General features: G+C 46.9%; 3 protein-coding genes and 1 long non-coding RNA gene across 5 annotated transcripts; 3 read left to right on the forward strand and 1 right to left on the reverse strand.

Moving 5' to 3' along the window:
• Window positions 1-8,426: 8,426 nt before the first annotated feature.
• Window positions 8,427-9,495, reverse strand: LOC123165800 (protein FAR-RED ELONGATED HYPOCOTYL 3-like). Its single transcript, XM_044583530.1, has 2 exons — window positions 8,591-9,495; window positions 8,427-8,513 (listed from the first exon to the last, which is right to left on the reverse strand). Exons 1-2 carry the CDS (start codon window positions 9,490-9,492, stop codon window positions 8,489-8,491), a joined length of 927 nt encoding a protein of 308 aa, XP_044439465.1. The 5' UTR covers window positions 9,493-9,495; the 3' UTR covers window positions 8,427-8,488.
• Window positions 9,496-29,867: 20,372 nt separating this feature from the next.
• LOC123180466 (uncharacterized) lies at window positions 29,868-35,072 on the forward strand. The gene is made up of 2 exons (XR_006491045.1): window positions 29,868-31,364; window positions 31,447-35,072. It is a non-coding gene; the product is annotated as an uncharacterized lncRNA (long non-coding RNA).
• Window positions 35,073-42,594: 7,522 nt separating this feature from the next.
• LOC123180465 (transcription factor BHLH42-like) lies at window positions 42,595-46,134 on the forward strand. The gene is made up of 9 exons (XM_044592518.1): window positions 42,595-42,845; window positions 43,252-43,435; window positions 43,483-43,526; window positions 43,735-43,834; window positions 44,189-44,203; window positions 44,499-44,964; window positions 45,048-45,436; window positions 45,590-45,973; window positions 46,057-46,134. Exons 1-9 carry the CDS (start codon window positions 42,595-42,597, stop codon window positions 46,132-46,134), a joined length of 1,911 nt encoding a protein of 636 aa, XP_044448453.1.
• Window positions 46,135-55,251: 9,117 nt separating this feature from the next.
• Window positions 55,252-60,289, forward strand: LOC123180467 (translation initiation factor IF-2). Of its 2 annotated transcripts, none has more exons than XM_044592519.1 (4): window positions 55,252-56,084; window positions 56,191-56,264; window positions 56,534-57,023; window positions 57,736-60,289. In XM_044592519.1, exon 4 carries the CDS (start codon window positions 59,158-59,160, stop codon window positions 59,953-59,955), a length of 798 nt encoding a protein of 265 aa, XP_044448454.1. In that variant the 5' UTR covers window positions 55,252-56,084; window positions 56,191-56,264; window positions 56,534-57,023; window positions 57,736-59,157; the 3' UTR covers window positions 59,956-60,289. The 2 variants fall into 2 exon arrangements, with proteins under 2 accessions (XP_044448454.1, XP_044448455.1); XM_044592520.1 differs by having other exon boundaries at window positions 55,252-56,009.
• Window positions 60,290-71,812: the final 11,523 nt, after the last annotated feature.

A 71,812-nucleotide genomic window follows, 5' to 3' on the forward strand; every position in this document is an offset into this window, starting at 1 on the left:
CCTAGTAAATGCATCGAGTGTCGGAAATCGATGATAATTGGCATGCATGATGTCCATGGTCATCCCATTGTGTGAAAAAAATTTGGGGCCATTTGGTTGAGTCCAGAAAAACAACGTCCTTCGGGCTCCCCCTACGGCAGACCCGAATGATGGTGATTGCACATGTGCTATGTGCTGGCCTGCATGAAATGACACCAAACTTTGGCACCATGTGAGGATGCCCAATGTAGGCCCCCATGCAACATCTGAGCCATTCCTGACACCGAACGAACATTGCATCACGTCCGGGCAGCGTTTCGGGTTCTTTTCGCCGGCAAAATCCTAGTAAATGCATCGAGTGTCGGAAATCGATGATAATTGGCATGCATGATGTCCATGGTCATCCCATTGTGTGAAAAAAATTTGGGGCCATTTGGTTGAGTCCAGAAAAACAACGTCCTTCGGGCTCCCCCTACGGCAGACCCGAATGATGGTGATTGCACATGTGCTATGTGCTGGCCTGCATGAAATGACACCAAACTTTGGCACCATGTGAGGATGCCCAATGTAGGCCCCCATGCAACATCTGAGCCATTCCTGACACCGAACGAACATTGCGTCACGTCCGGGCAGCGTTTCGGGTTCTTTTCGCCGGCAAAATCCTAGTAAATGCATCGAGTGTCGGAAATCGATGAGAATTGGCATGCATGATGTCCATGGTCATCGCATTGCGTGAAAATTTTTGGGGCCATTTGTTGAGTCCAGAAAAACAACGTCCTTCGGGCTCCCCCTACGGCAGACCCGAATGATGGTGATTGCACATGTGCTATGTGCTGGCCTGCATGAAATGACACCAAACTTTGGCACCATGTGAGGATGCCCAATGTAGGCCCCCATGCAACATGTGAGCCATTCCTGACACCGAACGAACCTTGCGTCACGTCCGGGCAACGTTTCGGGTTCTTTTCGCCGGCAAAATCCTAGTAAATGCATCGAGTGTCGGAAATCCATGAGAATTGGCATGCATGATGTCCATGGTCATCCCATTGTGTGAAAAAAATTTGGGGCCATTTGGTTGAGTTGAAATAATTATTTGATATCAAAATTTTCTAATATGAAAAAGAAAAGAAAAAAATACATGAAACGAGCCCCTCATCGCTCAAAGAGAGGAGCAGCTGCGATTTGTTACACAATTCCCGGATCGGAATCTACAAAATAAAACTCGAGCGTGGGAAGCCTATCCCTTTAATTTAGGAGCACGTACTGCCTCTCCTCAACTAAGGAAGGCAAAGATCACGGGCGTTCTATCCCTGGTGGTTACGACGACCTAGGAGATCCTCCTCCTCCTATTTAGTCTCGGCATCGTCTTTCATGTCGTCTACGACGGCTCCTACCGCCGAGTCGACGACAGCTGCGTCCCTAGCATCGGCCCAACCCCAGCAAGATCGTCGAGAACATCCAGGTCGTCAGGGCGTGCTGGCTGTCGTGGACGAACTGCGTCCACGTTACAACGCCGACAACTTGCATCTTCATCGAGCGATCCAGTATGTTGGCAACCGTACCGCATCCATGATGCTTTTCTTTGTGCGTCTGTTAGATTCGATAGGACTAAGATTAATTAGCGCATAATCTTCGCATTACATCTGTTGGAGTAGATGTTTTTTGTTTGTGCGTGTATTTGATTAGATAGGCCTATGACACTAGATTTGTTTGTGCGTGTATTTGATTAGATAGCCCTACGATTGCAAATTAGTTTCTGCATGTTGTTTGTTGTCTTTCACTTGTAGGTTGGATTGATGAATAAACAACAATTTTTTATCAGTGTTATTTATAGCAATGCCCTAAGACATGCATGTTGCAACTATGAGACGCCGACTAATATTGTATGTGATGCACGTTTGTTTGATGCATGTTCCAGTATGCATAATTTCGTTTTTTTCTTTTCAATTTACTGTTAATTAGGCACTGTCACTGATTCTTATATCTATTTGTACAGTACCATATGAAAATAAATGATTAGATAAATTATGTTGCTTTTTATTATGAAACTAATTGGTTAAACAAGTACTTGTTAAACTGTCATTTTATGTGCTGCACGTGTCTCTGCTGAATGTTTCTGTATGAATAAATTATGTTGTATAGTTTTCTATCTACTGTGGGATAGTGTATTCCATTATTATGTTTTATGCAACAATATGTTAGGAAAAAAGTTGATTGCATAATTTATGGTACTATAACCAAGTATATTTTTTAACAGGATGGATGAACTCAACGGAGAAATTGTTTGCGCCGTAGAAAAATGGTGCAAACTTATTGCCGGTCTATCTTCCGGTCAACGGGCCGCACTTGCCGAAACACCACTCCGTAGCATGCTTCAGATACCTTCGCTGAAGATGCGTACACTGTTGATCCGGTACATGGTTGAGATATTTGATCCTAGCAAGGGCAGATTCATTGTACAAGACTTGGTTGGCGAAGTGTCTCTCGGTGCCGTGGATGTTGAGTGCATCTTGGCCTTGGAGAACCACGGACTGTCGGCAGAAGGTATTCTCGGTGAGGAAGGTGAGGATGTTAAAGATCGAGTGCCGCCTCAATTCCTGAGCAAGACCACAGGTAACATAGTCATCGATGATCTGATTGTGGACATCACAAAAAATAAATCTGCAGACGACGATTTCCTTCGGAGAGTTGTCCTCGTGTTGCTTGGAACAGTTCTTGCTCCCATGTCGAGCAAGACTGTACCAAAGCAATATTACGCATTGGTGGACGATGTGAAGCGTATATCCAAGATTAATTGGAATGCATTCACCCTCCGGGTTCTGCTGGACTGCCTTCGCAACGTGAGGAAAGGCAAACACCTCCGCCAATGGCCGAGAGGGAACTTAGCTCTCCTGCAGGTACACCTTTCAGACTTGTACCATTGCAAAAAAAAAATATGATTGCTAATTTACCTGCTGTATAGTACTAATTGTAATTTTTCATATTCATGCAGTACCTGTACTGGGAGAAGGTTCAGCCTCTGGAAGGTGAATGCGCATTCAATCCTAGCTTGTCCATGGAACCTCTAATGAGGAATTGGACTGAAGCTGCAGCCTCAAGGAGAGACAAGTTTGATTATGACCAAAGCCGTGGCCGTGGTAACATCAAGGTAATTCATTACGTTGGGTACTTCTTAACTTTTATATTTTTATTGATCACATATACTTGTATTTCACATGCAGATTGAAGACAACATAACCAAGGAGTATAGGGCGCAGGAGCGCAAAGTACCCGAACCAGAAAAGCCAAAAATGAAGCCTGCTGTTGGTGCGGCAAAGAAGTCCAAGTTAGCCTCAAACGCGGACGAGATGATGAACCTCATCATGAAGCGGTGTATGGATTACATACGCAGCGAAATGAAGGAAATACCAGAACAAGTAGCCGAGGTGACACACCCTTAATTCTATGTTTACAACATTTTTCAAGTTGCAAAACCGTGCCGACATTAATTAATATTTTTTATGTAATGCAGAGATTGTTAGAGAAGTTGAACCAAAATGGTGTGATGTACAAGCCAGCGGCTGCGGCTTCCGACAACAACGATGCCGACCTAGAAGTGGATTCCTTTGAGAATGGTCCGCCAGAAAAAAAAGAATTCGTGTACAAGGATGACTCTGACGGTCTAGAGCCGGTGATTGATTTGACATAGCCTGACGAGCCTGTTGTAAACCAGAACAACGATGATGAGGAAGTATGTTTTCATTTATTTGTCTTCATTTATCTCAATTATGCACCTTCATTTTTGTTAACTGAACCTATCACATTATTTTTTTGTTAACTAGAAAACACCTGCCAAGTTAAATGTTGACAAGACAACGAAGCCTACTGATGAGTGCGGCGCAACACCGGAGAACCCTTGGATTGTAGGTAATTCTCCTCGAGCAGAATCGTCCGACATTGACATTTCTGCAAGTTCTATCGACAGGATGGTGGGTAAGAGCAAGGGGACAAAGTCTGCAGCAACCGCAAAAGAAGACGATTTTATATCCGGGAAGCGCCGACGGACTGTTCCCAAGAAATTTGAATCCCCCTTTAAACTTGACAAGCCCGGCAAGCGAAGCGCTCGCGGTACTAAGCCATCCGGCAACACTACCGCAACTAGAGGTACCGTTAGTAGCTATCTTAGTGCTTAATTTACTACCATTTCATGTACTCACCGTTCGTGACGTTCGTAATTTATCATGCAGCTCTGTTTAGTGACAATGACATGGAAGGCTCTGTTAAGGACGATTTGACACCGGAACTCATCGATGCTGCTGTTGCGTTTGTGGAGGCAGCTGCTCGGTCTGAGAAGAATATGACAAAAAGAGTTTACTACAATGAACGTGGCACCTCTGTGACTGTGGAGAGAATACGACCGGTACTTGAGCATACATGGCTGGCGGATGACGTAAGATCTATTACCATGTCCTGCTATTTAAGTGCATAATCTAGGTGTCACCTATGAAAATAAAATGTTCTATTATTTTACGCAGGTTATCGATGCTTATCAGACACATTTGGCTCTGCGCGTTGGTCATGATCGGCACCTCTGTCCAGCCTGGAGGTCCAAATACCTTGTTGATCGTGCTAAGGCACGAGACAACCCTAAACCGTCGAAATACAACATGGATAGTGCGCTGAGCAGAGCTGGAGCAGTACGTAGGGTTCTGGACGAGTATACCGTCCGTGATAAGGTATGATATGTTCTTACTAGTTCATTAACACTCATTTCAACAAGCATAATTGCATCTGATTACAAATGTGTTCCACATTTCAGTCATTTATCCCGTTGAACGTCGGCAATACACACTGGATCACCGTGGTGATGCACAACCGCAAGAAAGAATTCCGAGTTTTTGATTCGCTCTATCCTCTCGAGTTCTCTCTCGACACTGTGAAAGCACTGGTACTCTCCCCGACATTGAGCATTCTTCATATGAAATGTCATATGGTTTCTCACTACTACTTTCTTTCAAATAGCGACTAGCAATAGCAATTGATATGGAAGAGGCAAACCGTATTACACCTGGCAAATATCCAGACGTCACTAAGTGGCCTATCATACCTCAGATCGACATGCCACCACAAGAGGACGGGTGAGTTATGGTTCATCATTTTCTACTTACGAAAGACATGTTCGTGTGCACGGTGACTAATGTTTGCATATATATTAGGAACTCTTGTGGCCTTTTTGTGATTGAAGTTATGGAGCATTGGGACGGGGATCGATGGACCGCCGATTTTACCCAGGTAATTTGTCCTCTCTGCTCGTACACTTGTACAATTGTCGTATAATACCAACTTCTATTCATTAAACCTTGTTCTAAAAATTGCAGGGCACGGTTAATGCAAGGAGAAGGCGTCTCATCGCCGAGTTGGTTCTCTCACCTACCAACACGCTCGAATGTGTGAAGAACAAAATCCGCGACATCGCAAAGAAAAGCAAGGCGTGAAGACATCATACATGATTCAAGATTCTAGTTTCAGTCGTTTGTTTTAAGTCCGGAAGCATGTTTCCCGGCATGGACAACTTTGATTTTCTATCATTCATGTAATAAGCACGATACCATGGATTTTGTGTGGATTTTTGGTCGCTCACACATACTTGTGTATGTGTAATGCAGTCAGACTATACGTTTCGTACCAATAAATTTTTGCTTCCCTTCATTAGTTCTACCTTAATGTTTTTTGCTGCTGTGTTCATTCTTTTCTTCCATGGAAGAGTAATTCATTTCCTTTTTACTTTTGCATATTTTTTTATTTGATTTGGCATTATTCAACAATAAGAAAAAAAGTTGATAAATTCCTTTTTGTTTGCCTGAGAATCAACCTCGGCTGTCGTGCCATCCGGTGTGGGATCCCGCGCCCGAGACAACGACAGATCCGGTCCCAGCGCGGGCGACCCAGTCGACGAGCGCCAGTTGGCGCGGGGGGACGCGCCAGGTCCGGTCCCGCCCGACCGCTCGGTGGAGACAGCCCGCGTGTCGGACGCAGACGGGCCACCCGTGGATCCTGCGGTTGGTGGAGTAGGCAGATCCGCCTGGGATCCCGTGCGCATGACTGCCGCTGGATCTCTCGGGATCGGCGTCCACAGGTGGATCTTCCTCGTGTCTTGCGCCAGACTCCCTTGGCGTTATGTGTTGCTTCAAATCTCGTTGCACAGTTTTTTTGCTGCATTTTTGTTAGCCTTTTCCTTTTCTGCATCATGAAGATCAGGATCAGTAGCACCATCAATCACATGATCAACTACTATTTCGCCCCCTTGATCAGTATGATTTAGAGCTCCGGTGGAAGCAAAATAATTTCAGTGCTTAGCCAAGAACTATTTCGAAAGTGATATAATTTATTGGTTAATATAATATACTTAGACCTTACACAAATGAACTGGCCACAATGCAGATAGGACTTGATCATTCTGTTCAACAATAAACCACAAAACATACTTAAAATTCATCACAAATCTCCTTCAGCTTCTTGATCTTCTCAACGTACCCATGTTTCTGTTTGAGAAAATCTGCAATAATATACTCAAGTTTTTTCTTCTCTTGCTTCAGCTGGTCCCTCTCTCTCATCACTTGGTCTCTCTCTAGCACCACCCGGTCCCGGTCTTTCTCAGCCTTTACCCTCAGGACCTGATGTAGATTGGCACAACCATGATCTGCCATCTTATTCTTCTCCAGCTCCTCTTTGAGATCGCTAAGTGACAATCTTGCATTGCCCAACTGCGTGAGAGGATCCTCCTTATCAGGCACCAGTTTAGCAAAGTCCATTTTGAAAAATCTCAGCTCTTCCTCCGTCCTCCTGTTTTCTCCAATTAACATGCATTTTTCTTTAGCATTCTTAATATTCTGTCTCAGCTTCTCGTCATACATGCTCCACAATTCTCTCAAGCAGAACTTCGTAGCCACTGACCACTCCGGGTCTACCCATTCCACATAGTTACATTTCACTTCTTCCTACAGTATAAAAAATATGGTCTCAGTCATATATGCACAAATACAATACAATTACATGCAATGCACTAAAAATATGGTCTCAATCATATAAACACAAAATGTAGCATGCAATGATATACATATATATATATGGATCAATTAACTACAAGTATATGCTATTATGTGCTAAAACAAATATTAGACCGTAAAAAAACAACATAAATACGGACTTTGTAAATGCACAAATTAATTGAAATGTATGCAATTTTGGGCAGAACAATGGATTACCGCGAAGTAAATCGAGCACGAGGTAATTTAAACATATATTTACAGTACGGAACAACATACCTTCTGACCACAGACAAGAAAACGTCTGCCAGTGTCCAAGGAATCAAAAGCAACTAGCCTGACGCAAGGTTCTCGATGCAGACAACGAGAAGACAGATCGTGAGCAATCCCACTCCATTCATAGCAAGGGATAGTCGTAGGAAGCTAAACGAAACAACAGAGATAATGAACAAATCAACGCCCTGCGTTAAATACCAGAAATGAAGAACTCTAACCCTAAGCCTAGCACTATTTGGAGATTATATAGTAGGAGCGTACCTGCAGGCTAGTCACGGATTCGCCATCCGAAGAAGAGCTCGACTCGTCGCTCCACGAAACCATGGCGTAACGTGACCGGCGGCACGACGTGGATCGGTGGCGGCAGCGGCGGTTGCAGTGGATAGATAGAACGCGCGTGGAGATCGCAAGGGAAGAACCGCCCCGACCAGGTGGCTAGCGCGGCCCATTTAAACGGGCTGTAATCAAAATAAAAATTGTTAAATGGGCTCGGCAATGGGAGCGGTCGTGTGTCGCGCCGTCTTACGGCATCCGTCACCCCCCCTCCACGTCATCGCGACAAGCGGCCCGAGTTACACTACAAGCCATAAAATGGTGGGTTTTTCTTTTCTTTATGAGGGGAAAATGGTGGGTTTTTGGTATGAAGTCTATACTATAGACCAAAGTGAGCTGGTATCTTCTATATCTAAATGGTGGTGAACCAAAGGAGTGAAAAAAATTTAATTATTATCACACATAATTACATCTTCTATATCTAAACAACTAGCCACCACTAACCTATTTCTCTTAACATGCAAGTTTGCCACCTCGTCATTCAACATGTATGGAGAAAGGTCCACCACAACATGCAAACAAAATATTCCCGCAACAACATATACATGTTACACGTAACCATTTCTCTATGAATATATTGCAAAGGGAGCATTCCCGCAACAACATGCCGGGTATCGTCTAGTTTTCTAATATAATATAACTACAGTGGACAACACAAAAGATGCCATCATTACAATGGCTAAAATGCTATCCATTTTCCATGATTAAAGTCCCTAGTGACCGCCTCCTGTTTAGTCCATATATGCTACAAGCACTATCTCAAGGTACTGGCCTCTTGCAATAGTATATATCATGTATCATGTATGCAGTAATACATTGTAAACACCTCACTATTAGATCACTGGATTCATCCTAACATAACTTTAGCAACTGTTCTACTCTTCTTCGCCCACCACGCTTCTGCACACGATAACAGGAAAAGTTAATGAATGACAAGTTAAAAACAATTATAACCTACAATGCATACAAAAACTTACTTCTTATTTAGTTTGCATTTCTTGCTGCGTTTAGTGTGCCCTAGCAATTTGCATGCGCCGCACCTGATTCTGATCTCGTCGTACGAAAGTGGCCTACCATTTTTCGACATAGGGCGGTTCTCATCTACCTTAGTTGCACCTTTCGTTGATACTTTAATAGGATCATGAACTTCAACTATGTTGCCTTCACCATCATCTACATATTCAATTGCACAAGTACTAAGATCAGCCGTTTTCTTACTCAAATTTTCCTTTAGCTGATCATACTCATGGCTCTTAGCTATCACGGCCTTCAAACTCTCCTGTAACTGATCCCACAAAGTTGGGTGTTTGCATGCTGCATGCATAGCTTCTGAAGCCAACACACTGACCTGGCTATATTTCATTCTTTCAGCTGCTCCAGTCCATCCAAATCCCAACAGATCGCTTGTGCGCCTGGCGGGCAGTCCCAACCTTGCGTCTTTCGTGAACCGCACAAGAACTAAACACTTTGGTATTTCAGATATATTCAAGTACTTCAGTACATGGAATATGTGCTTGCAAGGTAGACCCTTTCGAATCATTCTTCTGCAGCTGCACCTTATAGTTTCTGCGGAATTTACTGGAGTGTACTCCACCCAAAAACGGCTCTTCCGGTTATTCTTCCAGGCCACGATGTACTGCTGTGATCCGTCTCCGAGCTTTATTTCTACAATCTCCATGCCACCAATTTTCCTAAGATCAGCTTGCAACATATAGAAGTTTGCTGGAGTGAAGACGTGAGAAGCAGCTATCTCAAGTTCCCTCGAGCTAGTAACTGGCACCGGTAAACTCTGTGAGGCCGTGCAATCATCTCGTGCCTCATTCTCACGGATACGTACAACGGCGTTCTCATAGTGCAAAATCATATCCACCAGGGTCATTTCACCGTCTAGGTGGAGGTGAAGGCATGAGTTTAGACTTTCACTCCTCTGGTTGCTTTTCATGCCAAGCCAAAACCCTCTGTCAGATAAGCCGCGGCCCACAGTCTCCTCTTCTTATACATCCGTCTCAACCATGTTACTGTTTTTTCCGACTGCCATCTTTTGGAAAACGCGTGCCATCTCTCCTCAAACGTGGCCGTGGACGTGCTGTAGTACAGAAGAGTTCGGAACTCCTTCAAGGACTTGTGACTGAGGTGAATCTTCATATTTTTTTCTATATGCCACGTACATATACGGTGCCACACGTCTCGGAAGACTTGGCGAATTGCCTTGATCATCGCAGCGTCGGCATCCGTGATAACACTCATAGGCATCTTTTGACACATGGACCTCAAAAAAGTCTCCAGCAGCCACACATATGTCTCTTCGGTCTCGTCCGAAACTATGGCACAAGCAAAAACAGTGGTCTTCCGGTGATTGTTAAGACCAACAAAGGGTATGAATGGCATACCATACCGATTCATCTTGTACGTGCTGTCAAATACAAGCACGTCGCCGAAGTCCTCATAGTCATGACGAGACTGGGAGTCACACCAGAACATCCTATTCATATGTCCTTCCTTGTCTAGCTTGTACTCGAAAAAGAAGCTAGGATCCCTCTGTTTCCTACTGACCATGATGCCTATGACTGTGGCAGCATCACCTTTTGAAAGCAGCTTCCTCTTCTCCCTGGCGCAAAGGTTGTATATTTCACGCCTGGTAAAACCAACACCGCCGTACCATACATGTTTGCTGATGAAGCAATCCATCATGTCGTGAATTCTAATCCCTGCAGCTCCCATGGACATTATCTCATGCTTCTGGTACTCTTTGATTTTTCTGTGGGACCAAAGAAAAGGTACCTCGTCCGGTCCTGCCAAGATATGGCTATGCTTGTCCTCAAAACTATCAACATACCAAACCCCACGCTTTTGGTCAAGCTTCACGGTCAGGTGCGCTTCGCAGTGGCAGCGTGTCTCGGGTCTGAGCCTACGGCTGTGTCCTTCCTCGGTTAGCAACCTGCTGTCACGTTTTCCTTGTCTGGAACAAACAAACCGCCTATAACGCATATGACGTGACTCGGTTTTGCTATACCTGACCCTATTCTTTCTAATGCTGAAACCATTATCTCTAGCATAGCTGTTGTAGAAATCATACGCAGCCTCGTGAGACGTAAAAGTCATTTGTATTATCTGCATGAACATATCCCTCTTATCATCTGCACTAGCAGTATCTTGGACATTCTTTTTACCCTCAACTTCTGTCACCTACACAATCATAACATAGCCATGAAAACAGTTTTCTATGGTATAACATTACTTCCATACAACATTGATTACATACATACCTCACTCATGATGACCGACGATTGCGACTCCCCAGAATCAGATGCAGCTAATGATTCGACATCAAGGCCTGTCTCCGCGTCGGATTCACCGTAATAGTCGTACGCATTATGACATTCGGAAATGAGCTGAAAAATATAACACAAATACATAAGTACTTATCATATAATATTCCAGGATTAATTCAATTTGCATGCATGCCAACAAAAAATTCCACTTCCATACCTGACTAATGTAATCTTCATTCGAGATCTCCGAGTTGTTTTCCTCACCATCATCATGCTCATTGTTTTCCTGACCATCATCATGTTCATCCATCTATAAATTTTCAAAATATAATATTGTCGGATGCCACCAAAAAATTACAACATGATAATGCCACTCACATTAAGATCTTCCAATACGTTCCCATTCTCTGAACTATCTCCACGATCTGAATTTTCATCATCTGACCAATCTTCTATCCAGTCTTTCATCAGTTCTCCAAACTCCATGTCATACATCATATCAGTTAACTCATCGTCCGCCATTTCCTACAACAATTAATATGTATCGTCACATGTGCAAACATTATCAATGCTGACATATACAACACCTAGCGCACGATCACGGATGTTAAATAAACTACACCAACCGGAGAGCGCCCCAACCGAAGGCGTTCAGATCGTGCACACAACCGACGCCAACGACCTCTGATCGCCCATGGATCCTCCCCCCTCTCCACACCGAGCGGCGTTAAGGTACGTCCCACGAATCCAGTACGTGATCACTTTGGATCGCGAGAAGCAGCGCTACCCGTGATAACATGCGCCGCTAGATTCCTAGCCCACGGCACCAGTCGTGATTACTTTGGATCGCCGGATACCTAGGTAAGCCGCCGCATCAAATAACGGAGTCGTCGTGCACACAACCGACGGCAACCGTCGCTAGGTTAACCCTAGAAAGAAGAAACCCACTTTAGCCCGCGTGATCACTGTGTATATTACGACGAGCAGCACTACCAGAACAAGATCTGCGATGGCCTGGACCGCCAGAAAGCTAGGTTGCCCGCCCCGCTAGGTTAACCACTACGACGAAAACAACGGCAGTTCGTTTGATGCTGCCGCGAGCGAGACAAACGTGGGGAAACGGGATGCGGTACCTGCGAGCGCTGGAGGTTGACGACGGTGCCGCGCGCGCTCTCGGACGAGATCGCCGGCGATAAGATCGCTGCCGCCGATATTCCTAGAGAACCTCACCAGAATGATGGAGGAGCTGCGTGAATGATGGATCTGCGTGATTGATTGAGTTGCGTGATTGATGGATCGGCCGTCGGCAGGTCTTACCTGGTCGTGGGGTCATGTCATCCTTTTTTTTCGGGATGTCACCGTATACATACGTATGGGTCATACGGGTTATACAGGGCTTGGATATGGGCTACGGGGCTTGGATATGGGCAGCGGCGGGCCGGAGAAAAAATAGATGGCGGGGGTCAAGAATACCCCTAGGAAATTGAGTTAGGGGGGTGCACCGGAGCAAGCCTCTACGTCTGAGTCTCTTCTTCCTCTCTCTCTCTCTCTCTCTCTCTCTCTCTCTCTCTCTCTCTCTCTCTCTCTCTCTTTCTCTCTCTCTCTCTCTCAGTGCTTTGGTGGTACGTGAGTGTCTATTTTGTGGAGAGAAGAAGAAAACCCATACGGTGATGCATGTGTGTGTTAGACAATGTAAATGTGTACGTGGTGGTGCAGTATAAACCACGTACACATATAGTATGGGTTGCGTGCGTTGTACTCTAGGTAGTTTAGGTTAGTTGGGATTGATGTTTATCTTGTATAGATCTTAGCTTGAGGATCAATCTCATAACAACCTGAACTACCGCCCTTGTACCTATGATCTATAAATAACACGCAACGCGTCCCTGCGAAAGCATACACTTCAACCATATTTTACATGGTATTCAGAGCCTAACCTCTAGCACATCCCAAAACCCTAGCCATGGCCTCAAGCTCCACCGCCGCCGCTGCACCAGCCCTCATTCCCATCGCCGATCGCCTCCATCGCTCCAACTTCCTGGTGTGGCATGCCAAAGCGGTTGCTGCCATCCGCGGCGCTCAGCTCGTCTCCTACATCAACCCAGACAGAGAAGAGCCGGCGCCCAAGCTCACGGACAAGGATGGCAAGCCAACAGATGTGCCCAATCCGGCGTATGAGATCGCCAAGGCGCAGGATTCCCAGGTTCTGAGTTTTCTGTTCAATTCAGTCTCACCTCCTGTGATGATCCAGATTGCCCACTGCACCATGGCCTCGGCAGCATGGACTGCCATCACGGAGATGTTCATCTCACAAACCCAGGCGCACATGGTGAACACGAGGATCGCCCTGTCAAACACCAAGAAGGGCACATCGACTGTTGCCGAGTACATCGGCCGCATGAAGGCGCTCGGAGATGAGCTGGCTTCTGTTGGGAAGCCCCTCACCGACGATGACATGGTGTCATACATCCTCGCCGGCCTCGACTTCGACTACATGGGCTTCGTCTCCTCCCTGTGCGCCAGGGCCGAGCCGATCAAGGTGAGCGAGCTCTACTCCCTCCTTGTCGGCTTCGAGAACAGGCTCGCCATGTTCGACGGCGGGCATCAATCCTCTCACTCATCTGCCAACGCTGTCTCTCGTGGTGGCGGTCGTGGTGGACGAGGAGGTGGACGTGGCGGCGGCCGCGGACAAGGCTGTGGAGGTCGCGGCCAAGGAGGAGGCCGCAACGATCTCCCTGAGGTATTCTGTCAGATCTGCTCCAAGCCCAATCATGTTGCTATGGAGTGCTACCGCCGCTTCGACATCGCATTCACCAAGGAGAAGAGCGCAACGGCTGTCAACACCAACACCAGCTCCTACGGGGTCGACACCAACTGGTACGTCAACACAAGGGCGACAGATCACATCACCATTGAGCTTGACAAGCTCACCATGAGGGAGAAGTACTCTGGCCAGGATCAAGTGAACATGCCCAACGGCGCAGGTATGAAAATTAGCCATGTTGGTCAAGCCTACATTCACACCCCCACTCGCAATCTCCATCTTAAAGATATATTGCATGCTCCTAAAGCAACCAAAAACTTGATCTCTGCTCAACGCTTATCACATGATAATCATGCCTTTCTTGAAACTCATCCACACTATTTCTTTGTCAAGGACAAGGCAATGAAGAAAACCCTCCTCCAAGGCAGGTGTAGGGGTGGCCTCTATCCCCTCTCATCTGCACCTTTGAGCTCGGGCAGGCAGGCTTTTGGTGCCACCAAGGTCTCTCCATCGAGGTGGCATAGCCGATTAGGTCACCCTTCGTCAACAATCGTTCAGCATGTTCTTAGGAAGAATAAGATTTCCTTTTCAAATAGTGAGTTGAATAAAGAGAGTGTATGTGATACTTGCCAAAAAGGCAAAAGTCACCAACTCCCCTATCCGAATTCCATTAGTGTTTCCAATGCTCCTTTAGAGCTAGTTTTTTCTGATGTATGGGGGCCTGCCCGAGATTCTATTAATAGAAAGAATTATTATGTGAGTTTCATTGACGATTTCAGCAAGTTCACTTGGATTTACATCCTTAAACATAAGTCTGAAGTGTTCAAAATATTTCATGAATTCCAAGCTCTTGTTGAAAGACGCTTTAATCATAAAATCATCACCATGCAAACAGATTGGGGTGGTGAGTACGAGCGTTTAAACTCCTTTTTCTGGCAAATTGGCATCACTCATCACGTCTCCTGCCCTCACGCACACCAGCAAAACGGGTCGGCCGAGAGGAAACACCGGCATCTTGTGGAAGTTGGACTCTCACTATTAGCCCATGCCTCCATGCCCTTAAAATTTTGGGATGAGGCCTTTATAGCTGCCACGTATCTTATCAATAGAACTCCTAGTAAGGTGATCAATCTTGAAACACCTCTCGAACGATTGTTCCAGGAAAAACCAAATTATCATGCTCTCCGCACCTTTGGGTGCACATGTTGGCCTAATCTCCGCCCATTCAACTCTAAGAAGCTTGAATTCCGCTCCAAACGTTGTGTTTTTCTTAGTTATAGCAATCTTCACAAAGGGTTCAAGTGTTTGGATGTAGCCGCTGGATGAGTTTACATATCTCGTGACGTCGTGTTTGATGAAACCGTGTTTCCTTTTGCCTCACTAAACCCCAATGCCGGTGCTCTCCTTAGGTCAGAAGTTCTTCTTCTCCCTGGAAATTCCATCACCACCAAACCTCTTGATCATGGGGATGAAATTAGTGCTAATCCATCGGTTAATTTTCATGCAAATCCTGCTATAAATTTTGGAGGAAATCCTGTTGTGCGCCATGATTTTATGCAGCACCAGACTGACGCAGAACACGAGGAGGATCCAGGTGCTGGCGCGTCTGGCGGCGATAGTTCTACAGGCGGCGATCCCGAGCGCAATCTCTCGAACGCCGCGCCTGCAGGTAGGGACAGCGACTTGCCCACGCGCGACCGCGACCCGTCCACGCGCACGCCTCTGCGCAATGACACTAACTGTGGGCCCGCTGGGAGCAGCCCCACAGCGCACTCCGAATCAGGCGGGTCCAGGGCGGTACGGCGGCTCCTCCGAGTCGCCAGGTGGCGGCCTCTGCACCGCGCATCGACGTGGGAGAACGGCGGGCCCCCGACAGCATCTCTGGGTCTGCCGCTGCTGATCCTGTCGAGATCCGCCTCGGATCGGGCGTGCCTGGCTCGTCTGCGGCAGATCCCGCGGGATCTTCTGTGCCAGCTCCGGGATCTTCTGCGCCTTCCTCAACAGTGGCCGCACCCGAACAAACTCGGCGTACACGGTCTCAGCATGGTATTGCAAAACCCAAAGTACGTACAGATGGTACGGTCAGGTATGGTAAAACCAAGTTTGTTGGTCTTGCTACAATAGAAGAACCAAACAATCTACATGAAGCTTTCGAAAGTAAAAAATGGAAAAATGCAATGGATGAGGAATATGGTGCACTAATCAAAAACAAAACTTGGCATTTAGTTCCTCTGGCCAAGGGCAGAAATATTATTGATTGCAAATGGGTCTATAGAATTAAAAGAAAAGCTACAGGAGAAATAGATAGATACAAAGCCAGGCTAGTTGCAAAAGGTTTTAAACAAAGATATGACATTGACTATGAGGACACCTTTAGTCCGGTTGTTAAAGCAGCTACTGTCAGACTTGTTCTATCTATTGCAGTATCAAAAGGTTGGAGTCTTCGTCAATTGGATGTGCAGAATGCGTTCCTTCATGGCGTTCTAGAGGAAGAAGTGTATATGAGACAACCTCCTGGGTATGAAGTGAAAAACAAACAACATTATGTATGTAAGCTTGATAAGTCCTTGTATGGGTTGAAGCAAGCACCTAGAGCGTGCTATTCTAGGTTAAGTGAAAAACTTCAAAGGCTTGGCTTCAAACCATCAAAAGCTGACACTTCATTATTCTTTTATAGCAAAGGCAAGATCACCATCTTTATGCTTGTGTATGTCGATGACATTATTGTGGCCAGCTCTTCACAGGAGGGGACTACAGCATTGTTGGAAGATCTCAGAAGGGATTTTGCCTTGAAAGATCTTGGTGACTTGCATTATTTCTTGGGAATAGAGGTGAAGAAAGTCAAGGATGGTATACTTCTAACTCAAGAAAAATATGTACCAGATGTATTAAAACGTGCTTGTATGATGAATTGCAAAGTGTCAAATATGCCTCTGTCCACATCCGAAAAGCTCTCTAAAGAAAAAGGTGAAATGTTGGGAGCTCATGATTCTACAAATTATAGAAGTGTGGTAGGTGCATTACAGTACTTGACTTTAACAAGGCCAGATATATCCTTCTCTGTCAATAAAGTATGTCAATTCTTGCACTCTCCTACACTTGAACATTGGACTGCAGTAAAAAGAATTCTCAGATATCTCAGAGGAACCATGAGCACTGGACTTAAATTTTCCAAGTCAAGTTCTACACTACTAGAAAAAGGCTTACTAGTGGCGCACCAGTTTTGCCTACTAATGGCGCACTACTGGTGCGCCACTAGCACCACGCCACTAGTATTTTTTACTAATGGCGCACCACTAGTGCGCCATTAGTATCTGGTATACTAATGGCGCACCAGGCAGTGCGCCATTAGTATAGGCCACGGTGCGCCATTAGTAAGCCTCCCAGGGGGCCATATTTACCCATGTGCCTAGCCATACTAATGGCGCACCGCATGGTGATGCGCCATTAGTATCCTTGGGCATACTAATGGCGCACTGCGTGGTGATGCGCCATTAGTATCCTTTGGCATACTAATGGCGCACTGCGGTGTGATGCGCCATTAGTATGTATATTAGGGATTTTTTTTTCTTTTCTGATTTTTGCACAGATTACAAAATATATTATTGGACAGAATATAAGCAGCACCACACAGCAACAGCAGATTCATCGAATACAATAGAAGATTAGTCTCCGAATACAATTCATCATATTAGTCTCCGAATTCAAAAGACCGAACAAAGATAGAACATTACAAGTCTCGAGACCGCGAGTAGCGAGTTTGTCTTCACATTACAAGTCGATATCGATCATCTAAACTACCATCACATAGAAGAGAGCTGCGGTCATCACGATGAGCATCATCGCGATGAAACTGGTCTTCATCCGGTTCCTCCAACGCTCCCTCCTCTCTCCCGCTAGATAGCGCGCGTATCTAGATTCCGCCTCCGCCCTAGTGGTGTACCCTTTGTAACTGTTACCGCTGAAACGGTGAACCTGTCTCCGACACTCCTCCCAGTCGTCGTAGACTCCGGGAACCTTACCCTTGTACACGACATACGACGGCATCTCTATGCACTAGCCAAACAACAGACAATACATAAGCAATATATAAGTATGCAACAAAAGGATCGGAAGAGAAAAGCAAGACATTAATAGCACGATTCATGGTCCTACTAATAAATAGCATCGATTACATCTAAGTTGAACGACTGTCCAAACCAAAGAGACATACAAGTTCATTAAAGTTTAATTACAACAAGAGCTAATCAATGTTTCAGAACTACACATAGCATCACTACTTTCGACTCGACTCATGGGACCGGAGCGTGGATGAAGCCGCCGTCTGTCGTGATGGTCATGAAGTCGCGGGCGTTGTCAGCCTGCATTTGTAGCGTTGTGTCTATCTCGCTGTTGGACGGTTGAAATTTGAGGTAGAACTGCCCCGAGGTACGAAGGACATCTTGATGGATGATTTCTGCAAACTCCGACTGGATGCGAAAGAATTCTTGTCGGATGTCCGCGTCCTGGATTGCCGCCAAGCTTGCGGCCCAATCTTTGAGATTATTTGGTAGCAGAAGGTGATTATGGTCCCGTACGATCGCCCGCATGTGATGGAGGGCGTAGTAGGCATCCTTCTGACCGCCAGGCGGCTGCTTGACGCAGGGGAACGTCGTATTGTGGGTGAACACGTGCCTGCCGTACCTACGAGATGGCCTCTTAAAGGTGCCTCCAGATGCGGCGTAGCCGGGGAGAGCATCATCAAGAACTTTCTTGATATTTGTGTAGTCTATCTTGGAGTCACGGTCAGGGTCGAAATACGTGGCCATGGAATATTTCGGGCTTAAGAGGATGAGTGTGCAATGTGTGTCACTGCACAGAACACAGAATGTTAGAAAAAAAAAGAACGATCGAAATCTAAGAAATCATATGTTACGGGGCGGTTAGGAGATGACTTACTCGGGAAAGTAAGGCACGAGGAAGTTATCCTTATCTGGGTTTGCCAGAATGACGCCTTCGAGGTGTGAACTCGCGACTTGCCGGTCCCCAGCGCTGCCCAAGATCTTGGCACGCATGTAGAAGGGGTCGACTATCACAATGTCCGGGGTCTTGTCTCTAATGATCCGCATCTCCATACTCAGCAAGAACAGTCGAACGAAGGTGTAGTGCAGCGGATGAAGGTTAAGCATAGCAAAGATGTCATCAAACCGCAGGACGATCGTACCCCCGACGGCGCTATCCACAAAGCCCTTGCCCTCTGGCACCTTGGCCACGAAAACCGGGTATGCCACATGATTCTCTCTGAGACGCCGCTTTTCCAAAGAAAGAACACTGTCATGGAGACTCCGCATAGCACCGGTTGCAGCATTGAGCATATTTGTCGGTAGCATCGGCCTACCCGCCACATGCACCCTCCTCGAGATATCCTTAGGTGAAGGTGGCCTGTACTGAGCACGGATCGTACTCGGTGCCGTCTGGCTCACACTGGCGCCCTTGTTAGTCTTTCGTTTCCATCCCTTCTTCCTGATCTGCTGTAATGGGATCAAGTTCTGCTCACAGACCGCCTTCTTGAGCGTGTTGGGGCTGATAATATTTGGCACCTCAGCTATCTGAGGCTCGGTGAAGGCGGCAGCTGGAGGCGTCTCCTGAGAACTGAACGCCAGACGACGCCTGTTGCAATTGGGTTTCTCCGCCGTACCAGCTAGATCACGGTCGTCTTTTTTAGGGTTGGGTTCTTGAGAAGGAGGCCCGCAGAACTCGTCACCGTACCCATGTTCGGCAAAGTACTTATCGACGTTGGAAAATGTACCGCCGTCGTTGTCGTCGTCGTCCGGATCCTGTGCCATATGCATGCCCGGATCCTGTGTCATAGGGATGTCCGGCATGTCCGATAGCGTTGCGGCGTTCTTGCCATGGCTTGGCGCTGGCACGACTGGCGTTCTTGTCTGTGGGGTGGTGTCCCCCGCCCCCAAACGAATCTGGCTCTTCGGCCAAAGCAGGAGCCAGCTTACACAGGCGCTGAGGGTCATCACATCATCTTCGTCAGCCTCAGCGGGTCGAATCGGAGGTAACAACTCGTCACAGCCTGGCAGCACCCGAACCAGTTCAACCCTATACAAGGTGGGTGGCATCGGATTACCGTGGAACACGCGGTTGCCCGGTTGAATGATTCTGCCCTTGGCGACATCGACCAACTCGCCGCCCACGAAGTGCAGGAGAGTGCAAGGAACATCGGTGGCGCCCTGCGAAAACATGTAGGGCGTCAGGGATGCCCAGTCAAAGGCAAGGAGATGAAGTCATCGGCCGAGAGGCTTAGTTACCGTGATGCCGTCGAGCTCGGCTAATGTCGAGGCACCGCCAACGGCGGGCGTGCGCGTGCAACTGACGGAGGGGCCGCTTGCTGGCGAGGTGCCGGCCGGCGTACACCCGGGTGCATTAAGGTCCAATGCCCGTGCCGGCGCCGGAGACACGAATACCGCCTCCGCCGGAGACACCAATGGCGCCACCTGCGCGTTGTGCGAGTTGCTGGCCGTGAAGCTGGGAACCGGGGGAGGCCCCTGTTGGCCGCCCGCAATCCACGTCGTCAGCCCCTGAATCAAGGTAGGCACAATGGCGGTGAGCGTCGTTCCCAGTTGTTGTTGCACTTGCTCTTGGACAATCTCCGGGTGCATTAAGGTCCAATGCCCGTGCCGGCGCCGGAGACACCAATGGCGCCGCCTGCGCGTTGTGCGAGTTGCTGGCCGTGAAGCTGGGAACCGGGGGAGGCCCCTGTTGGCCGCCCGCAATCCACGTCGTCAGCCCCTGAATCAAGGTAGGCACAATGGCGGTGAGCGTCGTTCCCAGTTGTTGTTGCACTTGCTCTTGGACAATCTTCGGAATCCGCGCCACTTGTTCCTTGAGTTCTTGAACCTCGCGCGACTGGCTTTTCGAGCTGGTCTTTTTCTCCTTCCGCCCACCAGCGGTATAGTATGACGACCATTTTGTGGACAAGCCTTTGCCGGCCACACGACCAGCTAACGACGGCTTACTGAGCTTATCCTTGTTTTTCATTACGTTCAACGCCCTATTTAAAGGGGTGTCAAAAGGGGAGCTCTGAGACGACCCCGCACTACTGCTTTCAGCCTCCTGCGGAAGGAATGTGAACCATTTAGAAATTTGGCTTCATTAATTAGAATGCAACCATATGGAGCTAATTACGCGGGGGTGTATTCCTTACCAGATCAAGCTCAAGCGCCCTGGTCTTGGGATCCGTGGTAAGCTCCTTTGTTACCGGGTCCTCCTTGTACCGGGCCCTGACAAAGTTCCTGGTCTGCTTGTCACGTAATTTCTCGAAGCGGGGCGGTAGGCCTTGCTCGGCACGCTCCGCGTCCTCCTTGTCCCATATAGGCTCCGCCACTCTGTAACCGCCGGGACCGAGTTGGTGGACCCCTAAGTTCAACTCCCGCATTTCTTTCCCCCACTAACTTGATTCGGAGGTTGCGCTGCTCTCGCACTTGATCTTGAACTCCTTGTAGTCATCTTCGCTCATCAAAGGATATTTCGCCTTGATCTTCTCATAACTATCACCTTTTTCAATCATTGCCTTCACCGTGCTTCTCCATGTAGACAGGGCCGTGCTCATCCTCGTGAGGGCGGCACTGTTCACTTTATTCCCTGAGAGGGGTGTGTTTGCAAACTCAGCGGGGAACTTGTATCGTTCGTGCAGCTTCATGAAGAGGAGGCTGCGCAAATTCCCTCAGTCCTTATGCCTTAGGTTCTCGGTGTTGATCGAGATGGTGCTCCGGAGAATGCACCCGAGCTGAACCGAGTACCCCTTGACTACATGTTTGGGCGCCGTTGGATGCTCGTCGGAGTTCACTTCAGTATATTCCTCCTTGGCGGTGCCGAGCACGTTCGGGCGCCGGTCCTTCCGTTGCCTCTTCGGTTGGCTACCATCTGTGCGTGCGCCGCCATCATCAGTGGTGGCATCCTCGGTGGCACCATCAGTGGTGTCATCCCCGACGCCACTAGGGGTTGTGTAGTCAGGATCGGTGTCATCCGCGGCGGCGTCCTCATAGCGGTGAGGTTCTTCCTCCATCTCCTGGGACAGCTCCCAGAATTGCTTGTCGCCCGAACCGCCGGCCTCATCGTTGTGGGCCATGTTTCGCTCTAAATAGGAAAAAGTTTGGTCAAAAAGTTGGTTATTGTCAAGGAACAAGATCATGGTCTCATCATTTAGGGTTTGTCGACACCGAGGCATCCTAAAAGCTAAGCTTTTATCATTTAGGGTTTGTCGACGCCGAGGCACCCTAAAAGCCTAAGCGTACATCATTTAGGTTCTCATCGACACTGAGGCACCCTAAAAGCCAAGGTTTTATCATTTAGGGTTTGTCGACGCCGAGGCACCCTAAATGCTAAGTTAAGTTTTCATCATTTAGGGTTTATCGATGCCGAGGCACCCTAGGTTGACTGATATATATGGGTATCTTCTAATAATATACCCTACTTAATTAAGGACAAACACCAAGAGACAGTAAACATATCACACTTCTATATGTATAACACAAGAGGCAGTTGATCCTACTTAATTAAGTACTAAGATACCCCGGCCCATGCATTAGTCGCAAGTACCCCATATGTCCTATTTTTAGCAAAGTCATGCTAAAATTCACGGAAAATTTCAGCATGACCTTTGCTGAAAATAGGACATATGGAGTACCCGAATTTGCCGGAACGGAAGTTAATCGTCATTCCAGCAAACTCAAGGGCCTCTCGGGGTACCTGCAAAATCATCACGACACGATGGTCGGAGACAAAACCCAGCAAACTAGCACCACAATGTGCCTCTACTTTCATATGGATGAAAAGGCCATAGACCATATGGTCCTCTGCTTTCATATGGACAAAAAGCAGCTCAACTTATGTGAGCTTCCATTCCAGATCTAATAGCAGCAAGTTGTTCACTTGTACTTGCAGGCTAAGAAACATTCCAGATCTACATTCCAGTTCTTTCCAACTTATCTAACAGATTCCAGGACTATAGAATCGGAAGCTAAGAGGTAAAACAGTTCGGAAAACTCATATTCAACGTAAAACAGCTCCAAACTACTCAGTGTTAGCAGCTCAACATACAGTTCAAGTGTAGAGGCACTACATAGTTCAACACACGACTCATACTAAAATCCATACTACAACACCTGAAAAGAATTCTGCACACTCTAGATACATAAATCTCCAAATTAAGGGCACTTCAGTCCTATCTTTTCCGTTGTTGATAAACGGAAGAAAGCATAATATAAGGAGAACCTTTTTCCAGTGTATCTTTCTTAGCAGTGACAAATGAAAGAAGAAGTTTTCTGACTAGTAAAAGTCTCAACATTCAGACAGACTGAAAATGCTGAATGTCAGGCTTCTAGTGTCTCTGCACTCATCAGCAACTAGTAATTTTTGTAGGACTCTGTGCATATTGCTAACAGTATGTAGTAACAGTGAGAACAAACAATACCTGAACTAAAAGAAAACAAGGGAAAAGAGATATCTGATATCTAGAGTTCCCTACTTGCTGCTCCCTGTCACTGTCACTCAAACTCAAACTCTATGCAGATTCAATCTTGGCTATCTGTTTTCTACCCTACTTCTTGTTGCTCATGCCAAATGATGCTGCTGATACATTCAGACAGGCTTCTTGTTCCAGCAGTTTTTCTTAGTAGTATAAAAGAATAAAAAGAGCTTTGTGTCAGGCAGGTGTAGCACTTACTAAAAATGCTTCATGTCAGGCATTTGCTGTAGTTATTCTTCTCTAGGACAGCACATGGAAAGTTGCATGCTTCTAGCAATCACTGAAGAAACAAAAATGATCCATGGAAGAACTCACCTCGGTGGACGCGGTCGCAGACAAGGTCGTAGACGGCGGCGAAGCAGAGATGAGGTCGCAGACGCAGTCGTGGTGCTCCGGTGGACGCGGCTGCATCAATCGTTTGAATTGGCATTTAATCAAACACCTCACAGGCAAGAACAGAAGGTGGAGACAGAGAAGAGAGGGGATCGAGCAGAGAGGGAGAGGGCAAGGAGGAAGGAGCAGAGAGGGAGAGGGTGTTGGGAATCGTAGCATAATTTAAAATTTTCCTACGCTCACCAAGATGCATCTATGGAGTCTACTAGCAACGAGGGGAAGGGAGTGCATCTACATACCCTTGTAGATCGCGAGCAGAAGCGTTCCAATGAACGTGGATGACGGAGTCGTACTCACCGTGATCCAAATCACCGATGACCAAGTGCCGAACGTACGGCACCTCCGCGTTCAACACACGTACGGTGTGGCGACGTCTCCTCCTTCTTGATCCAGCAAGGGGGAAGGAGAGGTTGATGGAGATCCAACAGCACGACGGCGTGGTGGTGGATGTAGCGGGTCTCCGGCAGGGCTTCGCCGAGCTTCTGCGAGAGAGAGAGAGAGGTGTTGCAGGGGAGGAGGGAGGCGCCAAAGGCTGTAGTGTGCTGCCCTCCCTCCCCCCCCCCTTTATATAGGCCCCCAAGGGGGGTGCGCAGCCCTAGGAGATGGGATCTCCAAGGGGGGGGGCGGCGGCCAAGGGGGGGAAGGGGTTGCCTTGCCCCCCCAAGGCAAGGGGGAACTCCCCCCCCCCTAGGGTTCCCAACCCTAGGCGCATGGGGGGAGGCCCAAGGAGGCGCCCCAGCCCACTAGGGGCTGGTTCCCCTCCACTTTCAGCCCACGGGGCCCTCCGGGACAGGTGGCCCCACCCGGTGGACCCCCGGGACCCTTCTGGTGGTCCCGGTACAATACCGATAACCCCCAAAACTTTCCCGGTGGCCAAAACTGGACTTCCTATATATAATTCTTCACCTCCGGACCATTCCGGAACCTCTCGTGACGTCCGGGATCTCATCCGGGACTCCGAAAAACTTTCGGGTTTCCGCATACATATATCTCTACAACCCTAGCGTCACCGGACCTTAAGTGTGTAGACCCTACGGGTTCGGGAGACATGCAGACATGACCGAGACGCCTCTCCGGTCAATAACCAACAGCGGGATCTGGATACCCATGTTGGCTCCCACATGCTCCATGATGATCTCATCGGATGAACCACGGTGTCGAGGATTCAATCAATCCGTATGCAATTCCCTTTGTCAATCGGTATGTTACTTGCCCGAGATTCGATCGTTGGTATCCCAATACCTAGTTCAATCTCGTTACCGGCAAGTCTCTTTACTCGTACCGCAATGCATGATCCCGTGACTAACGCCTTAGTCACATTGAGCTCATTATGATGATGCATTACCGAGTGGGCCCAGAGATACCTCTCCGTCACACGGAGTGACAAATCCCAGTCTCGATCCGTGCCAACCCAACAGACACTTTCGGAGATACCCGTAATGCACCTTTATAGTCACCCAGTTACGTTGTGACGTTTGGCACACCCAAAGCACTCTTACGGTATCCGGGAGTTGCACGATCTCATGGTCTAAGGAAAAGATACTTGACATTGGAAAAGCTCTAGCAAACGAAACTACACGATCTTTTATGCTATGCTTAAGTTGGGTCTTGTCCATCACATCATTCTCCTAATGATGTGATCCCGTTATCAATGACATCCTATGTCCATAGTCAGGAAACCATGACTATCTGTTGATCAACGAGCTAGTCAACTAGAGGCTTACTAGGGACAGGTTGTGGTCTATGTATTCACACATGTATTACGATTTCCGGACAATACACTTATAGCATGAATAATAGACTATTATCATGAACACAGAAATATAATAATAACCATTTATTATTGCCTCTAGGGCATATTTCCAACAGAGGGCAGGGCGTGGTGGCTCACCGGTGGCGTCGGAGGAGAGGCCCCGACGAGCACGTCTACAGTGGCGAGCACGTCTACTAGGGGCGGGCGAGCACGTCTACAGCGGCGAGTTCGGCTCTACTTCCGCTTCGGCTCTGCTTCCCCGAGGAAGAAGAGGCGGAGATGGTGGGGGCGGAAGGGCTCGTCGCCGCCGGTGAAGACTGAAGACTACGGCTGGAGCGCGAGGGTCGGAGCGGGGGAGGCGGCGGGGGCGCAGGGGCGGCGGCGGCGCAGTATGGGTCGGGGCAGTGGGCGGTGAGAGAGATGGGGAAGATAGAAAGGACTGGGGATTTTAGTGGGGGGGAAGGGTTGGCAATGGCGCACCCCCGAGCGGTGCGCCATTAGAAAAAAAAATTGTATAGCAATGGCGCATCCCGGAGAGGTGCGCCATTAGTAATCTTTTTTTTTTGAATAGCAATGGCGCACCCCAGAGAGGTGCGCCATTAGTAATCTTTTTTTATTATTATTTTTTGTGAATATGAAACAGTAATATTTTTTTATAAAAACAGTAATAATATTTATGAATATGAAAAAATCATCAAATTTATTATTTGAAAATATAATCAAATATTTGGGGAGGGTGCGGGGGAGGGCCGGGGGGTCGTCGGCGGCGGTGGAGCGGGGGGGAGGGTGCGGGGGGTCGGCGACGGCGGCCGGTGGAGCGGGGTAGAGGGTGCGGGGGGTGCTCAGCGGCGAGGGGGACCGGATCTGGCGAGGTGGGATAGCGATCGAGATGGAGGGGGATCGAGATCGAGTGTCCATGAAATTTAAAAATATTCATGAGTTCAAAAAGTGCCCATGAAATACAATCGAGAAATGAAGGCTACAATTTAAATACAATCGATCTTAGCTACCTACCTGTTCACAATCTTCTTGCCCTTATTTTTCGTAAATGGAGTTCTTCTCTTGAACGGACGTCCTTTAGGTAGGGTGGTCCTGCTTCTTCTTGTGGTGTATGCTGATACTTCATCGTCGTCGTCATGTTCCATCTTCGGGTCGCCGTACTTGTCGAAGTCTTGCTCATTGGCGACTCCATCCATTCCGATGATCTTCCTTTTGCCTCTCCTCACGACAACACGACTGGGCTTTGACGGGTCGGTAATGAAGAAGCATTGGTCCACTTGGGAAGCCAGTACCCATGGCTCATTTTTCGCGGTGACGTTCGCGCCTGCGGTCTTGGATTTGGCTTCGGGTATAACCATGGTGGTGAAATGCCGGTCTTCTTTTATGACGCTCTTGGCCCATCTGACACGGAACATCGGGACCTTCTCTCCAGCGTAGCTTAGCTCCCAGATCTCCTCGATCCTTCCGTAGTATCTGTCCTTGTCGTTACCGGTGTAGGATTCCATCGTTACCCCGGAGTTCTGATAACCATCGCTCTTCATGTCCTTGTCCTCGGTGTAGAATGTGTAGCCGTTGATATCGTACGCCTCATACGTCATCAGGTTGTGCTAGGCGCCCTGTGACAAGGCGAATATGAGTTGTTCTTCCGTGGAAGAATCCTCATGTAAAGGGTACGACAGAAGCTTCTGCTTGAACCAACGCGTGAAACATGAGTTGTGCTCTTTGATTATATCTCCGTCCATCCTCTGTTGGCCTCGGTCATTGTACGTCTTCTCAATAAAGGTTTTGTGCTCTACCACCCAAGGATCGACCACGTCTATGTGTTGTAGCACGACTAGGTTTGCTCTTTCAAAGTCGGCGAGTCGACCATCGAAGTCGACATGCATTTCGCGGCGACCCTCACGGTGACCCCATCCAGCGAGCCTGCCGAGGTGCCTGTTGACGGGCAGACCAACGGGGTTCTCGATGCCTAGATAATTCGTGCAGTAGGAGATGCACTCTTCGGTCAGAAAGCCCCTGGCTATGCTTCCCTCTGGACGTGACATGTTGCGAACATATCCTTTGATGACACCATTCATCCTTTCGAACGGCATCATGCTGTGCAGGAACGTCGGCCCGAGTTGGATGATATCCTCCACGATATGGACCAGCAGATGCACCATAACGTCGAAGAATGCGGGCGGGAAGTACATCTCAAGCTCGCATAGTATCACCACGATCTCTTCCTGTAGCCTTCTAAGTTGCCTCACGCCAACCGACTTCCGAGAGATGACGTCGAAAAAGTTGCATAGGCCAAATAGCGTTTCATCTCCAGAGCCATGAGCGTTACTTTCAGGCGGGTATCCTCGGGCCTGCATCCTTCATACAATGGAGTAACCGCGTCTATCTCCAGTTGATCCAGCTTGGCTTTCTCTCGGGCGGCAGCTCTTGCGTTATCCATCTGCTTGAGAAGCAGCTCTTGAATATGAGGGTCCTGCACCCAGCCCATCGATGGTCCATCGTCGTCTGCTCCGCCGGCATCTTCATCTTCATGATCATGCCCTTCGTCTGCTCCCGCATCTTCCTCATCATCATGTCCGGCATCTTCTACATGATGACTGTGTACAGCATCACCGTCGTGATCATGTCCTGGAGATTCTTCGTCTTCTCGCCCGCCCGAGCCGCGGTGGTTGTCTTGCTGCCCATCCTCATTTCTTGCCCGACCCCCATGGACGACTTCATAGTCATCTTCATCACCTTGCCACCGATAGCCATCCATGAAACCACGCAAGAGCAGGTGGTCTCGCACCTGCCCGGAATCCGGATCCGCAATAAGGCTCTTCAGCTTGCATCTTCGACACGGACATCTTATCTCCGTCTCGTTCTTTTCAAGCATCTCGGCCTTCGCAGAGCTCAAAAACCTATTCACGATGCCTTCGGTCATCGTGCGGACCATGGTCGCCTGCGGGGTAGAGCAAAACGATATTTTAGAACCAAGAAAAAATTTGGCATGATTTTCCCTAAAAATAGGACCAAAAAGAATGCATAGTGCCAAAATTCTCGCCGAAACGGAAATTAATCAACATTCCGGCAAAATATTGGCAACTATCGCATTTCAAATACCGGTACCTGCAAACACAAACATATATACAACACCACAAACATACATAGATCTAGCCAGGCCATAAAAAGTGCATGTGCACGTTGTTCGAGAGGGAGAACATAAAGATAGCTTCCCCCTTACTTACCTATCAAAAAAAGGTAATTTAACCACTTAATTTGGATGAATTTATGGTGCAAATGAGGTGAGGAGGAGGAGGCAGCCGAGACAAGCTTGGAGTAGGAGGTGGAGAGAATGAAGTGGGGAAAGTGAGTGGGTAGGTGTGGCTGTCCAAAATATCTAGCTCGTCTCAGGTTACTAATGGCGCACCACCACCTAATGCGCCATTAGTAACCCTGGTTACTAATGGCGCACCTGCTGGTGTGGTGCGCCATTAGTAGTTTTGCAAAAAAAAACACTAATGGCGCACCAGGGAACAGTGCGCCATTACTAGTTTAGTAATGGCGCACTGTTCCCTGGTGCGCCATTAGTAGTTTTGCAAAAGAATAAAAAAATAATAAAAAATTAGTAGTGGCGCACTATCTGGCTGGTGCGCCATTACTAGTTAGAACTAGTAATGGCGCACTGTGCCCTGGTGCGCTATTAGTATGTTTGAAAAAAAATAAAAAATTATTACTAATGGCGCACCCTGTGGCTGGTGCGCCATTAGTGTCTCGCACCAGCACATGGTGCGCCACTGCTATATAGCAATGGCGCACCAGAGATGCGCCATTAGTGGCCATTCCATCTATAGCCCTTTTCCTAGTAGTGCTACATTGGTAAGTGCCTTTTCAGATGCAGATTGGGTAGGATGTCCAGATGGCAGAAGGTCCACAGGTGGCTTTGCTGGGGTTTTTTGGACCCAACTTGACATCTTGGAGTGCACGCAAACAAGCAATAGTGTCAAGGTCCAGTACTGAGACAGAATACAAGGCTTTAGCAAATGCCACGGCTGAAATTATATGGGTCCAAACTCTGTTGAAAGAGCTAGGTGTGATACACTCACCAGTTGCATGTCTTTGGTGTGATAATATTGGTGCCACTTACCTTTCAGCAAATCCAGTGTTCCATGCAAGAACAAAACATATCAAAGTTGACTATCACTTTGTGAGAGAAAGAGTAGCCAAGAAGTTGTTGGACGTTCATTTCATTCCCACCAATGATCAAGTTGCAGATGGCTTTACCAAAGCCTTATCATGGCGTAAATTGGAAGATTTCAAGAGCAATCTCAACTTGGTAAGTTATGATTGAGGGAGGGTGTTAGACAATGTAAATGTGTACGTGGTGGTACAGTATAAACCACGTACACGTATAGTATGGGTTGCGTGCGTTGTACTCTAGGTAGTTTAGGTTAGTTGGGATTGATCTCTATCTTGTATAGATCTTAGCTTGGGGATCAATCTCATAACAACCTGAACTACCGTCCTTGTACCTATGATTTATAAATAACACGCAACGCGTCCCTGCGAAAGCATACGCTTCAACCATATTTTACAGTGTGAACATGTCTCGTCCTTTGCAACGAAAATAAGAGGGCGAGAATTGGCCCATGCTGGCCCTGCCTCCTGCCCCACGTGACCGGCCTCGCCATGAGCCATCTGGTGCAGCCACCGGTCAAACTTTAAAGCCTTCAAGCCCTCTTTCCCCCACCTCTCCCTCTCTCTCTCTCTCTTTCCCTCCCTCTATGAACAAGCAGTGGTAGGTCGGCGGACGCCATGGCGAGCAGCGGCGAGGTGCAGAGATCGCTGCAGGCGGTGGCGCAGGGGCTGCGGTGGACGTACGCCATCCTCTGGCAGCTCAGCCCCGACCAAGGGTACAACTGTTAGTTCTAATCTTGATTTAGTTTTTTGCATGTAGCTAGTTGCGTACCTGTAGTTCCGGCGAAGACATGCAAGACGAGATGCTGGAGCGGTCGTGCCACGCGGTATGTCCGGTGAGATGCCGTTGGTGGTGTGACTTTGCCGCAGTGCATGCAGGAACTTAGGATATTATCTAGTAGTTAGTTGAGTGCATGCATTACTTGTTAGCTGCTTAGCCGGACCATGAGTTAGTGGCCGTTGTGGTGAGAGTGCATGTAGGCAGTGGGTTAGTGGGCAAGTGTGGCGCCCAGAATTTGTGTTGGTGCGTGGCACGAGGTGCCCACATCCCTTGTATAAATATTGCACCTGAGTTAACAAAGAGGAAAGGGCCGAGAAGGCAGTGGAAAAATGTAGCCTTCGTGGTAGCCAAGGGAGAGTCACTTGGCAAAGCTATGTGTTCTTCCCTGGTATATGTGTGTGTGTGTTCTTGTGAGAGGAGAGAAACTGCAAGTGAGAGTTGTGTGTGAGGAAGAAGAAGCGGCGCTGCGAGGAGGCGGCGTCAACAATTGGTATCAGAGCCTTGTTGATTCGAGGCGACGATGGCGGCACGGCGGGCTCCTTGTGAGGAGGACGTCGACGGTGCAAGGTGAGCATGTCTTTATCATCGTCAAGCTGCGTCACGAGCGATGGAGAAAGGTGTCATGCCCGGTAATTTGCGGTACCGGCAGCAAGGAGGTGATGGCCATAGAGCGGAGGCCATTGCCGCGAGGAGTTCCATGTCCGAGTCGGCGACAAGGTGCGTCATCGTCGGCAACATGGAGGCGAGTCACCAGCGAGTTGCGTCACCAGTGACGAACGTGGAGGCGAGTCACCGGCGAGTTGCGGCACCGGTAGCGAACATGGAGGCGAGTCACCGGCGAGTTGCGTCACCGGTGACGACCATGAAGGCGAGTCACCGGTGACGACCATGAAGGCGAGTCACTGGCGAGGTGCGGCACCGGTGGCAAACATGCGGCGGCGAGTGTGCCATGGCGGCGCGCTCGTGGTGAAGGCGTAGAAGGTGTGGTTCTCATCGAGGCCAGCAGTGACGGTGACAATCGGCGTGACAAGATGGCATTGGCGGCCATCTACGTGTTGCACCGACGACATCGTTGTCGACGGCAAGTGGTTGCAGGTGATCCACCTCGAAGATTGGAGAATCAAGAATTAGGAGGGAAATTGTTAGTTCTAATCTTGATTTAGTTTTTTGCATGTAGCTAGTTGCGTACCTGTAGTTCCGGCGAAGACATGCAAGATGAGATGCTGGAGCGGTCGTGCCATGCGGTATGTCCGGTGAGATGCCGTTGGTGGTGTGACTTTGCCGCAGTGCATGCAGGAACTTAGGATATTATCTAGTAGTTAGTTGAGTGCATGCATTACTTGTTAGCTGCTTAGTCGGGCCATGAGTTAGTTGCCGTTGTGGTGAGAGTGCATGTAGGCTGTGGGTTAGTGGGCAAGTGTGGCGTCCAGAATTTGTGTTGGTGCGTGGCACGAGGTGCCCACATCCCTTGTATAAATATTGCACCTGAGTTAACAAAGAGGAAAGGGCCGAGAAGGCAGTGGAAAAATGTAGCCTTCGTGGTAGCCAAGGGAGAGTGACTTGGCAAAGCTATGTGTTCTTCCCTGGTGTGTGTGTGTGTGTGTTCTCTTGTGAGAGGAGAGAAACTGCAAGTGAGAGTTGTGTGTGAGGAAGAAGAAGCGGCGCTGCGAGGAGGCGGTGTCAACAATATGTATCAGAGCCTTGTTGATTCGAGGCGACGGTGGCGGCACGGCGGGCTCCTTGTGAGGAGGACGTCGACGGTGCAAGGTGAGCGTGTCTTTATCATTGTCAAGTTGCGTCACGAGCGATGGAGAAAGGTGTCCTACCCGGTAACTTGCGGCACCGGCGGCAAGGAGGTGATGGCCATGGAGCGGAGGCCATTGCCGCGAGGAGTTCCATGTCCGAGTCGGCGACAAGGTGCGTCATCGTCGGCAACATGGAGGCGAGTCACCGGCGAGTGGCGGTACCGCTAGCGAACATGGAGGCGAGTCACCGGCGAGTTGCGGTACCGCTAGCGAACATGGAGGCGAGTCACCGGTGACGACCATGAAGGCGAGTCACCGGCGAGGTGCGGCACCGGTGGCAAACATGCCGCGGCGAGTGTGCCATGGCGGCGCGCTCGTGGTGAAGGCGTAGAAGGTGTGGTTCTCATCGAGGCCAGCGGTGACAGCGACAATCGGCGTGACAAGATGGCATTGGCGGCCATCTACGTGTTGCACCGACGACATCGTTGTCGACGGCAAGTGGTTGCAGGTGATCCACCTCGAAGATTGGAGAATCAAGATTAGGATGGAAATTGTTAGTTCTAATCTTGATTTAGTTTTTTGCATGTAGCTAGTTGCGTACCTGTAGTTCCGGCGAAGACATGCAAGACGAGATGCTGGAGCGGTCGTGCCACGCGGTATGTCCGATGAGATGTCGTTGGTGGTGTGACTTTGCCGCAGTGCATGCAGGAACTTAAGATATTATCTAGTAGTTTGTTGAGTGCATGCATTACTTGTTAGCTGCTTAGGCCACGAGTTAGTGGCCGTTGTGGTGAGAGTGCATGTAGGCAGTGGGTTAGTGGGCAAGTGTGGCGTCCAGAATTTGTGTTGGTGCGTGGCACGAGGTGCCCACATCCCTTGTATAAATATTGCACCTGAGTTAACAAAGAGGAAAGGGCCGAGAAGGCAGTGGAAAAATGTAGCCTTCGTGGTAGCCAAGGGAGAGTCATTTGGCAAAGCTATGTATTCTTCCCTGGTATATGTGTGTTCTTGTGAGAGGAGAGAAACTGCAAGTGAGAGTTGTGTGTGAGAGTTGTGTGTGAGGAAAAAGAAGCGGCGCTGCGAGGAGGCGGCGCCAACAACAGCAACACCACCAACTCTAGCTCCATCCTCGCAACGTTCATACTACCTCACTTGCATAACCACCTCACTCATCTTGATCTATCCATGCTCAACACAAGTGTTCTTTAAAAAAATTCTTTTGCTCGTCACGGAAATCAATGGGACTGCATGCAGCGCACTGGTGTGGGTGGAGGGGCACTACAACAGCGCCATCAAGACGCGCAAGACGGTGCAGCCGGCCGTCGCCCAGGCGCAGGCGCCGGCGGCGGCGGCGGAGGCAGCCGACCAGGCCCGGAGCCGGCAGCTGCGGGAGCTGTTCGACTCGCTGGCCAGGGAGGCTGCCGCGGGCGGCGGGACAGGCTTCAGGGACGTCCACGGCTGCGCCCAGGAGGCTCGGCGGCCCAGTGCGGCGCTGGCGCCGGAAGACCTGACGGAGACGGAGTGGTTCTATCTCATGTCTGCCTCCTACTCCTTCCCTTCCGGCGTCGGGTACGCACCACGTTTGCAGCTTTTCTTGCACTGTTTTTAGTATGTTGTTACCGGACGTGGATTTGGTGAACATGGATGCGCACGCATCCTTTATAAATAGTAAATTCGAAAAAATACTAGAAAAAATCAAAAAAATCTGAATTTATTTTTTTAATACACATAGTCAACCGGGATAGTCGCATATGAAGTTTCACGAAGAAATCACATCCGTGGTAATCTAGGCAAAAATGACAAAATCGAAGCTATATTAAAAAACAATGTTTAATGAATAGTATGGCCGCATTTGTATTTTCTTCACTAAAAATACCATGGGTGTCAATACATCATGAAACTTCACATGTGAGTAGAATGATCGACTATGGTTCATACTGCGAAATTTTAGAAATTTTTTATTTTTTTAGTATTTTCTATGAATTTATTATTCACGTGGGTGCGCGCGCACCCATGTCCACCTTTGTATTTTTGCTTGTTACCGCCTTTTCTTACTCCGGCAAAACATTCCGGCTGTAGCTAAGGAAGAAAAGTTTCGGTCCATCTTGTTTTGACAAATTTCTAACCAAACTTAGACAAAATTACGGGAACACTTCCAGCCTTCAGGTGTGCTACATAGCTCAACCATGCAAAATTGCGGGGTGCACTAAGGCATCCCCCGTCGTGAAAGGTGTTGTCGTGTTAGAAAGTTGTTTGTATCTTTTTTAGCTCTCTCCGTATCAAAATATAAAATGTTTTTTTATATATTATCATAGTGTCAAAAAGCGAGTGGGGCGTTTTGGAGCTCGGCCTCCATGGAGGCCGAAAATTTTTCATAAGAAAAAACAAAATTTGAACTTTTAGTATCAAAATAACCTAAAAAACATTGTACAAGTAAAGAAGGAAGTGATGTGTGTGTGTGTGTAAAATTTTAGGATGAATTATTTTGAAATGCAATCTGTGCAAAAAAGACAAATTCATGGACTTTGAGGATGAATAATGCATCTACTAAAAAGCCTTTTTTTGTGTACCACTCATTTTAACGCATTTCGTCCTAAAAAATATGCACACTTGTGATTATGTCCCTATAAGTATATGTGTATTTTAAAAAAGAGAAACATGCACATTTGAATTTTGATCATTTCAAATTTGGCCTCCATGGAGGCCAAGCTGCATTGGGCATTTTCGCCAAAAAACATCTTATATTACAAAGGTAGTGTTGTTTATGTAGTTCTACTGGTCGTAAGAGTAGCACACTCCAATAATTGTTGGTAATATAATATACACATGTATATCAAACCAATATTCAATATTACTCTCCTTTGGAATCCCGAAGATAAGCAAAAAATTGGCCAACATTCTCCGAATTCCATAGAACATAAGCCAAGAATAAACACAACTCAATAACAATTTTGCCAAAAAGCATTTAAACAGGATGTGCTCAACATTCTCATCCTATCCATAAAGAGAACACGCTGCATTTGCCTGACTGCGAGGTTTAAGAATCTGTACTATAAGACACCTAACGGCTTACCAAAGAAAGATTTTAATTTTAAGAAGGGTACGGGCCCTCCAACTATCTCTCGGTTTCTGGGACAATCTGCACTAGATGATCCTCAAATCAAGAGACTTAACAAAGAACTTTTGAGAAAAAACGTGGGGCCAAATGACTTGGTCACAATGGAGTGGGACTCAAAGCAGTAAGAGTCAGTCACCAAACCATTTCTTCCAGAGAGAGCGAGCGTTGGCAAAGTCCCAATTGTTATCATGGAGTTTGGAAAAATAAGGCAATTTATCTTTAAGGGGCCCATGCCCTAACCACCAATCCAACCAAAACCAATTGGAAGAAACGGAGCCGACAATGAATTTTATAAGGGATCTAACCAACCTAATCTTAACGAAGGATTTCCAAAATTGAGAGTCATTCCTCGGAGTGGAGCTGGAAGGGTCTCCATTGGGTAAGTATTTGGCTCTAAGCAACTCTCTCCAAAGAGTATTGTTGCTAGGTTGAGAAATTTTCCACGACCATTTCATCATAAGACACTTCTTGATGGAAGTGTTGATGGCACATAGGTTTCAACTTAATGAGCTTATATCATTTTAAGTGTCCATGCAGTTCCAAATGACACTAGTAGAAAAAGGGTCAAATGTGAAGCACATTAGTGCCGGTTTGATTTTGAGCCGGCACTAATGTGTCCATTAGTGCCGGTTCCAACGGCTAGGCGGGAGGAGCTCTTTAGTACCGGTTCGTGGCGAACCTTTAGCACCGGTTCGTGCCACGAACCGGTACTAATGAGGCTGTGGCCCCACGAGCACCTTTAGTACCGGTTCGTGGCATGAACCGGTACTAGAGTTTCTTACTAAGCTGTTTTTTAGTCCCACCTCGCGAAGAGAGAGGCACTAGGAGCGGTTTATAAGCCCTGAGTGCAAAGATGATGAAGAAGAGGCGCAATGCTCACCTTCACGTTGCTTATCTTCAAGCCTTGAGGAATAGGGTAGACTGCATGGAGCTATGTGCAGTGCAGTCTACACTATTCCGAAAGGCTTGAAGCTAATTAACGAGCATTGCGCCTCTTTTTTATTTTTAATAACTTATTACAACTCCGGACTTCTTCTGTTACGGCAAAAACTGGATGCACTTCGTGTACAAACTGGACAATACGGCAAAAACTGGATGCACTTCGTGTACAAACTGGACAATCTCTTTCGAAGTATCAGGGCCGGTTTCGGACAAAAACTCATCTGTTTTTTAATAACTTATTACAACTCTGGACTTCTTGTGTTACGGCAAAAACTGGATGCACTTCGTGTACAAACTGGACAATACGGCAAAAACTGGACGCACTTCGTGTACAAACTGAACAATGTCTTTCAAAGTATCAGGGCCGGTTTTGGACGAAAACTCATCTGTTACACCGGCAATTCATTTTTTTAAACTTATTACAACTCCAGACTATTTTTGCGTTCAGTACGCAGCATTCAAAGCGACGTCATCACTTTTCAACACTTTCTGACATCATTTGTTGTTTTTCAGTCATTTACCGATTTGTTTTCAGAGCTAAATGACCATGAAATTGAAAATCGCTATAAAATGAACTCTGAAAATGTTAAAACTTGGCATGGTATCATCATTTCACCCACATAGCATGTGCAAGAGAGTAGAGGGGGTTAGGGCAAAAACTAGAAGCACTTTGTGTACAAACTGGACAGTCTCTTTCGGAATATCAGGGCTTCGGACGAGAACTCATCTGTTACACCGCCACTTCATGTTTTCTAAACTTATTACAACTCCAGACTATTTTTGCGTTCAGTACGCACTATTCAACGTCATCACTTTTCAACACTTTGTGACATCATTTGCTGTTTTTCAGTCATTTACCGATTTGTTTTCAGAGCTAAATGACCATGAAATTGAAAATCGCTACAAAATAAACTCTGAAAATGTTGAAACTTGGCATGGTATCATCATTTCACCCACATAGCATGTGCAAGAGAGTAGAGGGGGTTACGGCAAAAACTAGACGCACTTTGTGTACAAACTGGACAATCTCTTTCGGAGTATCAGGGCTTCGGACGAGAACTCATCTGTTACACCGGCACTTCATGTTTAATAAACTTAATTGAACTCCAGACTATTTTTGCGTTTAGTACGCACCATTCAAAGCGACGTCATCAATTTTTATTTTTTAAATAACCTAAGCATTACCAAATTGAATATAATGATAAAACACACTAATATTAAACATAAAAAAAAGAATCACTGAATAATCTATTTTCAAAGTTAAGTTATTCACAAACTAGTGATTCACACAAATTTCAAATAATTCTAAATGTAAACTATTCAAATTTGTAAACTACCGGCACTAATAGAAAGTTTGTAATTTTTTGTACCTAAAGCAAAATTATTCACAAAGAAACTCTAAATACAGCAAAAAACAACTCAAAAATAAATAAAACAAAAATAAATAAAGCAAAAAAAGCCCGCCTACTGGGCCAAAGCGGCCTGCATACGACTAGAAACCCAACCTGTTGTTGGGCCAGGATGCAGGCCCGCAAAGGCCCAATAGGCCCACAAGGCAGCACAGAACAGGTAGGCCCAGAAGGCCTGCAATAGAGAGGAGCTCGAGACAGCTGCGGCGGCGGGGCTTATAAGCAGGTGCGGGCGCCCTTCGGCTAGCGAGGTGGGACTAAACTTGCCCGCACCGCACCTGTGCCACCGCACCCCTTTAGTACCGGGTCATGGCTCCAACCGGTACTAAAGAAGGGTCTTTAGTACCGGTTGGTGCCACCACCCGGTACTAAAGGTGTGCGCTTCCCGCCGCTTGGGCTGGCCAAATTTGACCTTTAGTACCGGTTGGTGGCTTCAACCGGTACTAAAGGCCCATCCTATATAAGCAGCACTAACAAATTTCGTCAGTTTTCATCTGCTTCTTCTCCTCTGCCCCGTCGCCCGCCGCCCCCCGTTGCTGCCCCCGTCGCCGCCCCGTCCCCGTCGTCGCTGCCCCGGCCGTCCCCGTCCCCGTCGTCGCCGCCCCGTCCCCGTCCCCATCGTTGCCATCCGCATCATCGCCGCCCGTCGCCGTCCCTGTCGCCGCCCCCCGTCGCCTCGCCTCGCCGGTGAGCGCCTGCCCTGGCCGCCATGTCCACACACACACACATTGTTAATTAGTTGTAAATTGTTAGTAATTTTTATGTTTTTAGTTATAGAAATATTTATAGAAATGTTAGAAAATTTTCTATTTTTTAGTTATAGAAATATTATAGAATTGTTAGAAATTTTTCTGTTTTTTAGTTATAGAAATATTTATAGAAATGTTAGAAATGCATGCCAACTTCAAGAATGAAAATATTACTATATATATATAGCTACTTTATATATTTTAGTAAGAAAACTAATAGAAGTAGTTTATTTTTAGTAAATTCTTAGTTGAATTATTTGAATTAATAGAACTAGTTTATTTTTAGTAAGAAAATTTAGATATCTGATATTTGATGATCTAATTAAAATATTACTATATAGAACTAACTACTTTATTTTAGTAAGAAAATTAATAGAACAAGTTTATTTTTAGTAAATGCTTAGTTGAATTAGTTGAATTAATAGAAGTAGTTGAATTAATAGAACTAGTAAGTGTTTAATGTTTCACCTATATGAACATAGAAAATGTCGTCTGACGACGAAAAAGATTTCATTAAGTGCGAATACTGTGAAGACCAGCGCGGCCTGTGCGACAGAAATTTCCTAGTTGATGATAGGCGCTTCAGCATCAAGCAGACCTTCGAAGTGGATACAGTAAGTCACAACGACAAGTCGTTTTTCGTAATTAAGCATGACTTATATATGCTTCATTTGCTTCAACTTATAATTTTAAATTTTCACTATTCTACTAGCGCATCCCCTGCCATGCAAGAATTTTTGTCTTGGATAAGATAGGTTTCAGTGCTATGGAAACTATGGAGGTAAAGATAGTTTACCTGAAGACGGAGCATGGTTATACTTTCAACGTCAAATTATACAATGCAGACACGTACACCTATTTTGAATGCAAAACTTGGCAAGCACTATGCAAGGCTTATGCATTTGAGCCTGGTATGGTTATCACCTTTGATATTCGTCCGGAAGATGATATTGAAGGTAATAAAGACATCTGGGTCGATGTGCAGACGCCTCCAGTTCTACCATTATGTTAGTTTCTCAACCATATTTAAGTCTTTGATATTGTTTATTCAAAAATAGTTGACAACAAATTTCTATTGACAGCTTATTTCCATTCAAGCAAACATGTCCGGTGCTTGGTAGATAGGACCTACTACTGTCCCAGAGCTGAACTAAACTGCGAGGAGATAAGTCATTATGTTTCATGGCTTGAGGATCTTCATACTGTCAAGACAAATTTTCTTCCTGCACTTGGAAATGTTAGTACTCAAAACGTGCGACCAATAGTGATCGTATTGAACTACGGTCACATCTATGAAAGATGGTAAGATTTTTACTATTTGTCCTCAGTGCATCTTTTGCATACATTATTTTTTTGCTAAACTTTCATTGCTAAGTATATTAATTACTATATGATGTTCTTTAACAGGGACTCCCGATGACAGTTGTGCCTCAGTGGATCGAGACTAAAGGTCACATGTCAATGGTTAGCTTACGGCCAAGATATCCTACATTGCACATGAGTGCATTCAGGATTTCTAATAGCGATGAATGCTTAATAGTGAAAGATTGGAGCAAAATTGTTAACGATCCCAGAGAAGTACTAGGGGGCAGCAATGAGAAGCGCAGCCCACGATTAGGAGACAGGTTCATCTGCATGCTCCAGTATGATGAATCAGGAGAGCTATACATGTTCTATGCTATTTTACCTGAGAGAGAGAGCAGCGGGAGTGATTTAACTAGTCCATGCTCTTAGTACTTGTCCTCTCATGGCCGTGTTCTTCGTCCTGAACTTAATCTCAAAGGGTGATTTGCTTTTGTGGTGTTATGAACGCTTATAATATCATGACCATGTTGAACTTGATGATATCTTTGCTTCTGGTACAAGTGAATGTTTTTTCTTTAAGCTAGTGTTGGTGGTGATTAGATAGCGGTAATGACTATGATGATTAAACAGTGGTAATGACGACTATGATGATTTTTAGCTAGCTAGTATACTGTTGTTGATGATATGATGCAAGAGTTTTTATATTAATATGATGATGATGATGATGAGTTATTATATCATTTATGAAAGAAACCGCAGATTAGTTTAAGCTGGATGGATCCTAGCTAAGTGATCAACTATATGCCATATCCATATTATACTTGATCACTTAATTATAGGTGATCAAGTATAATATGGATATTGCATATACTTGATCACTTAATTAGCTAGCTAGGATCCACATGCATCCAGTCAAAACTAATCTGCGGTACTTTCACCTAATGATTTAACAACTAAAATAATCACTAAATTAAATTGAAAACACAAAATTAAAGGAAAAATAAAAAATAATACCAAAACGCCCCCAAACATTTAGTACCGGTTGGTGTTACCAACCGGTACTAAAGTCCTGCACGCACCCGGGCCTGGCTCGTGCCACGTGGTGGCGCTTTAGCGCCGGTTCGTGATGAACCGGTACTAAAGGGGGGGGCCTTAGTCCCCACTCTTTAGTGCCGGTTGTGGAACCGGCACTAAAGGCCCTTACGAACCGGCGCTAAAGCTAGGTTCTGCACTAGTGTGAGTTCCTTTCGACAATCAATAAAAGCCCATTGTGTACATAGGCATATTGGACAGGCACATAAGGATGAGCTTGTCCCATACAGATTGAATTTACCACACCAAGGTGCCACTCTGCATGTTTCGCACAAAAAAGGGTCCAATTTGTCAAATATTATTTGAGCTTTTAGATATTTGCTTGACATGCTATTAAACTTTCATATAAAATTGTTATCCCATTATTTTTTTCGAAACAGAGGCAAAAGTTTTATCTCCTCGCATTAATAAAGAAGAAGGTTAACAAGTTTCAAGGTTCGTTTGCCTCAACAAATGGAAAACAAAAGCCTACTCTCGCGACATGAGTGAACTCAAGTGCTTCACCCCGGCGGTAATCCAATCCTTGACCTCATTCTTGATGTGTGCAATGATTATGGTCGGCATAGTAGACTTAATTCTTAAAACCCTTGCATTTCTATCATTCCACGACTCCTAGATGACCAACACTACAAGCAAGGCCATCGCCCGTCTCATATGCTCTTCTCGCAACACTTCAGCCTCCCACCAAGCATGAACCGAGAGGAGCCCTTGCCAGGAAGTGGTGTCGAGCTCTAGTGCATCAATCCAAGATTTGGCGGTGTTCCAAATTATTTCTGATAGAGAACCCACATGTGAACAACATATGGGCTGCCGACTCAGGCTTCCTCTTGCATAGCTGACATAAACCACAGTTTGGTCAGCCTCTTCTCTCCAAACGGTCGTCCATACTCTATTTTGAGGACGAGCCAATTGAAAAAATTGCACTTGAGGTGCCTTAGATGACCCAAACTATTGGCACCATGATGGTATCAATTGCCCCATGGGAATGGGTCACGCCAGGGAATACTTACCATTGGCGGTCATCTTCCAAACAATATTGTCAGAAATGTCATCGTGGAGATACACTTGTTCTAGACTTGCTCAAAGGGCGCAAAATTGCACAATGTGGGTTACCAAGAGCCCAAAAGTCATGTCAATCTTCTTAAGCCAAGAAATATTGTGCAAAACGTCTCGCACGGAGAGGCTCCTGCCAGTCGAGGTATCAAAGACGAGGGGCACAATATCCTTTGGCTTGGACCCAAGAAGCCAAGGGGAGTGCCAAAACTTGGTGGTCTGGCTATCGCCCACCATGATGGTAGTTGCGATGTAGAAGAGGTCCATGTGCACCTTGCTGCAAGGCGTCCCCAATCTAACCCAAGCTTGATTAGGCTCCTTCCATTGGTACCATGGCCAACGCAATCAGAGCGCTCTAGCATACTTGCACAAATCCAAAATCCCCTAGCCTCCAAACTTCCTTGGCATATAGACCAGCTTCCACCACGCCTTGCATTGACCACCAGAAACCTTGTTGAAGCTTTCCACCACCACAAGCATCCCATGTTAGGACTAGGAGCGTGATATGGTAGACCGCCTGCTCCGTTGGGACCGCTTTGACAAGGGCAACCTTGCCAACTGCCATGATGTTGCCTCCCTACCAGGGGACGAGCTTACCCACCACCTTGTCGACGAGATGCTCCAAATCAATCCTCTAATGACAGTGCATAGACAGAGGTAGCTCGAGATATATCATGGGGAAGGTGGCCTACTTGGCAGGAAAACTCTCGAGGACCTTGTCAAGTTCGATGTCAGTGCATCAGATGGGGGCCACAACCATCTTCTCCAACTTCGTCACAAGGCTTGTTACCTCCCCAAAACCATGCAGAATGGCGGTAGGGCGCTAAATATCCACCCGAATTGGCGCCACAAAATGACCGTGCCGTCTGCATATAAGGAGGTGCGAATGAAAGCAGCCCTCCCACCCACCGAATGGAGATGGTCCCCGTGAGTGGCGATGTCCAGGAGGTTCTGAAGCAAGTCGATCGCAAACACAAAGGGAAGTGGGGAGAGCGGGTCTCCATGAGAAAGGCCCCTCACATGCTTGATCGGCTCCCCCAAGAACTCAGCGAGACCCTCAAAGTCGAGGATTGCATAAGAGCGGCAAGCATGTCTCGGAATTTTACCAAGAACCCCCTACGGTGGAGAAGATTGAACAAGTGGTCCCACCAAATAGAATCGAGGTCTTCTTGGTGTCCAACTTAAACAAGAGAGTTAGCTTCTTTAACCTGTGCAGCTTACGCCCCAAATTGTGAACATATAGAAAGTTTTCATGGATACTCCATGACTTGATGAAAGCACTCTGGGTCCGGGAAACGAGCATGTGCATGAAGGGTGCAAGACGCGAGGCCATCATCTTTGCCACAAAAAAATCACGGTCGTGTCGATGATACTAATAGGCCGAAAAAAATCATAGATTCACTCGGCGGCATCCTTCTTGGGGAGAAGCGCGATGTTGGCCGTGTTGACCCACTGGAAGTGCTTTGCATGCAGGGGCATGGAAGAACGCACCATATAAGCCTTCGGGGCCCGACGCCTTGTCCTTAGACATTTGCACAGTGGCATCAGTGACCTCCTTCTTTGTGATAGGGTCGCCAAGGGTCGACAGGTTGCATTGTGTGAAGTCCATGCCCTCCCAATTGAAATTATGCGTCCTTCTCTGGCTCTTGTGCAGTATGGACCTGAGGTGCTCCTGGGTCAACTTCTCTCTCTCATCATGATGCACCATTGCGGAGCCGGTGGACGAAGTTCTTCCTTCTACGGGCATTCACACGTAAGTGAAACAAAATCATGTGTTGGCGTCACCCTTCTTGTGGTTAGTTATCCGCAAGCATTGCCTTTTACATGCTCACTCGAGGACGACCAGGCTAATGACCCTCCTCTTGAGCCTCCTCCTCAAATCTCCCTCCTCCGGTGATAGAGTTCTCAAATCTTTTCTGTCGAGTTCAACACCTGATGACTCCACAGTTACACTTGTTCGTGCTAGTTGACACCTGATAATCTCCTGTTGTCACGAGCCCAGTAAATCTGACATGTACTCTGTTTGGTTGATACTGGTCTGTACTCTCTTTGCAGGTTACCTGGAAGGGCCTTTGCAAGGGGAGGGCACGTATGGCTTAGTAGAGCAAATGAAGTTGACAGCAGGGCATTCTCAAGAGCAATACTTGCCAGGGTACTTTTCTTTTCTTAATTTTCCCAAACCATTCGTTAGTTGGCGCTTAATCTGCAGCGCATGCAAAATCATAATTAAGCATGACAAAAACTAGATGAACAAATTGAGTAGAAAGAATGAAAAAGCATAATTCTTTACCTAATGGTAGACATACAAAGTGATTGGGGCAACAACAGGAAATGCATACCAGTGATTGGAGTAGGGATATGTGCAACAGGAAATGCAAAGTGTATAAACATGCTATAATGGCGAAGCCAACACGAATCTGTACAATTCAGTTTCCCCCCTTCTTTGTCTGATGATATTTTCCTTCTCATTTGGTGCATAACAAATTTCGGTGGCAATGAATTGCAGAGTGCAGGAATCAAGGTATTTCCCCTATAAGCGTAGCTATTTACCAATTATAAATTTCTACCTACAAACTTCGTCTAATATCCATTATCTGTACATCAATCATATCACAGACGATCGTATGCATGCTGATTGTCGACGGTGTCCTGGAGATCGGGACCACAAAAAAGAAAAGGTGAATTCACATTGTATTATTTCATTATAAACTAACCTGCTTCTCATTACTTCTGCCAAAAAAAATCTGCTTCTTATAACTGTGAGGATAAATCAGGGAAAATAGAGGCTTTGACTAATCAAAATGCACATATTTTAGGTGGAGGAAGAGATAGGTTTGGTCCAGTATGCGATGGCCATCTTCATGGATCAACAAGAAGCCCACATGATCCCCAGCATCTGCCATTCCAACCAAACCAGCCACATTGATCAACAGTCATTCCAGACACACACTTGTCAGACAAAGCAGGAGCCAAACAAGTTTGACACGGAGTACGAGGATGATGAGATGGAGTACGACGACGACGACGAGATCGACGCGGGGTGCGCATCGGGTTCAGCAAGCGATGATGATCAGGCAACACATAATGCAAGGAGCAGCGAGCTGATGCAGGTTGAGATGTCAGAAAGGGGGAGAGATGGCTGCTCAAGCAACCTGGGCGATGAGATCCAAATGCTGATGGTCTGCCAGAACGGTACTAGTGACCATTCCAATTTGCATGGGCAAGATGAGCCTTGGCATTTTCTCTACGAGGAGCTATGCAGTGGCTACCCTCAATCGTCAGGTAGTAATTCCATTTCTCATTCTCTTGATTTTTCTGGCTAACGTCTGACCTCTTTTGGTGTCCTCTCTGTATCCCAGCTGCAGGTGAAGACCAAGCAATGGCTGAAAATGCTCACTACGCACAGACAGTCTCGCTGATCCTGCACCGCAACAACGCCCTGAGACAAGCCGACGGCCTGCACACCGGGTCCTACCTGGCAATCTCGCACCGATCTTCATTCTCCAGATGGGATGCTGGCATCCATGGACGCACGGTCGCCCAAGGCGCCGCCCGGCAGAAGATGCTCAAGAGTGTCCTCCTGTTCTTCAATGCTACCTGCAACAAGCCACCTGGTGATCTGAGGTGCGACGAAGCCGGTGCGCGGAGGGAGGTCGACTTCGGCGCCAGCCATGTCATGCAGGAGCGGAAGAGAAGGGGGAAGCTCAACGAGAGGTTCATCATCCTGCGGTCCCTGGTGCCCTTCGTCACCAAGGTACGTGCACGACCTTCAGCCAAAAAGATTCAGTTATATTTGTTTCAAACAAATTCAGTACTAACCAGGAACTTTAACCAGAATTCCTTCAGTTATTTTTGCTTACAAAAAGAGAGATTCAGTAACCTTGCATGGATCTGTAACCAAATTCAGACATCTTCTTTCCATGGTTATCAGATGGACAAGGCCTCGATACTCGGCGACACGATCGAGTACGTGAAGCAGCTGACGAAACGTATCCAGGACCTTGAATCATCGACAGTCAGGGGGCCGACGATGTCGAGAGAGAAGCGTGCGCTGCTGACGGGCATGGAAGGGCCCAGCAGCAGCAGCGGTAGCAGCAGCAGCGCCCCGGTGGCCACGGACGTGCAGGTCTCCATCATCGAGAGCGACGCGCTGCTGGAGCTCCGGTGCCCCGACAGGCGCGGCCTGCTGGTGGCCATCATGCAGGCGCTCCAGGAGCAGCTCCGGCTCGAGGTCACCTCCGTCCAGGCGTCGTCGGACCACGGCGTGCTGCTCGCCGAAATGCGAGCCAAGGTACAGGGCCATTTATTCTTGGTTCATTCATCTGTCTGAACGTTACTTTAATGCTGGCTTGTTTGCTGCATGAATACATGCAGGTGAGGGAGGTGCATGGGAGGAGGAGCAGCATTTCGCAAGTGAAGAGAGCGATCCATCTCATCATCTCATCGGGATGAGCGGATGTGCAACAGATCGGTACTAGCATATGCCATCAGCTCTCCCTTGATGCTTATGAATCGATAAGAAGCACCCTTTGTCGAAAAATTTCATCAGGCTTAGTTTTTTTTAGCCTCTGTTCATATATATATATATATACACACGGTTTTGGTAATTTACATGCAGATGAAAACAATTCGCTTTCATCCGTTTTCTGTGCCGTGCGATCTGTGCGCGGAGATTCGTGTGTTTGGCCCATTATTTGTCTCTTTTTTGTCTCGTTTCTCTTATCGGCCTGTGTGGTTGACCCGTTATTTTTCCCATCGCAACCCCGCGCGCTTGTGTCGCTCTCCTCCTCCCAGCCCCTCTGTCATTTCTAACACGCAACCCCAAACAGAGTCGAGCGAGAGGAGAGAGACAGCCATGGCGATTTGGAGCTCCGCCTCGCCGCTCGATCCAGTGTTTTGGTGGTGACTCGTCCGCGCTCTACCTCGTGCTGCCCCGGTTCCTCTGCTTCCCTTCTGTTCCTGGCAGCGGGATCTGCGACATCTCTCGGCCCCGCACCGACCCGTCCCCATTTCCGCCGCTGGCGATTTTGTTCGTTGGATTCGGTATTTTTCCCCTTCCCTTTTTGTTGTTCCTGTGATCTGTTAGGTAGTGAGTTGGTTTTGTCTGTCAGATGTGTTGATTGTATCCATCCCCCGCAGCTATTTTCCGTGTAGATTTGTTTAGGTTGCGCCGTTTCTGGGATGCGTTTGGTTGATCTGCTAAGCGTGGTAGCTGGGATGCGCGTTGAGCTGCTGATCTGTACTTGGTTGGTTGTTCGAATTCGAGTTGTTCCTGTCAGGTTGGCTTGCTTAGTTGTAGTAGTCTGATGTATTCAGTCAATTCGAACGGATCTATTCTGTTCCCTGGCCTAAATCCCTAGACCGCGTTTTTCTTCACTGGTATCGCTTAGTGGGTATGTTGTTTACTCTGCAATTCCTATTTGGATTTATAGTGATTTACAGTGCAATCCTCATTGTTTTTTAGAGTGATCTACAGTGTAATTCATATTGGTTTTTATTGATGTTTCACTGTAATTCGTAGTGGGTTCCCACTGTAATTTTCTAGTGGGTAGGTAGTAGATTGTAGTGTACTCCTTGGTTATTTTACAGTGTAATTACAGTGTATTTTGTCAGTGGATTTGCACCGTATTTGCTAGTGGAATAACAGTGCACGTGTCATGTATAATTACAGTGTATTTTTGTCAGTGGAGATGCATTGTATTTGTTAGTGGAATTACAGTGTATTTGTCGGTGGATGTACAGTGTAATTTGATAGCTGATTTACAGTGTAATTGACTTGGATTTTTATAGTGGAATTGCGTTTGGATTTACAGTGTATTTGTCAGTAAATTTACAGTGTAAATTCAGTGTAATTACACTGTAATTGTGAGTGTATTTACAGTGGAATTACAGTGTGTAGCTTGATATTGTATGTTTTATAGTAGAGAAATTGTGACCGTTTTGTGATGCATCGCTAGTTTGCAATTGATATTCGGAATTGCTAACTTTCAGCTGGATGAAAATAATTGGGCTTCATTCGTTTTTTCAGCCGTGTGATCTCTGTCCTGAGATTCATGTTTTGTCTTATTGGGCGCACTAAATTTTTGAGGGAGACCCGTTTTAGTTTTCCCTCGCGGGCCGAACCACCGGTCTTCTCTTTATTTTCATTTTTTTTCCTTTTTCTCTCCCCTTCCCCTTTCTCATTTCTAGCACGCCACCGAGAGAGTCATGGCCATTTGGAACTCCCCTCGCCCCTCCCTCAAGTTCTTGGTTGTAATTATCCCCTATCGCCTATATCATCCCCTGCATTTTTCTTCTTCTGATTTCTAGATCCGGCAGATTGCATTCTTGTCTATTGGTCATTTTTGGGCTTTTTTGTTGCGGATGTAGCGTTTGATGTAGATGTAGCGGTGGATCTCTCTATCTTTTTTAATATCAGCTTATCCTGTCATTTGATTTTGATGCCCCCTGTACTGGGTGTTGTTTCATCCCTATGGGCGTCTGATAGGTGTATGATTCCACTGGTTGTTTCAATTCAGCTTGCCTATTTGATGTGGATGTAGGATGCAGATGCTTAATCCCCTGGTTGTCCCGTCGGGCCGTCGTCCCGGCCAGTGGTTCTCATCGTGACTGCCACAACCCGCTTCACCGCCTCTTCGGGCTATAGCACCGCGGAACAAGGTCCTTGCGGCCGTCTGAGGCCGGCATCACCAACCCGCGCACCACCGCTACATCACCCCTTTGGGCCGTAGCACCGCGACACGCGGTCCACACTGCCCCGAGATCTTCCTACTGTCACCCCAATCTACCCGCCGCTGCTGCGTCGCCCCTTCGGGCCGTAGCGTCGTGGCCCCCGGTCCACTCCGCCGTCACCGCGCGTCGATCTTTCCTGGTATGCTCCGCGCCGCTTCCCTTGGCGCAGGAACGCCACCGTCTGCGCCGGTCTTCATCACGCCGTCGGGTTCCTTGCCTACTTCGAGCATCGCCGCCGCGCTCCTAACCTAGCCCGTCCACCTCCTTTGTCTTCTTCCAACACCTGCCCGTCACCAGCGTCGACGTCATCTTACCTGACCACTTCGTCTACTTCGACCACCCTTGGTGACATCGGCCCCACGCAGATAGGCACCACAACCGTCATCGAGTCTCCTTCTCTCCTGGCCCCTCCGACTCCTCAACATGGCGTACAGCTCATGCAGGTCCCTCATCTACACATGTCCGGTGCTGGCAACACCGAGGTGTGCCTTCGTCCACGACGTGTCCTCGGGCCTGGCAAGCCTGGTGCGATGCTTCATCAACTTCGTCTTCGTCCGTCTACGCATGCCCGGTGCTGGCAACACCAACGCGTGCTTTCGTCTACGATGTGTTCCCGGGTTTAGCAAACCCGGCGTGACGCCTCGTCAACATCATCCTCTACACGATGCAAACTACTTTGACACCACTGCGCCCATGACTAACTCGGCGCCTCCTTGCGCCCGCAACTCCAAGGCGAAATCCTCGACACCGGCTACCCTGACTCGACATCGATCACGGTGTTCTTCGCACGGTTACCTCGACCACGGCTACACCACCCTGCTCTCTCGGCTACATTGACAAACGGCACAAAGGGCTACCGCCTTGCTTATGCAACCTCGTCGGTTTCCACTCCAGCCACAACTTTCGTAATGCATCGACCGTTACTATTGGGGGGGGGGGGGGGGAGTCCATCGGCTTGCCTTCGGATTCTTCTTCAGTCTTATCGTCAGCGTCGCTACCGTTCTGACTGCGGGGGATGTTGAGTATATGATTGTTAGGAAGTATAGGATAGACTAGGATTTGGTCCTGCATTGTCTTGTACTCCAAATTGGTCATTGTACTCCTATATATATGCCCACGAGGCTCAAGCAATAAACAACGATTCCACCATTCCCTCTCCATCCCTTCTAACAGTGACAAACTAACCGGCAAGAGCATGGGTGTTGCACAATACTTACTTGATTAAACACTTTGGATTCATGTTCATCCTCCTCATCATAAGTTCATAACACAAAGGGACGACGGATTCTACACTTTTCACATCCGTAGTGAAGTTGTTGTATGTGCAGCATACTCTTCAGTTAGCCTGAAATAGTTCTATTGCAGCTACCTGATGTTTGCTGCTATTTTCTTACCTTTGTTCCTTCTTGTAACCAAATCTGGTAGTAACATGTACGTTTTATTTCATTTTTCTAATGAAAGGTATCATTTTTTCGAAAAGGAGGAATAACCCCCGGCCTCTGCATCTCTTGATGCACACAACCATATTATTAAAGATGCAAGGTTTTTTTTTTTATATCTGTGTCCCTAACTCAAACCCGCTACTCAGATTTTCCCCTAATTTTAAAGCGTGCTCAAATTTACCTTTTTGCCGTTAAGTGACCTTATAGGAATACCCTTCCGCTCCGTTTTCGTCCGGTCAAAGGGGTTTCACAATTTATTGGGTGTTTATTGGACATTTTGCCCCTGCCTCCATGTGTCACTTACATGTGGGCCCCCCAAAAAATAGAGAAACAAAAAATGGAAAAATCCCTCCCACCTCTCTCTCTCACCTTCGGCGAGCGCCGGCTCCCCTGGACCGTGCGCTGCCACCACTAGCTCCCCACGCGCCGCAGCCCTACCTCCATCCCATCCTCCCTCTCCCTTCCTCCCACCCCCTCCCTCTCCCTTCAACCCTCCTTGTGCAGAGCACCACCGTCATCGCTGCCATCTTCTCCATGAGGCCAATGGCCTCCTTGGGCTCAACCTCCATGTCCAGGAGCTCCGCCATGATCTCCTTGCCCTCCGCAGAGATCGAATTGATGTGGGGCGCCTCCATTAGTCTGTGCATTGCTGTCTTCCCTACCTCCGACCAGCCGCCATCCCGCCCTGATCTTCCACTCCGGCGAGTGTCGACTGCCCTCCCTATTTTCCTCGGCAACCGGACTTGGCCTCGGATCTCCTGGTGCCTCCGCTCTGAGTTGCGCGCCTCGAGCCATCATGACCGTGAGGCCATGTTTCGTCGATCGCCGTCGTTGTCCTGGATGTCACTTTGGTCTTTCCCATCGTACGTGCTGGACGCGTGTAATGCGTGGAGGCCTTGCTCGACCGCAGGTACCCCTCTGCCTCGTTAGCGTGCACCGCCATGTTCGCTACCGTGCGTCCTCGCTCGGACCAGCGCCAGTGCAACCTGATTTCAGCCGGCCAAGCCGCTGCCAGTGGCTCCCACCGCCACGTGGGGCCGTTAGATTAGGGTTATCTTTTTTGCGAGTTAGATTAGGGTAAATCTATGATGTGGGTATTAATTAGTTAAGTAATCTGTTAATGGCATATTAAGTCCATCTAAAATAATCAATCTAAAATAACTAACCTATGACAAGTGGACCCAATCCCCTGTTGACCCAGTCAATTGTTGACCGTTTGACCTTGATAGTGCGTCCTGCATGTCGGTGACATAAGGAGGCAGGGGCAAAATGTCCAGAAAACATCAAGTAAACGGTCAAACCCTTTTGACCGGACGGAAATGGAACGGAAGGGCATTCTATAAGGGGAACTAATGATAGAGGGGAAATTTTGAGCATGCTTTGAAATTAGGGGTACATGTGAGTAGGTGGTTTGAGTTAGGGATATAAATGCAAATGGCCCAAGAAGCAAATCCAGCAGCTGAACAACATCGACCCGGAACAAAAGCGAAAGGAAAACCTGAGTCCGCATGCCTCGCGATAGTAACTCTACTAGATAGCCACTAACCCTATGTTACAAGACACATCCGAAATGAAAAATACACAACTCCTAGGCTACGCCTTCAAGAAGGAATCGCCGCACATGCACTGATGATGGCGAGTCCACCAAGGTTGAACTCCGGATTCTCATCCTCAAAGCCAAGCTTCAATCCATCACCTTCAGCAAGGACACGACACAGGCATGCGTCGACGTAGCCCGATCAAAGATCTTGTGTTTCCACCCGAGTGCATAAACTCTTCGTTGAAGGCATCTGTTATTCTGGGTATCTCTGTCAGACTTGTATGGTACATGTGCAGTATTATTGTATTCTGCATTTGATGCTAATAACCGAATTTGCTGCAATCTAAAATTAACTAAGGTTCCCACTTGAGTCTTGATTGCTTTGCCAAGTTCGTTTGTTAATGAAGGAGCATGATTTGGTAGTTTAGGTGGTTCCTTAGCCACAGTAGTAGCAGAACTGACGAATCGGGGGAGGGAGGGTTATTGTCACCTCACATATTCTTCAATAAAGTAAAAATCTATTCTATATTTCAGAAATTTTCTCCACCCGCAACTCCACCATGTCGATCTGCTTCTCGAGCAATTCCACCATGTCGATTTGCTAAGTGCCCATGGTCGAATCAAATGTAGCTCCGGAATTTACCACGGGAAGAACCCAGAACCCTCGCGGTGACCTCACCCTTCCGTTGCCGACAAGGAGAAATCGACCGCCAACATAGCCCAAAAAGATACAAAGGGTCTGCACACACTAGACCAAATTAATCGTCTCCGAGGATTGACAAGATACTGATAACAATGACAGGACCACAACATAATTAACATGAATTCCACTCAAACTAGCCAGATTTTACGAAGGAGTTGGGTACTAGTTCAAGGATCAACCAATTCTGCCAAGTAGTTCTAGGGTTTTACACTGGAGTTAGCTATTACGAGTTGGAGAAGGGAGGAAGAATAGATCCACCGATTGTGAAGAGGGGTTCCAATGGCCGGAGACGATAGAGGCAATGGCATGAAATGGGACAGGATCATGAAGCAATGACAGAGTTGATCACCCTTTACTGAAACAGTCAATTACACTAGTGATCTTAAAACTTGGCTAGGAAAGTCACTTTAGCATCGCAAACTAGAAATGGAAACAAGAAAAACGAGACAATGGGTCAAACTTGCAACCTACGGATCGCGAGCACAACATGCTAGCCACTGCAGCCGCCACAGTGATATAGTCAGTCCGGATAAGGAAACATAATCTATGACAAAGGACACACTCGTTGGGCTTAAATGACCTTCAGGTAATGCAGTCCATTTTGCACGTTTTTCTTTTCTTTTTTAACATTATAAAATGTGTAAGTAATAAAAATGATGTTTAAATACTCGTGTGTTATAAATATTGTACATACAAACGATGGTTAATCAGTAAATATAATGTTTCTTAATATACATTCTCAGATTATATTAAAAAATGTTCAAGTATTATTCAAAAATATTCATATATTATAATTATGTTTAGAAATTATAAATAATGTCTAGTTTTTTCATTTTATAATAATACAAATATTCAAAAATTGTAATCATAAATATTATTTTAGTTATAGAAACATTTCAATTATTATACACACATTTTTTATAGTTCATAAGTATGTTGTTAAGAAAATATTTTTATAATTTAAATATTTATAATACAAAAATAAAAATATTGATATGGATATTGAATTATGTAATATTTGAATTATACTTTGTGAATATAAGTCATGAGTAAAAATTATACACCAGTTAATGTTCATAAAATTTAGTAAATGTTTATATTCAGTATTTAAAAAAAAATGAGCTAGAATGTATAAATGTTTTCGTATTCATTGAACATTTGAAGTGTTTGTATTCACAGACCAGTTTTTAATATAATCTATGATTGTATATTTAAATGTCTTTATTTACTAATTAACTAACATTTTTATGTATATATTTATAACACGGGAATATTCAAACATTATTTTTATTACTTACATATGATTTACAAATATTTTAAAAAACTAACGCGTGCAAAATGGGCCGTAGGAACTGCGGCCCATTTAAGCCCAGCGAGCTTCCTTATGATTATACATCAGGTTTTCGTATCTCTATTGTGAACCAACATATAGTTGGATGGTTAAGAGAACAGTGGTATCCATAGCCCATCAGGGTTTAAATCCTGGCTCTCGCATTTATCCTGGATTCAGACACCTTCGGTGGAAGGAGACACTCTCGTTGACTACAAGGCGGATGTGTTGACTTCGTCAATTTCAAGATGATAATGTCGACTCTGTCTTTCCTGAGTGCGCGTAGGGGTAGGATGTGCGTGTGTTCATAGGGTAAGTGTACGTGCGTATATATGAGCGCCTATGTCTGTACTGTGTTAAAAAAAAGGTTTTTCGTGTCTCTGTTAGACGTGACAGAGTGTTGGGCTATTTTTTTAATAATAGATTTTTAATTAACTTTCAGAAATATTACGCCAAATTTATATTTTTTCAAAAATAATACATAGTCAGCCATCGGGTGGCCAACTGGAACTAATTCGCTTACAGCAGGTCGATTAGTACCCCGTCGGCTAACTGTTGGCCGACTGGAACTAATTAGTATGTGGACACACTCTCCCCCTCTCGTTGCTATGCATCTTCTAGATAGATCTTGCGTGAGCGTAGATTTTTTTTTGAAATTGCATGCTACATTTCCCAACACATGAACCGATCAAAGAATGAAGTAGTCAGTGCAAATTAAAAGATATAAAATATTTCTCAAAACATGCATTATGGACAGACGGAGATTAATGAAATGATTCGAAAAAGACTAGACCAGTCAGCAATGCACCTAATGATTGATACGGTCTATAACTCTTAAAAGTTATCTGCTTATCAAGCACTGAGAAATTTCCCATACTGTCCCTTTACAGAACCGTACATGAGATTTTCACCTCATACGGCTCCTCGGTCAATTCTTTCGAAGAGATCCTTTTTCTCGTTCGAGAGTCTCCGACTAACTAAGACCAACTGAGTCACGTTTTCATGTTCTAATTGAACACTTTCCATTTATGATATGATTAAATGAGAAGATTGTTCTTTTACCAAACATATGCCGATCAAATCACGTCTTATAATAAGAAGAAATCTTTCTCGGTATCAATCCCCTTGCCCCTCATTCTTTGAGAATCAGAAGGATCCTTTTCGAGTTTCCATTTCTTCATTTGGAAATTTCATAGTGACAGTCATATCCACCGCAAAGTATAATGCTGACCAAGCTTAGTGCATCTGGACGAAGCAGCTATTTAAGATGGTCTTGTCGCTCCTCAAGAAACGATGTGGGACTAAACCACCAGCTATACTTTGCCGAGTTTTTTTTTCGGGAACTCGACAAAGCTACGAACCATGGAATTCTGATAAAAAATGAATGTTGGCAAATGTTTCAAGTAAAAAAAAAGACCTCAGAGCACATGAACGGTATTAATTAACAGAGAAGATTTATAGTGACAGTCATTTCTTCCACAAAAGGTGCAATGATGACTGTAGCTTACTGTTTGTGGACGACGCCGCAATTTAAATTGGTCCGGCCGCTTCTTAAAATCCGAGGTGGGACTAAACCACCGGCTTTGTTTGCCGAATTCTTTCTTTCGTATGCCACGTACCGATTCGTATAGGTGTCGTATTCTTCAGACAAAGTGTCTAATCTCTACTACTATTAAACAAGCAAACATATTCATCGCTAAGTACACCCAGTCTAGCCTCCACATAACAACAACAAAAATTACGGCCTTATGATCAGACCCACAAATTTGAATCTAACCGTTCAGATGATCACTAATCCACGTCAAAAGTACGTTTAGCAGTTTGATGGAGCAGACGAAAACTCTGTCACCCGCCTCCGCACTTATCCCGCAACAATCACAATCGATTCCAGAAAAAGACCTACAATTGCAACCCCAATATCCTCCCGGGAGCTCTCCCCGTCGACCGCACAACGCCCTCATCGGCACGCTCTTCGCCGGAGCGGCCCAGAGCGGCGTGCGCTGGAAGCTGGATCCGGGAAGGAGTGCGGCCACAAGCGGGAGACAAGGGGAGGCGCGGTTGTGCTCTCTCTGGTCGCCGGCGCGGCCACCAGAGGGGAGACGGCCAGGGGAAGCGGCGGCCTACGACTCTGTAGGGGATGCAGCGTCTGGCGGGAGGGGGCGCGCAGTAGGGAAGGCAGCGGTCGGATCCAGGCGCGGGTGAGGCCTGAATGCCACACGGGGCCCATGGCGGCCAGATCCGGGCCACGCATGGGAGTCGGTGGTGTCCCGCCGATGCGTAAAGGAAGCACGGGGCGGCGCGTCAGTGTGTCGTCGTGCACAGCACCGTGCGGGGTGAGCGATGGGATGCAAACGACATTGTAGGCGCCGATGCCGCACATGCTTGATTTGCTGCTGCCGCCGCCTCCGCTTGAGGTCTACGGACGCTGTCGACGAGTTATGAGGCGGAACCATCGAGCACCGAGCTGGAAACGACACCATCGAGGATGACAGACCGCCACCGAGGCTGATTGTTGTGGACGCGCCTGCCCACTACAAGTCTCCTATCGCTGTTGTGTTCCGAGCAGCCAGAGAACTACAGGTGCACGACTCCTGCAACCTGGTATTTGAGATGCATTTCCCAATCGTCCTGATTATGGACTTCTGCTCACGTTTGGTATGAATGAATCTCTGAGAATAATGTGGAATCATCTCATCTTCATACTTCTTCCAGCCAAGTAAGCTTACTTATTTTTCTGATCTGTAGTTCATTTTTATTACAGGAGCGATCTGAATTAAAACAAGAATTCTGTGGAGTCTGCTTGAATCAATTGTTCATCTCTACATTAACGAATAGGTATGGAGTTGCTTACTGTTACTTCAAAATAGCAAGACTGTCTGATGCTTGCTACATAGTGATTAGATACCAATAAAAATAATATATATTTCCTTTTAAGAAGTGCTATATACATTTGCTCTCTGAAACTGGAAGTAATGTCATTGTACCGACTTGTCAATAGATGCTGGTTTTTATGTATGCTTCTTTAATAGCAAGAACATAGTTAATTGTGTTCTTCTTTATTTCCATAAGGCGCTGATTGATTGCTATGTCTTCCTATTTTGTAGTGAGATTACCAGAGCATCCTGGGCCTCCGACTTCTTGATATGATCACTGGATTGTTCTTTAATATTTAACAACCAAGACTGTTCTTTCCTGCAAAAAATATATTTTCTGTCATGAACTACTAATGTCACTATGATGTCTCAAAGAGCTTTCTTATAAGTTTGTGGTTATGCACATATACATGATCTGGTAAAGGGGGAGACAATGCAAGTGGCAGAGATAGAAAGGTAGAGGTGGAAGAAGAGGGTGTGGTAGAGGAAGAGAAAGTCATGCCAAACAGAAGTGGCAGGGGTTGAGGAAGGTCAGGTACAAGCTGAAGATTAGGAGGAAGATTTACAACCCAGTGTTGAAGGATGTGTCACATTTTGTTTGGCCGTAGCTACAATCCAAAAGGGAGAAATGCAGAAGAATTTGTTCAGACTTGAAACATGTGTGATCGAGGAGAGAGCAACACCCAGCAGTCTGCACTACACACTTGACATATGTACAAAGGTGAAAATTTGCCCTTTTCTTGGTGCTTGTAATTATTGATGTCTCATGGTTAAGATAATAAGTATGCACTTTGTGATGCTTTTGTTTTGTTATCTCTGATTAGACCTTGTTCTGTGTCCATGTATAGAAGAAAAATATTTTTTGGGGCGTACTATGACATTTCTGTGCCATGGCACATTTGATTTCAGTTTTTTTGGAGCATACAGATGTACACACCATGATAATATGCTTCTAAGCATGTTCAAGAAAATAACACTTATGTTGGATCATGCTGGATTTTACTAACCTCATCGGTAATGCATCTGTGCATGATCATACTTGATTGCATATTCTCATTCAACGGGAATGGGTGCCCTCACAACCAATATATAGTTGTACATCAATGAAACAACTTCATGTTGACTGAAGTACCAATCAGGCATATTGGCTCTTCTGTACGTGTACGTGATCTAGATTATCTTCTGTTGTGAAGCCCGGGAAGGATATAACCAGATAGACCATGTTGAAATTAGGAGTTAATCATGGCTTAGAATTTTTTTAGTTTCATAGACGTGAAAGAGTTGAGTGTTCTTGAGCAGCTTATAAAATGTAGTCCGTGTTTGCTGACATGTTAGCTCCTATTATATTTTTTCGGGTCTCATATAAGAGCTATTCAACTTATAATCCTGAATAGTTGCATGCAATTTTAAGAATGATTAAAAACCTGTTGCAGGATTTATGTGGGCACATGACATACCCGTACATATTGTGAAAGTTTACAAGAGAAGCATGTTGTTCTAAATGAATAGTCGCAAATACGGACCTGGCCATGGAAAGATGAACACTAATTGGCCACAAATGAGCTACATTGTTCAGGTTATGAGTAGTTCTACCTTTATTAGGCTTGCACATCTGGTTTGTCCGTCAGTTAGTTCTCTGACTGGTTTTCATGGTGCACAAACTTGTATCTTACAACTTAGATGAATTATGTCATTTGACCGGCTTATGTGGATTCCACTTATTTCTATGCACACTTGCATATCAAATTTATTTTATTTCCGGTGCCTATTGTAATGTCCGTTTCATAGGAACCAAATAGAAGGAAATAGGATTGGTATTTTTCTGATTGGAAATAGTATACCTTATATTTAGTTAATTTTGGATACAATTATGAAAAATCTTAGATAGATCGTGCTATGAAATTGTTTCTGTGATACAGTATGAACAGTGATGTGTGGCAGACAAACATCTATGGTACAGTGGTTGCCGGCGCTAGCTAAGGGGTGTGGCCATGGTGCATCAATTTCTATAAAAGGTCTATATGATGATAGAATTAGGAACCATATGCTCTTCGTATGAGTTATCAAATTTTTTAGAAGGTTTATATGATGATAGAATTTTTATATTTCATAATAAAATGTATTTTAGTTGAAACGTGCGTTGCACGTGCATACTTACTAGTTCTTCAGTAAAAAGAAGATGCAGGTCTTCAGGGTCTTGGCACTCCTGCGACCGCGAGTGCCGAGTGGCGTGTCACCGTCCCGTGCGTGCTCCAGGCCGGCTTGGGCATCGCCATGGCGCGGCGGAGCTGGTGCCACACCTGTGTCACTGTTGAACAGGAAGGCAGGGGACGCCGGTGAGTGGCATGTCGGCGTGCGTGAGCGTCCCCGGCGTCTCGGTCCGGCACGGCGAATGCCCGTCGTAGCGAGGCCTGGCGGCGTAAGGACTGCCTCTTGGTGACCAGAAGCCCGGGCGAGATGGCGAGCGTGTCCAACGGTTCTCCAGACCGTAGTTCACCTGGGCTCCTACGGTCCGACCTCGCGTCGGATTCGGCACTTCCAACGCGGCGGGATTCCCAGTTCCGACGACCTGGATGATTCAATCACAGATTCACAGTGCTAATCAGGCCAAGAAGCAATCTACCCCGTCCCATCCAGATTTTCAAACAATCTAATCTGTCAATCAGTCTTCCCGGCCAGCTGATTACATTGGCCCTGCTTGGTTCCCACGCTCTCGGCAATCCGGCTCCGACGCCAACACGGCGAGCTCCCACCGCCTCGCGCTTGGTATAACCCTAGCCCCGCCCCTCTTTCCATCGTTTCCTTCTCGTCCATCGCCTCCTCCCGTTCCCCCAGACCTCCACTGCCCCATCGCCATGCCGGCGTCTATGTGGAAGAAGCGCCCGTCCCCCGGCCTGCGTGAGATCAACCGCGAGCTCGATCGGCGCCGGAAGCTCGCCGTGTCCGCGAAGGGGAGAGTTGCAATGAAGTCCCCTGCCGTGCAGCCGCCTCCGCGTAGATCGATGGTGCTGATCCCGTCTGTGTCACCGGGCGCCGCCACCATGGAGCTCGCCAACCCGACGGGGGACGGAGTTGCAAAGAAGTGCTCCACCCGGCCGCTGCCGCACCGGCCTGCCCTGGCCCCACTCGCAACAGCCAAGGCTGCCTCCAAGAAGATCGCCTACCTGGACATGGGAGCGGCTGAGCAGCGACGCACTGCCCCGCCGCGCCGAGACCCGCTGATCCCGACCGCGTCCACCGTGAAGGTCCCCGTCGTGGCGAACAGAGGAATTCCCAAGAGGTGCTCTGCCCCTCCTCCGTCGCCATGCCAATCCGCGTGGATCCCGCACGCGCCGGCTGCCACCGTGAAGCTACCCAGTTCGGGTTCGAGCACATCCGAAGCAGAGTACAGCAAGAAGACGTCATCGGCACCGATCCCGCGGCGCTGTTCGTCCACCTCGGCGAAGAAGGGCACGCCAGTGAAGGTGCGCACGCTGCTGGCGAACCTGCCGACGGGGGAGCGCCTCTTCTTCTTGCGCAACGCCGTCGCCGTCTCCGACGCAGAGGACGGCTACATTGAAGTGCTGTACAACGGCAACTACCCTCCCGACGATCCATCTCGAGCCGTGCGCGTCGCCATGGACCGGATCAAGACCATGCCGCCCACCCAGTGAGGACTGAGGACAAGGCGGTCGTCAAATCTCCCGCTACTGAAGAAGCTCGAGGCGGATACCAGTAGTTCAGAAAGGTGTGGGAATACACGAAGGAATTAGGGACCTGAAAGATGCCTCCTTGCAAGTTTTTGGGTCATGGACGGCACTGACAGGTTTGTGTGGCGAAAGGCTAGCCAGCCAGTCAAGACGCAGCATCTGAATGTAAATCTCGGGAGTCCTGGATCATGCGCTCCTATGATGTAATGAATTTCTCGCATGAATGGAATGAAAATCATTTGCTTCAAATTGTTTGGATAGGCCCGTGAGAAACTAAGCGGCAAGCATGTGTGATGCACAATACTTGCTTGATTAAACACTTTGGATTCATGTTCATGCTCCTCATATCATAAGTTCATAACCCAAAGGGACGACGGATTCTACACTTTTCACATCCATAGTGAAGTGGCTGTACGTGCAGCAGACTCTTCAGTTAGCTTGATTGAAATAGTTCTGTTGCAGCTACCTGATGTTTGCTGCTATTTTGTTACCTTCGTGCCTTCTTGTAACAGGGACCTTTTTTTATGAAAGGTATTAGAGCAACTCCAACGGGTCGACCCAAACGGACGGTAATTTTGTCCGTTTTTTGTCCGTTTGGGTCGGCCAGGCGGACACGAACGTCCGCTTCCGCGTTTGGGTCAGCGCGTGTGCCCAACGCTGGCCCGACCCATTTTGACGGTGCTAGAAAAAAACATGCACATTTAAAATAAAAACAACATTAATTAAACATTAAAGCCCGCCATGAAGGACGACGAGAGTCCACGCGTCCACATTTGCATTTAAGAAAAATAAAAACAAACTAAACTACGAGGCGGCACGCTGCCCTCATCGTGGTCGTCCTCGGGGTCTGTGAGGCAGATGAGCGTCGGCGCCGGGCCGTCCCGGGGGAACGGCGTGATCCAGAGGGCGTTCATGTTGGGAGCGGGTTGTGCGGCCGCGGGCTCTGCCGCCGCGGCCTGTCGCACCTCCTCCTCGGCCTCGCGCTGCTCGTCCTCGGCGTCGCGCTCGAGCATCTCGAGGTACTCGCGGTGGCGGCGCTCCTCGGCCAGCCGTCGCTGGCGCCAATGCTCGAGGTACGCCGCCTCCTGCGCTGGCGTCGCCCCAACCCAGACCGGTGGCGCGCTGAGCCACTCGCGCACTACTCCTGTCCAGGAGTAGCGCTTTTCCTCTTGTTTGGGACTCTAATTGGCATGAAACTAACCCGGACTGACGTTGTTTTCAGCAGAACTACCATGGTGTTGTTTTTTATGCAGAAATAAAAGTTCTCAGATTGAAACGAAACTTTGCGAGGATTTTTTATACAAATAAAGAGAATTTCTGGAGCCAATAATCACCGGAGGGGGCACCTGGGTGGGCAAAACCCCCAGGGCGCGCCACCCCCTCCAGGCGCGCCCAGGTGGGTTGTCCCCACCTGGTGGCCCCGCAGACCCTGAAACCGACGCTACAAAATCCTATTTTTCCAGAGAAAAATCAGGAGGGAAGAATTACCGCGTTCCATGAGACGGAGCTGCCGCCGCCGTCTCCTGTTCTTCATCGGGAGGCCAGATCTGGAGTCCGTTTAGGGTTCCAGAGAGGGGGATTTTCGATCTTCGTCATCAGCAACCCTTCTCCATCGCCAATTCCATGATGCTCCCCACCGGGAGTGAGTAATTCCTTCGTAGGCTCGCTGGTCGGTGAGGAGTTGGATGAGATTCATCATGTAATCGAGTTAGTTTTGTTAGGGCTTGATTTCTAGTATCCATTATGTTCTGAGATTGATGTTGCTATGACTTTGCCATGCTTAATGCTTGTCACTTTGGGCCTGGGTGCCATGATTTCGGATCTGAACCGTTTATGTTATCACCACTATATCTATGTTCTAGATCCGATCTTGCAAGTTATAGTCACCTACTACGTGTTATGATCCGGCAACCCCGGAGTGACAATAGTCGGGACACTTCCCGGTGATGACCATAGTTTGAGGAGTTCATGTATTCACTTTATGTTAATGCTTTGTTCCGGTTCTCTATTAAAAGGAGGCCTTAATATCCCTTAGTTTCCAGTAGGACCCTGCTGCCACGGGAGGGTAGGACAAAAGATTTAATGCAAGTTCTTTCCGTAAGCACGTATGACTATTTACGGAATACATGCCTACATTATATTTATGAACTGGAGCTAGTGCCGTATCGCCCTAGGTTATAACTGTCACATGATGAATACCATCCAACAAATCGCTGATCCAATGCCTACGAATTTCTCTCATATTATTTTTGCTAAGTTACTACTGCTATCGTTACTGTTGCACTTGCTACAAAATCAATTCTATCGATGTTACCGTTACTATTGCTGTTACTATTATCAAAACTATCATACTACTTTGCTACTGATCACTTTGCCGTAGATAGTTAATCTCCAGGTGTGGTTGAATTGACAACTCAGCTGCTAATACTTACAAATATTCTTTGGCTCCCCTTGTGACGAATCTATAAATTTGGGTTGAATACTCTACCCTCGATAACTGTTACGATCCCATATACTTGTGGGTTATCAAGACATTTTTCTGGCGCCGTTGCCAGGGAGTATAGCTATATTTGTTGAGTCACCTGGGATTATTATCAAATTGTCACTATGAAGAATCTGAAGGATGCTAAGACTAAGATTTTTCCCTCTAAGACGAAGGGAGGTAAGGAACTGCCATCTGATGTCTACTACGCAACTTGTTCTTGTAGACTTGTGTTGGGTCTCCAAGCGCAGAGTTTTGTAAGACAGTAGCAATTTTCCCTCAAGTGGATGACCTAAGGTTTATCAATCCATGGAAAGCGTAGGATGAAGATGGTCTCTTTCAAAGAACCCTGCAACCAAATAACAAAAAGTCTCTTGTGTCCCCAACACACCAAATACAATGGTAATTTGTATAGTTGCACTAGTTCGGCGAAGAGATGGTGACAAAAGTATAGTAATGATAGTAGATATTGATTTTTGTACTAGGAACAATAAAAGACAGCAAGGTAGCAATTGATAAAATGGAGCACAAATGGTATTGCAATGCTTGAAAATGAGGCCTAGGGTCCGTACTTTCGCTAGTGCAATCTCTCAACAATGCTAATCTAATTGGATCATATAACCATCCACTACTGGAATCAGGATCTTTGCCGTCAGCCAGGTCTTTGTCGTCCGCTAGCTGACGGCAAAGACCTTCTTTGCCGTCAGCTCAATAGAAGCTGACGGCAAAGACCATATTTGCCGTCAGCCAAGTCTTTGCCGTCCGCCAGCAGACGACATATAGTCTTTGGGCACTTTTGTCACCATCTCTTCTAGCCGGCAAACGTCCGTTAGCTAGGATCTTTGTCGTCTGCTGGCGGACGGCAAAGAACCGTGCCCTAACTAAAATCCATATCGACACCCACCCGCGCCCTACATCTGTCCCCCCTCTCTCTCCGCCCGCGCCCGAGCCGCCGCCGCCCCGCACCATCCCGCCCCCGTGCCGCCGCCCCGCCGCCGCCCCGCGCCACCCCTGTCACCGCACCGCCCCAGCAGCCCCGGTGACCCCCTTCCCCGCCCCGTGCCTGAGCCGCCGTCGCCCCACGCCACCCACGCCACCCACGTCGCCGCGGCACCCCCTCCTCCACCCCGGCGGCCCCGGCGCCCCTCTGCTCCACCACCGTGGCCGCCCCACCGCTCCCTCCTCCACCCGGCGGCCCTCTGCTCCACCACCGCGACCTCCCCGCCGCTCCGGCGCCCCCTCCTCCACCCGGCCGCCCCGACGCCCCTCTCCTCCACCCGGTGAGACCTCTTGTATTTTTTCTGTTTTTGTTTCTGTATTTTAAGTTTAGTTTAGGTTTATTTTAGGTTTGGTTTAGTTTAGGTTTAGAGCATAGATAGCATCTTCTCTACTATAATTGTGTATAATCTCAATTCTCACTAGTAGTCTTATTAGTTAGATAATCTTCTATACTATTATTGATCCATAGTGTTTAGTTATGCATGATCAATTTTTTGTACATTATGCTTTATGTGTCATTTAAATAATGTAGTGCCAGATTTCTCAACTCATTGGCATATAATGAATTATTATTGTTATATTGTTAATAGATGATGGAACAAAAACTATTTCCCTTCAAAGTGAAAAATCTTTCAGTGAAGTAAATATTAGTGCACGAGTTGTTTTGTATAGAAGAAAAAAAATTGGCATGTCTTGGTAGGTACATGGCAACCGTATCATCATAGTTAAACTTTAGAATTAGTATTTGTGATAAATGAGTTCAAATGCATTTCCAATAGAGAATGTAATACACATATCTAGTGAACTGTAAACAAAAGTTATCCACAGACTCCTTGAAGGGGTTGTATAAAAGATTATGAAACTAATAGTGAGAAGAGCAAAAGCTTTCCTCAAATTCCTTTGCATATATTCAAATTCATCAATCAGCAACACTCGAATTAGTTTAATTTGAGAAAACAACAAGGCATGCATATTGCTTATGGAATCTGTCATAAGAGGCAAACTATACCCGTCTTTTTCTTTTCTTTTTTGCGGAAAGGCAAACTATACATTCAGCAAGCCGAAGGAAAGTCCAGCGTGTCTTTCTCACTAGCATAGGCATGAAAGCATAATCTCAATCTAAACAAGAGGCCGTGTTGATCGGAGTGGCTGCAGCTTGATTATGGTTATAATGTCTTACCCCAGCTTGCATTTACATACCTTTTCTGTAATAGGATCCTATGGTAATGTGATGTGGTACTTGTTCTGATTTGCATACAAAGTAAATTGATTTTACGACACTACACCCTTAGTTTCTGATTTGAGGTTTGTTTGTTTGCTTGGTGTGTGGCACCTAGAGCCACCTAAAATATGGTGCAACTATGATTTGTTGCCACAAGTATTCCAATGTGATCACACCAGAAGGAACTTTAGGTTTAGTTTTGGTTAAGAAGAAAGATGAAAAAAAGAAGATAAAGAGGAGAAAGAAGAAGTGTATTTTCACCTATTTTTAGATTACTATGCTCTTTTTTTCAACATTTTCAGTTTTCTTTCACGTCTAAAGAAATCCCTAGTTTTGAAGGGTGCCAATTGCCATTGCCAACTAACCTACCAAATTAACTAAGTGTTGTTGATGTTGTTGAGCACAAGTGCATTGCTTTTTATTTTCTCAGTTTTCTTTCATGTCTAGAAACTTGGCTCTATGTTTATAGATATGCTTCTAGCTAGATACTAATTGGTCTCTTCTGCTGCTTATTAGGATGGGGGGAGGCCGTCACCTCAGGCTCCGCTCTGCCACACCGAAGTACGAGTTGGATGCTTTCGAGTTCTTCAGTATCATACTTGGGACTTCCTCCAAGAGGCACGTATATAAAAGGAGAGATCTCCCCTTCACCCATCTCATTATGATAACTCTGCTGTTTGCTACATCACTCCTTGTCCCAAACTGCAGAGGCTGCCTGACACTTTTATGAACATGCTGGGTGCACTACAAAAAAAGACACATCCGTGACATTTTGGGCCGAACGAAAATCTTTTCTATCATACTTATGACACTTCTATGACAATAATTGTGACAAAACACGGTATTATCATAGATGTGGTGGGGTCCTACTTCTATGACAAAAAATAATGACAGAAAATGGGCTTTTCGTCCTGGGCGAGACGGAGACGCAGCTGCATGACATTCTTTGGGCCGTCCATGACGGAAAAAACCGTGGTAGAAGCGAGGGCGCGGAAAATATCGGGGAGTCCCCGGTTACGGTGGGTGGTCAGGGGCCGAGCGATGCGCGTTTCTCTCGTACGTACGCGCGTGTGTGCGAGGCGTTGGGCTCTAACTGAACCCGAGCGAGGCGTTGGGCTCTAACTGAACCCGAGCGATTGCACTGCAGGCTACGCGTTACTGAACCCGAGCGATCGATCGATGGCTGTTAACTGAACCCGATCGAGCGATTCCTTCGCTACTGCTGCTAACTGAAGCCGATCGATGCTGCCTCTGGATGAACAGTGAGCGTTGCTGGGGGGGGGGGGGTTGGGATGAACAGTTCCCGGTGGGGGTGGATGAACAGGACCCTGTGGCGTTGCCTCTGGATGAACAGTGAGCGTTGCTGGGGGGTTTGGATGAACAGTTCCCGATGGGGGTGGATGAACAGGACCCCAATCGTTCGAGCCGGTTGGGGCTGGATGAACAGGATCCCGTGGAGGGCAGGATGAATAGGACCATCCCGTGGAGGGCAGGAGGAACAGTAGATGGTGGAGGGCTGGATGAACAGTAGCCCGTGGAGGGGTGGTTGAACAGGAGCCCGTGGAGAGGGCTGGTTGAACAGTAGCCGGTGGAGTAGCGCGCGGTGGAGGCTGGATGAATAGGAGCCCGTGGATGAACAGTCGCAGGTGGAGGCTGGAAGAGGTCGACGGTGGATGAACAGTAGCCCGTGGAGGCTGGAGGGGGTCGACGGTGGAGATGAACAGTATCCTGTGGAGTCCCGTTTTGCGGTACGCCACACCCCTCCCGATGAACAGGACCCCCATTTCGACCATAGCGCTCCAACACAAGTCCGTTTCCTCCGTTTTGCGGTACGCCACACCCCTCCCGATCAACAGGACCCCCGTTTCGACCGTAGAAGGTCCGTTTCCTCTGTTTTGCGGTACGCCAGACCCCTCCTGATGAACATGATCCCGTTTCGAACGTGGCTGATCGAACACAAGGCCGTTTCCTCCGTTCTGCGGTATGCCAGGTCTCGTTTCCATTGGTTGTTCCGTCCAAGCCCTCCCGATGAACACGACGACGCATTCCGTTCCGACCCAGCCGGTTGGCTGCCCTGAACACGACGACGACGTTGTTTCTCCATTCCGACCCAGCCATGTACACGAGCCCTGGCCGTACGTACGCGCGAGTAGGCGTTCGAGACCCCGCCCGTATGTACCTACGTGGCCGTATTTACTTTCTTGCACCCTGGCCGCTGTACGTACGTGTACATGCTACGTGCGCGCCTCTACTATGACACGTGAGCGCCTCTACATCGACCAGTATGTACGTACACGTTCGCGACCAGAATGACAACGCTACGTACGCTTTGACCAGGTGGGTCCCAACTGTCAGGCACTTCCTTGCCTGCGAAGATGTAGCTGGTGGGTCCCAGTAGTCAGGGGGCGAATCGTTTTTTTTGCCCGGACGCACTTCCTTGCGTGCGAAGATGTAGCTGGTGGGTCCCAGCAGTCAGGGAGAAACGTTTTTCACGCGAAATACGATGGCCCGTCCGGTGGGTCCCCGTTGTCAGGTGGAGAAATAATTATTTTGCGCGTAATAAGGAGGCACTTCCTTGCTGCGGTCGTGGACCCAGCTGTCAGCCCCTCCACGACAGTACTCTTCCGATAGAAGTCGTTCCTTGACATGTTGACCACGCCGCGCCGAGAGCACCAGGGCGGTGGACGACGGCGAAGCCTAGGAAAGGGACGACGCGGAGCCGGGGAAGACGCGGCAGTGGAAGCCGGCGTGGAGAGGAGTACGAGGGTTCACTGGTTCGGCTGCGGTGTGAGGCTGTCGTCGCCGCAGGGCCTGGCCAGCGGTGGGAATAGAAGGGGGCAGTGAGGCCTCCGCGGCAGCACAGCCGGCCACGGCAGGCAGGAGCATGCGGCACGACCGGCGCTGCTTTGGGCAGCTATAGCAACAAGACCAGAGGTTGAAGAAGCACTACCACTACAAGAAATATGTCAACTTGCGACCACCACTATTGGTCATTGAAAGGTCATTGTTTTTCATTTGCGACCTTTTTTGACCAAAAACAGAAGGTCAAAGTTGGCAGTCGTAAACTGAAATTAACGACCTTCTTTGTGATATGTAAAAGGTCGTTGGTTCTTCGACCAAAATTTTGGTCACTAGCAGCCTCCCCAAGCCACGTAGGATCCAGCATGGCAAGCTGACGTGGATAAGATTCAGCCCGGTCCGATTTGGTGTCTATATGGGCCGAGCCCATTAATTCAGCCTTTTTAATATATATTTTTTTGTTAATTTTCGCTAGCTACATGGGCCTGGCCCAACAATTTGGCCTTTTTAATTTCTTTGCACATCCCTTTTGACGACAGATCTTTTTCCTCTATTTTTCTGGGCCATTTCTTTGCTGGGCCTCTCACTTTTCTCCTCAGAAATAATTGTTCAATATATCTTGGGCTGGGCCAAAATAATTGATCCAGTCCAACTTTTTTTATTATGCCATTGACATTACAACACATCACACTACAAGCTATCTTGGGCCTAGCCCAGTTCCAATACATTTTCAAAGCAACATGAAATGTTATAGGAGCCCAAAATATCTTTACATGCATTCATTCTAGCAGTACATATCTTTACATCCAAGGTACCAGTAAGTGCCAAACAAAACTATTCTACAGAAAAGAAAAGAAAATAGATGACAAGACATCACAGAAGTTCCTATTGTCATGCTCCTTCAACATTTGAAAACCTTCACCTGGCAGTAGATCAATCATGAGTGAGAAACAATACAGCAGCAAAACAATACAGAAACAATACGGTTGATTATTCAGAGAAGTTAAACTAAGTGCAGGTCACCCAAAACTGAATTTCTTGCAATCCAAACAACACAAACAGCAGGGAGATGGTTGCATAGATACAAATCCATGTGGTAGCAGCAAAATTGGCCAATCTGGACCGCATCTTCTCTGTTTGGTACTAACTAAATAAAAAATGGACTTGTTCATACAAATCCCTCTTGAATTCCTTGACACAACCAGGATTTGCATCAAATATTCCTTAATTTAGCGACATTAGTAAGCAGAGAAAGAGGGGAAGGGAGATGGGGATGCTACCTACCTTGTCCTGAAGTTCCAACCACCAGACCAGAGAGAAGTTGCTCCTCGTCTTCTTTCCTCAGCCCCAAATTCGCCTGCAATAACCACAATTCCGGTCAGGGTAAATTCTCAGGTCAAGGTAACCTATCTCCCCAGAAAGACACTTCCAGGGGTGCGTCCGAGCGGGTGCAGATCATGGCAATCACTTGTCATAGCTGAAGGAATAGCAGTTCGCAAGGAAATCACTAAAGAAGTAAAACACTAAACACCAGGCTTATAATTATCAAGCTACTTTAGGCTCCTCATCCGTCTGACAAGTGCAAGCAATTTCTTTTTTCACAGACAATGGCATCCCTCAATGTATATAACTACATAATTAACAAAAACTACGGAGTTGGGTCATTGCATCATCCAGCGATCTGATCTCACAAGCCCCACCCAGGTGGTGGACTGGTGGTAGTACAGTAGCTAGAGGGTGCATCACTCACCGGTTGAAAAGCTTGACCCGGTACTCCATCTCCTTCTCCGCCACCCCGAACATCTGCATGGCGCAACCACCACCATCAATTAACCTCAATCACAAGCTCAAAATCAAAGAGGAAGGCATATACACACAAAAAAAGAACATGAAAATTCCAGAAAAAGGCGACTTGTAGCTGCCAGGCAGCAACTTGAGAATGAATGATTGATATCCTAGAAGTTGTAAACTGGAAGCCAGAGAAGCTACTAGTCAGGTTAGTTTCATGTTCTGAAACTGAATGCATGGGGTCGAGTTTCAGTATTCTGTGTAAATTAGTCATATGATGTACCTGTAGTTACGCAATGATTTTGCTCACGTTAGATAGCATGTACTTCTATACGAGAGAAAGAAGGATTGCTATAAAATCTGCTACATTTTATTGTGCAATGTCAGTCAGTTTGTGTAGCTAAACTGCTAACAATGAACCGACCAAGTGCATATATACTGCTCGTGAGCATGACCAATTTTTTAATCAGACTAAATTAAGACCGCAAGATAATGTTCTCAGCACTGGAAGGTTACATGTGTACTTCTTCAGAATAATCCAATCATTTTATGACAAAACCAAATATGTTGCAGAATAAAAAATCTACAAGGTGAATAGTAGAAGCTGAGTTTTCAAAGAATGTATCACTTTCAGCTATACAAGATTGCCCATCCTCAAGAAAACAATTATAATTTGGAGTCATGGCCTGAACAGCCCCAGTAACTCATCCTCAAGAAAACAATTATAAAAGACTAATCTTAACCCACTGGTAGCAGTCGAACACTAGCAACTAGTGAGCACTGAAGAAACAGCACAATGAAATAGCTCACCCTGATGGTGTCGGCGTAGTTCCATCCGACCTCCTTGGAGAGCTGGCCGAGGAGGCAGTACCTGTGCCCAGGCTGCAGCCTCAGAACCCCGCAAAACCATAAGCAACGTCAACATCAAACACACATACAAGACACACGCAGTACAAGCAATGTCAGCAGCAGTAATGCATTCATCAATAAAAAATGGCAGCAAAAGCAAGCCTAAGAGCCAAACTTCACACTGAGTTTCCAATCCAAAACCTTACACTACAGATTGGACTATTACATTGACCATCCTAACATTCAGATCCAGAAGAAAGCAACACACCTGAGACCTTGTCCTCCCACCAGTAGATGAACCAGAGGTTGCCCCCCTGCTTGTCCATCTTGTAGAGCTCGTACCAGTGCTCGGCCACCTTCGATATGAGCGCTCCGAACCCGGTCGCCAGCACGACACCTGCAGGCAAGGCGTAAGCTACGGATCACAACAATATGCATCGGATGGCAACAATAACATCAACAAGTACAAATAGCAACATCTCAATCACTGTATAATCAATCAGTAAGCACAAATAGCAGCAGCAAGGATTCTCTCAATCACAGACTACACTAATCAGCACCCCTCTCTCTCTCTCAATCTATCTCCAGCAGATGAAATAGCAATCTCTCACTCATCCCAGCCCAAGCCTCTCCCACCTCTCTCTCTCTCAACCTCATATCACCTGAACTCGTGAACATCTCTCACCTAAACTCATGAAGCATCTCTCACCTGAACTCAATTTAGGAGATCCATGACTCTGTCAAATTTCAATCTTACTAACTGAAGTTTTGGAAAATGAATTGCAGGATTCTGTTTGCAATCTTTTGTCTTTGGATAACCATAGGTATGCAATTCACTTCTTGCCCATAGGCTAGAATAATGGTGATGAGAAGAACCAGGATCACCACTGTGGCGTCCTGACACCCTCTCGCGCTGCATTGCAACACCACCAGTCAACAGAACCTAAACGGAGCAGAAGTCACCACCAGTCCAGGCTCATGGTCTGGAGACAAAAGGCCCGCATGCTGTCGGCAACCTTAGTCAAGGAATTACAACGCAACAGCGCCCGAATTTATTACTGGCAACGCTGAGATATACACTGATCTATGAAACATTGCATCAATAGTAGTGAACAAGTAACCACACCGGCATGCATGAACGCAGGAGCAGTAGATTTTATTGTATTTCAGAGTCGATTACTTGATATATAGTATATAAGTCAGAACATTCAAATAGGATAAGTCAGGACACGAATAGATTTTTCTTGGTTGTGCAATTTAAAGATCCTACGACGAGGCAAACCGGAATATATACACAGTTGATTGGCACGCCTTATTTACAGGAGGCATTCAGAGCGATTGCCATGGCAGCCAGCGCCATATAGAGCAATCCGAAGGTGTTCTCGCCGCTGTAGGTCATGTAGAGGAAGCCGTCCTCGTCCTTGTTCTCCTCGTAAATGGCAGACATCAGGGCAGCTGCAAACAGAGGATGAACATGAACTTTGGTTATTAGAACATTGGACCATGCAATGAACTACACAAAGCAGGGAGAGTCTGTTGCTGCTCCCTACCTGTCGGGTCTAAACTAGATTGACCAACAAGTTCGATTGACCCACGAGGGTCTACTACCCAAAATTCGATTGTCCCGCACATACCATCACCAAACAGTTCTGATCGATCGAACTCCGAGCGAAACAATAAAC

Source organism: Triticum aestivum, chromosome 1D, assembly GCF_018294505.1.
Source record: "Triticum aestivum cultivar Chinese Spring chromosome 1D, IWGSC CS RefSeq v2.1, whole genome shotgun sequence".
Classification (NCBI taxonomy): domain Eukaryota; kingdom Viridiplantae; phylum Streptophyta; class Magnoliopsida; order Poales; family Poaceae; genus Triticum; species Triticum aestivum.

Excerpts from the sequence above, each read along its gene's own strand:
- LOC123165800 (XM_044583530.1), bottom strand. The coding sequence starts at position 9,492 with ATGACCCTGGTGGATATGATTTTGCACTATGAGAACGCCGTTGTACGT. Across the intron at positions 8,514-8,590 it reads AAATGCAAACTAAATAAGAA|AAGCGTGGTGGGCGAAGAAG; the intron begins GTAAGTTTTTGT and ends TATCGTGTGCAG.
- LOC123180465 (XM_044592518.1), top strand. The coding sequence starts at position 42,595 with ATGGAGATGGTCCCCGTGAGTGGCGATGTCCAGGAGGTTCTGAAGCAA. Across the intron at positions 43,436-43,482 it reads CCTTCTACGGGCATTCACAC|TTATCCGCAAGCATTGCCTT; the intron begins GTAAGTGAAACA and ends TCTTGTGGTTAG. Across the intron at positions 45,437-45,589 it reads TGGTGCCCTTCGTCACCAAG|ACATCTTCTTTCCATGGTTA; the intron begins GTACGTGCACGA and ends AACCAAATTCAG.
- LOC123180467 (XM_044592519.1), top strand. The coding sequence starts at position 59,158 with ATGCCGGCGTCTATGTGGAAGAAGCGCCCGTCCCCCGGCCTGCGTGAG.